At 32.6% G+C, this 72,089-nt stretch overlaps 3 protein-coding genes and 2 non-coding genes across 9 annotated transcripts; 3 read left to right on the top strand and 2 right to left on the bottom strand.

Moving 5' to 3' along the window:
- Nucleotides 1-453: 453 nt before the first annotated feature.
- Nucleotides 454-10,493, bottom strand: LOC133038887 (uncharacterized). Of its 5 annotated transcripts, none has more exons than XM_061117439.1 (5): nucleotides 9,439-10,458; nucleotides 8,946-9,081; nucleotides 7,715-8,875; nucleotides 7,100-7,480; nucleotides 454-697 (listed from the first exon to the last, which is right to left on the bottom strand). In XM_061117439.1, the coding sequence occupies exons 1-4, from the start codon at nucleotides 10,356-10,358 to the stop codon at nucleotides 7,106-7,108; spliced, it is 2,592 nt and encodes an 863-aa protein (XP_060973422.1). In that variant the 5' UTR covers nucleotides 10,359-10,458; the 3' UTR covers nucleotides 454-697; nucleotides 7,100-7,105. The 5 variants fall into 5 exon arrangements, with proteins under 5 accessions (XP_060973422.1, XP_060973418.1, XP_060973420.1 ...); XM_061117435.1 differs by lacking the exon at nucleotides 454-697 and adding an exon at nucleotides 5,616-5,873 and having other exon boundaries at nucleotides 9,439-10,493; XM_061117437.1 differs by lacking the exon at nucleotides 454-697 and adding an exon at nucleotides 5,616-5,857.
- A 10,502-nt stretch (nucleotides 10,494-20,995) lies between these two features.
- On the top strand, nucleotides 20,996-22,629 carry LOC115695408 (uncharacterized). The gene is made up of 5 exons (XM_061118222.1): nucleotides 20,996-21,014; nucleotides 21,110-21,189; nucleotides 21,317-21,853; nucleotides 22,013-22,247; nucleotides 22,388-22,629. The coding sequence occupies exons 1-5, from the start codon at nucleotides 20,996-20,998 to the stop codon at nucleotides 22,627-22,629; spliced, it is 1,113 nt and encodes a 370-aa protein (XP_060974205.1).
- A 955-nt stretch (nucleotides 22,630-23,584) lies between these two features.
- LOC133038888 (uncharacterized) lies at nucleotides 23,585-27,775 on the top strand. Its single transcript, XM_061117441.1, has 3 exons — nucleotides 23,585-23,848; nucleotides 24,740-24,802; nucleotides 25,264-27,775. Exon 3 carries the CDS (start codon nucleotides 25,953-25,955, stop codon nucleotides 26,655-26,657), a length of 705 nt encoding a protein of 234 aa, XP_060973424.1. The 5' UTR covers nucleotides 23,585-23,848; nucleotides 24,740-24,802; nucleotides 25,264-25,952; the 3' UTR covers nucleotides 26,658-27,775.
- Nucleotides 27,776-42,683: 14,908 nt separating this feature from the next.
- Nucleotides 42,684-42,790, bottom strand: LOC115696097 (small nucleolar RNA R71). The gene has a single exon (XR_004007695.1). It is a non-coding gene; the product is annotated as a small nucleolar RNA R71 (small nucleolar RNA).
- Nucleotides 42,791-65,875: 23,085 nt separating this feature from the next.
- LOC115696074 (small nucleolar RNA R71) lies at nucleotides 65,876-65,982 on the top strand. The gene has a single exon (XR_004007672.2). It is a non-coding gene; the product is annotated as a small nucleolar RNA R71 (small nucleolar RNA).
- The last annotated feature ends 6,107 nt before the right edge of the window (nucleotides 65,983-72,089 follow it).

The following is a 72,089-nucleotide window of genomic DNA, read 5'->3' on the forward strand; positions in this document are numbered from 1 at the left end:
CATCACTCGGGGTACAATGATTATCCCCAATTTCTTGATGAGCTTTAGAGACCATACCAGCCTCCTACTGATCATGATGGTGATTCACCTGCTACTGATGACAGTGCCACAGTTATGGACCCTTAGTCATAGTTGCACTGGTTTGTTTTCTCTTCCTTTACTTTTATTACATGATGGGGACACTATTTATTTTAAGTTTTCGGGAAAGCAATTTTTATGTTTTTTATTTTTTGTTTTTTTTTTATTATTTTTGTTTTTATGGGTAATCTTTAGTTTATTTATGATTATTATTAGATGATTGTATAGCTAAAGTTGACTTATGACATATTAGATTCGATGATGAACTAACACTTACCTCTTTTGATGATATTTAGTATGTGTGAAAAACTTATGGATTGTGTGTTTAACCCATCATACTTGCTTATGTGTCGTTCTACTTATTTTATAAATGGACTTTTTTTAGTTTTAACTAAAAAAGGTAACAATATTATAAAAATACTTACAGTTGGCCAAATAAACTAATATACAGCTCAAATAAAAAAAATTACAGAAATACCACTTACACATATCTTCAACTCAGGATCCATGCTTTTGGGACAACCATTGCGCAACCACGCAGTAACCCAACGCAAGCAAAACGAAAATTTAACCAGAAAGAGAACCACCATTAATTCTAGCGACCAGCTGAGAAGACAACCTAAATCAATCAAAACATGAGTTGTTTCAAAATTTATGAAAAATAAGTGTAGAAAAACTACTACGAAACTAAAATTCAACCAGAAATCCAATTTAATTTGCATAAAATTAATGTCCTGACTTTAATTTTCAAATCCAAGAAATGCAGATCTCAAAAAATTGAATTGGAGTTCCCAAACAATCCAACTCAAGTGTAATCCAAAAAAAATTACATCAATACTATAGTAAAATATATATCCTGGTGTATTTTCGTTGTTTTCAAAATTTCTAATGGTGAATTTGTTCATATTAAATCATGAAGAGACATGTAGATAGAGTTACGTATGTGGAAACATTGTTCAGATTTTTAATGTTTCATAACAGTTGCATTACAGTTGCATAAACATTTTGCTAATGGTCATTTTGTCTGACTGAAACTTTTTTCTGATGCAACCTTCGGCCAACCACCCAGCAACCTTCATCTGATTGAAACCTTCGTCTGATGCAACCTTCGACAACCACCCAGCAACCATCATCTGATTGTGTAAGTGATAGTGTAAGAGGTATTTTGGTAATTAAAAGCATATAAAAAGTATAAATATTGTCCACACCTTATGGAAGAATTTTTGTAAATAAAGTTTCAACTTAATTTAATTTTGTTGATATTTAGATAACTAGAACTTATGTGATTATTTTATCGAGGCATCCTAAATCTTGGTTGCGTGGAGATGATTAAAGTAATTTTTTATAATCGTTTGGGCCAAATTGATTCATTATCTTTTGTTGTCCTATTTTGAGCCTAATTTTTCTTATTTTTATTCTTTGTTAATAAATGCATATTTATCTTTGATTGTGAGTCATGAACTTAAACAAATTATCCTTATCTTACTTTGCACTATAAACATAGATTGTCGTGTACTAAATAAAAAATATGACATAAGTGGAATGGGAAATTTGTTTGAGAATCAAGTTTGTAAAGGATGTATGTGAATAGAGAGTTATGGTCCAAGTGCTATGATAAAAAAAATTCTCTTGTTATGAAAAAAAAAATTACTTCAAAGAAAAAAATTCATGTTGAAAATACATTAATAACAAGAGATAAATTTTAGAGGATTATAACTTTAATTGTGCGAAAAAAGAAGCATTGGATGAAAAATATTGTTGAGAGAAAAGGGAAATTACAATGAAGGTTTTTGTATTTGATTATTAGTTGTTCTGTAAATTTATGGTGTAAAATTAGCCTAAATGACATTTTCATCCATCATTTATCTAAGCCTAACGTTACATGCCTATAAAGTCCTTGTGATCTACATGATTTTAGTTTACAATATTGGAGATGAATTGATTATGCAAGCCTATAGTTATTTTGATTGCGTTGCTATGGAAGTCTTTATGCAAATAAATCATTTGTAGATAGAATTTGTAGAATTGACATGCACAAATTTTTAAAAAACAATATGGAAGCTAAGTTTGGTTGATTGAAATTCTAGTCGTTAGTTTGAAATGCATGTTGAATAATTGAAAGAGAATTTAATATTGAGATAAACCACCCTTAGTCTAAGATTTGCAATTTTTTCATCCAATCATTAAATTGTTAGTTTTTTTTAGTTTTATTTTTTGTCATTGCTTTGCTTTTAGAGATGTGATGAGTGCTCATTTGTACACTCGTTCTTGGTCATTATTTAGATGAATTATTATGTTATTCTTTAAGTTTTGTATTAATTTGATGTGTTTTCTGTAATGTGTAGTTTTCAGCATAAAGTGATAAAATAATGATAAATTAAAAATAAATTGTACATATTCGAGCAAAGTGTCGAAACCAAAAAACGAACAAGTCGAGAAACGAATAAAAGTGTGAAAAATATTGTGCAATAATCTCCTTCAAATTGCAAAAAAGTATCCATTTTCAATCATTTAACCTACATTAAATAGGTTTTAATCAATGTTAGGTACCAAGAGTACATCATTGATGTATCTCTTATCTTGTTTAGTGTCAATGGCAATTGTGCCTTTGTCAACTGCTTCCACGAAGTCACCATTACTAATTTTGACTTAAATCTTAGATTTGTCAAGACCACAAAAGAATCACTATCAAGATACCAAGTATCTTTAACTTCTTCTGATGTATCTTGGCAGACATAGAAGAGATTACACTCATTAGTTTTCTCTTTGAAAAAATTAACTTGATGGAATTTCTTTAAACGATAACTTTTCCAGTGTGCCCAAATTTTTTACAATTGTGTCACTATGATTTTCCTTTAAACCAACAGTCTTTCTTCAAGTGACTTTTTCTTTTACAAATACTACATGAAGGATACTTGTCATTATTTTCTTGTGTCTTTTTCCAATCAGCTTTTGGTTTATGAGATCATGTGTTTATTTTAGAATGAAATACATTTTTTGTTTCTTTTGCATTACGCCTTTCTTGCCTACTTTCATATGCTTCAAGAGAGCTCATTAATTCAATTGGTGATAGAGTTTATATATCTTTTGTTTTCTCTATCGCTGATATAATTGAATCATTTTTATTTGTGCAAGAAATTAACGTCTTTTGAACTATTATCTTATCAGAAATTATTTCTCCATAAGCTCTTATTTGATTTACTCTCTTTAATTCTATAATAGTAATCTTTTGAGGTCTCATTATCTTTCATTTTTAGTTTTAAAATCTCTTCTAAGTTTTTGTAGTCTAATTGTGCGTAGCTTTGACTGTTCCTTGAAACTTCTCTTGTAGTGGGTCCCATGCTTCTTTTACCGTTGTTGCACCTATAATTGTGGAAAATGGTTATCTACCATAGCCTATTGCAAGCAGTATAATTCTTGAGAATCTTTTTGGTTGGTTATATATTCTTCAATGTTTTCTTAATTTTAATTTTCTGTGAGAGATGAAGTGTCCTCTGGAATATTAACTCTCTCTTCAACAATTTTACATAGATTTTGTGATAAAAAAACAAGTTATTATTTTGATGAATAAAAAAAAGCAAAATTTTCTCCATGAAAATTTGAAAAAGGTAAAAAAGAACGATTGGAATTCGAACTCATAGCGATGAATTATGCCTGGTAATAATCAAATGCGCCTCTGATACCAATAAAAATTTATTTAATTAGAATAGAGTAAATAGTTATGATTTGTTTAAGGTGATAGTTTTGTAGTGTGTTAGTGACTAGTGTAGTGTGATTACGGTGGTTGATGGTTATTGGTTGAATAGGACAAATAAAACAATGTATATAGAAAATGGGACGTAGGAGAAGTTAATAGGGTTTATTAATTTTGGTTGCTCTTAGCAATACTAGCTTCTCAACTTAAACTTGGTATTTATAGAGAGTTATGGTTGATAGTAAAAGTTTTTAGATTTTTTTTTATTTTGAATAACAATTTAACTTTTTAGGACATTCTAGCATTATCTAATTTTCTTAGTTCTACAATAATTTCTCTTGATGTTCTAGACAATTTTAGCTTAATCAGTTTACAAGTATACAACTAGAATGGTTTAGAATAAAGTTTTCTAAATGTTTATGAATACAAGTTTCCTACAAAATTCTAAAGAATTATTTTAGAAATATGTATCTAACTTCTAATATGAAAGTAAAGGTGATTTGGAGTGTTGGGTTTTCAGATTTATTATTATTATTATTTAGGTATGAAAAAAAGGCTGCGGTGGTGGTTTGAGGGTAGTGGTGGTTTCGGTAGTAGTGGATGTGGGTGGTACGGTAGTAGTTTCGATGGCTTTGGATGACAGTAATGGTTTTACAGGGGGTTGTTTGGTATGCAAGTTTCATTTCTTGGGAATATATTTAACATTGCTTGGAGAGTGATGAAGGAAATGATAAACTTAGGAAAGCAACATTACCGTGTTTGGTTGACATTGGAATGGAATGTGACAATTTTTTTTTTACAATAACAATTTTTTTTTTTGTAAAATACTAATGATTCAATATATTTTTTTTCTTTCTAAGTGTTCAAAATAATTTTATTTATAATTTTTCATATAATTTTATATAAAAAAAAATTAACAAGTAATAAATAATTATAAAGAGTAAATTTATATACAAATTGATAATATATTTTATAAAAAAAATAAAAAAATACTTCATATATTATTTTTTAATTTGGGAGAATAACTTTATATTTTAAATATTTTTATATACATTAGTATTCATATATATATATATATATATAAAAAAATTTAAATGCAAAAACCAATAGTATTGGAAAATCAATTGCAAGTTAAGTGAAAATTACATTTTCATTGAGTTTTCCTTGCCAGCCAAACTAAAACCGACCACTTTCACTTAGCCAACATTAAAATTTTAAAAACCTAACCAAACACACTAAACTTTCACATTTTCATTCCCACGTCTCCCAATACCGCATACCAAACAGCCCCTAAAGAATGATGAAGAAAAAAAAAGGAAGAGGTTTGTTAAAAGGGAAAAAATTGTGTTCTTTTTTTTTTTTTTTAATTTATTTTATTTTTAAATATTTGCTTATACTGATCAACAATATTGTCATGTATACACTATGTTTAAGTGAATAATACCTTATATATCCATAAATAGTCAAGTTGGCAGTTAACTGCTAAAAGTAAATAAAAATGACTTAAACAAAACGTGAATTTGAAAGTTTTGCCAAAATTTAAATTTTTAAAATTAATTACTAGTAAAATAAAAATATTAGGGATTATAGTACAATTTACTAAAATTTACAGCTAATAGTATAATTTAATATTTTGGTATCAATACCTCCCATCCCAATATACACTTCTACTTGCAAATTTGAATTGTCCCTTAGTTGTTAATAGTATTTTAATATACACTTCTACAACATAAAAAAAATATATTAACAGGCAACTCAAATTTGCTAACAGTATATATAGACTATGTTTGGTGGATTTTACCTGTGTAAATCAATATCTTCTTTATCTTTTTTTAATTAAAAACTAATTAAAACATAAAAACAAAGCAAAAAAAAACACCATATAAATACACCGATTGGGCATTTTTTGTTTTCATCACAAAAAATTGTAACTGATGAGTCTGACAGGCAAAATTATCAAAGACAAACCTAGATACCCTACGATCTATTGGACTCGAACCGAACCCACAGTTGTATTTCTCCTCTCAGATCAACAGCAACAGGAAGAAAGGGGATGAGGAAAAGTCAGTAGCACTTCAACTAAACCTGGCTTAAGAACTAGCTAAAATCAAACACAACCAAGATAAATTAATATGAAAATAATTGTACATTCAAGCTTGGACACGCATAAACAATTGAAATTCTAACCATTTAACAAGAGAAAATTTTAAATTTCATATTAAAAATATTCATTTGCATCTTATTTTGTACTTGTAGACCTATACTTTTTGAGCTTGTGGTATCAAAGTAAAGTTCAAGTTTTAAACCATATTCTTTTATCTAAGTAGACAAGAAGAGTGAACTTTTGTAGCTATTGCGTTCTTTGATAAGATTAAACACACATGAAGCTCTGCAGGGAAAGAAACCGTCCCAAGTTATGTCTCCAAGTTGATATGAGTGTTGTAAAAACAAGCGAATCCCAGGATTACTTGTTTGTACACTGTCCATTTTCAAACTAGCTAGAAGAGTTTGGTACAGATTCCTGGTGTTATTGAATATTCAAGAAGTGTATCATAGTTCATAGGGATCTATCTCAAGTGGGGTAAGGGACCATTACAGAATTGTTACAGGAAAGAAACATGAAATAAGGAACTTCACATGTATGAACATGAGTTAGACAATATGGTCTGAAAGAAATAAGACAATGTTCGAGGTGCTTAAGAAGATTTTTTAATATTTACAGACTTTTACAGGATTTGAACTATTAGATGGCTTTTTGATACAAAAGGATTTAGCAGTATGTTGTTTCAAGGGATCGGATTTCTATTCTGTAATCTATATTGGGGAACCTCGTCCCCTAGCAATTGCATTTTGCATACTTTATTATTATAAATTGATTATGAATTATGACAAAGATTCTCTTATTATTCCCCAATATTAAATAAAATAAAAAACAAAAGCACTAAGGAACCTGATCCAACCAAAACAATCAGACAAGGCATCCTCCATTACAAATAGACTGAACATAAAAATATTTATATAATACAAGATAAAGAATAAAGAAAGAAGAAAAACAATGCCAATTTGTGCAGGTTTGTGATTACAACAGGCAAACCAGCCCTGCAGTGCCCTAACATTAAAACTACAGTACTAAGATATAGACTTTTATGCATCCTAAAACTACAGTAGGAAGCCAAAATAATTTATTTTGCCAAATGATAAAATGCAGATAGCTAATTGTTTAATAGTAGTTTTACAATTACGAACATAATCATAGAACACCGTAATACACCTAGATATGACCTAACATTAAAGAAAATAAACCTGGGTTGAAAATTAAGAAGGTACCTTTTCTTAAAGTGGGTGAGGATTAACAGGCGATCCATTATCCAATTCATTGAATTCCCCTGATATTTTTACTTTGCATGATGGACAAATAAAGCCAACAGAATCTGATTGCATTTCAGAGTCAAGAGTATTATGATTAAATTCTACCCCACACCATACACATGCAGTAAGCTGATCTCTTCGAGTTCCAGTCATGTTTAACATCACTTCCTCAGATTCAAAATGAACAGAGGAACCAAACGCACCTTCAATCTCAACAGTACCTTCCAATTCTATTGGCACCTCCTGCAAGGAAGAATCTTGGTCACCAGTAAAACTGTACTGCAAAGGCTCTATTTCTTCCAGCCTCAGCTCTTCAAATCCTGTTACACTTGCTTGTCTCTGTCCAATATGGAAAAAAATTTCCTCCAGTCAACCAACAGAAAAGTTATTGAAAAGGCCAACACTATCAAGAGAGAATAATAATTTTATGATGAAAAAGGTCAACGAAAAACAGAAGGGAAAAAAATGCATGTAGAGATTACAGTCCTCTTAATTCACATATAACAGCTCTCCAGGCACTACTGCGGTAATATGAAACAAAATACTAACAGTAGGACTTTTATCTATTTGTACCTTATCTGACGTTTCATTCAATGAGGAAAAACAAGGTAATGGTTGAGGCATGGATGTTGAAGACTCGGAAACCTCAAGGTGCAGTTCCTTTCCTTCGGAACATTGTTGTATATTCTCTATTGCAGTGCCATTAGTTGGACCATCTATATTAATATCAGTGTCAGTTTCAAGTGTGTTACTCTTGGAAGCATTTACTTCAACAGGCTTCAGGTGCTCTAAGGTGCTGCCATAATCCATTTTTGCTTCATTCTCAACATTGCAAATACTATCACATTCTTTAACCTTTCCCATGGCAGGTCTTTCTACTCTATTAAAGTTAAATACTGAATTATCTTCCTGAACAAAATGTTCAGGTGCATTATTTTCTAGCTTTCTAGTAGCAAGAAGAGTTGAATTATCTGGTACTGAATCCATCTTATTGTCTAAAATTTCACAAGCACCATCAGTTTTCCCAATTCCCTCACTGAACACACGCTCATCTTCTTGACGATCCAAATGATCTTGGTCGATCATGCAATCATCAAGATCAGGTTCGCTATGAGGATACACCGTGTTCATTTCATGGTCGGGATTCAAAACAGGAAATTCCGAACTTAAAATTGCAAGAGAATTATCAGGAGCAAAGTCACCTTTTGATCCATCGTCATGTCCCACAGAAGTTTCTAGTATTGAATTCTGTGCAATTTCTACTAAAGCATCCATTTTAGAAATCCTTGCAGGCAAGTCTTCTGTGCTTGGCTCTTCAATTTTCTCTTGAGCACTTGAACCGGGCACATCTTCAACTTTCCTCACGAAATTCCTTACATGTATCCCCACATGACCATTGTAGCGTCGACGTTCCAGAAACACTTTATGACAAAACTGGCATTCGTATTTTCCATCTTTAATTATCACTCCATCTCCAACAGATGAACCAAGCCTATACCTCCTAGTAGTCCTTTGGTGAAAGGACAAAAGGTGCTGCAAATATGCATCCTTCTGATCAAAAGTCATACTGCACTTGTGGCATTCAAAGAGGGCATGTATCTGAACCTCTGCAAGATTCTCAATCCCCAATAAAGAAACTTCTTTCTCTTGCTCATTTGATGTAGGAGTGGGTAGAGCAGAACTTAAATTTAGGTCTTGTCTCTGCTCTCCTTCCTTAAAGATCAAACCTGCATTCTGCAGCATATCCAATGAACCTCATTGAAGAAACAAAACAAATCAAACAACACCACATTTATGTACTTACATTTTCAGTGATCGACCTGTCTTCCTGAATATTTTCATTTTTGTGATCATTCAACAGATGCGGGGTATTGAGACCACCAACAGATTGCAAATATGAAGAAACTTCCTTGCAGCTTACAAATTGTTGTCCATTAGGGCTGCGAAGTACCAACGTGCCAAAAGTAACAAGTAAGGCCGGTGAAGATCAAATGGAGCGAGAAATAGCACAAAATAAACAATTTATAGATACAAGAGATGATGAATATGACAATTCATTCAACTTTATGTTAGTCAAGTTTTGAGTAACAGCTTCAACACAATAAGAGAAGTTTCAAACCAATGGGGAGCCATGACAATGTGATCTCTTCACTTAAATAGGCAAGCACTACCGCCAAAAAAATTTATCTCAAAATTCCCTTTTTTCTCAAGAAGAAAGTTGTAAGTTTTCAGGTTCTCATTTTCATAGTTGCTGAAAAGTAAATTTGAGATGAAAAACGTAAAGGAAAGAAACAGACCTTATGTATCTCCGGCAATAAATCCAAGCACGACCCTCTTTCCTCTTGAGGCCCAACAGAAGTTTCCAACCAATGGGTAAGGCATCACCAAACTCACTAGCATCCACAATCTTTCTCTTCTTTCTTCTACTTCCCCATTGCCCATCCAACTCTCTGAGAAACCCTAGAAGCGCTTCCTCGCTCTCCAAACCCACTGTTCTCCTTCTGAACTCCTCTCCGTATGGATCATCCGCATTTCCCAAAGCCGAAAAATCAACCGCCACGCCATTCCTGTTCACCATCTCCAGACTTCGATAACTATGAGGCTCCACATTTTGCATTTCCAGTTGGACCTTCAACAATTTGGGCTTCCTGCCTCTCTTTCTCTTCCTCTCTCCGCCAAAATTCGTCAATGCCAATCCATTATCGAACATCGAAATTCCTCGCCCACCATCGGAATCAATTTCCATTCCCATCTGCGACGAAGGCTGAGAGAACTCGACATAGTTGAATTGAGGGTCTTGCGAGATGAAACGCTTGAGGTGATCGATGATCAAACGGTTCTCACGTCGTTCGGGATCATCAGCGAGGATATGCGAGACCTTAGGAGTCGGAACAAGTCCAGCGACTCGACGACGATGACCGGTGGCAGCGGAAGCAACAGTGCGGACGGAGGGCGACGACGACGGAGAGGACAGTAAGCGGCGAGCACGAGAGTAAGTCTGGCGGCGAGAGCCAGCGCTTTCGTTGAAGGTGGCAGGGTCGATTTTGGGGACGACGATGTCGTCGGTGCAGTGGAGGTCGAAGGCAGAGGAGGAGCAGAGGGAGAGGGCGTGGAGTTCCGACTGGGAGAGGGAGCTAATATCTATCTGAGAAAGGCAATCGAGTTTCCAAGTTGGCTCCGGTTGCGTTTGGGGCCGGTTGGTGGCAACCGCTGCCATTGTTGGGGGTTGTGGAGAAACTATCTCAGTAGTCTCACACTAATACTCTCCTTACCTTCAAATTTTTCTTTTCTTTTTCGATACTAAAATGGTAAAAGTATGTGGAAATATGGTTTTTTTTTAGAATGTTTTATGATACTAGGTGAGATAGCACGTGCATCTAGCTCTTTTTGTTCCATTTAATTTTATTTTTGTTTGGTTAAATTTTATTTTATAAATAATTGTAACAAAAAATATAAAATTTAATTTTTGTTATAAATATTAATAATTATGTGGATGTCCAAATCTTTTATTTATTACTATTAATTGTAATCAAGATTCCTCTTTTTCTTAGTTTCCATTTTTCTTAGTTTCTTAATATCTCACTCTTGTATTTGTATAAATAGGGGTTCACCCCATTGGAATAAACAACTCAGAAATTCTCATTCACTTTCTCTTTCTCTCTTCTTCTTCTTCTTTCTTTTCATCTACTTTATATTATTTTATAACACGTTATCAGCACGAGTCTCTGCCCAAGCTTCAAGCACAAGTCTCTGCCCAAGTCCCAATGTAAGTATCTTGTTAAAGTTTTTGAATTGTTTCAAGGTCAAAATACACTAAATATATATTTATATATCTAACTCCTCTGACTGAAACAATTTCAAGAATCATTTGGTTTCTTTTCTTTTTATCTATATATCTATATATTATATATGTATGTATATGTTTTTATATATTTATTATTGATTTCATATATATATAATATTCTTATCATTCATAATATTTACAATATATGTGTGCCTATGATATGATAGAGAAAATCTATATAAATTATACATATATCCAGAAGATTATGTATCATCGATAAAATATTGCATATATCCTAAAGATTATGCATCATCGATAAAATATTGCATATATCCTGAAGATTATGCATCATCGATAAAATATTGCATATATCCTGAAGATTATGCATCCTCGATAAAATATTGCATATATCCTGATGATTATGCGTCCTCAATAAAATCTTGCATATATCCTGAAGATTATGCAAACGTAATATTCATTATATAGTTGATGGATATATAATGAAAGAGATGAATACATATTTATATATATGTTCTTGTATTCTTTGAGGACAATGAAAAGTAATCTAATATCGATATAGATTTTGACAAACATTTCCTGAAGTAAATGTTTTATATTTATCGAAGAAAAAAAATGATTGTATTTATGTGAATACAACTAAAGAATCATTAAAAATGATTATTATTGATGCAATTTTATAGTGGGTTTTGAATACCCAAAAAGAATGTTAAGAAAATTGCATTGAAACATTAAAGTATAAGAATAACAATGAGCATGACTAATGTTATTTAAATACATGAGGCAGTATTTATTGTTCATCATTCCCTGCAGAGAATGATACGAATTGAAGTCAATCACTTTTAAAGATTCCTCGTATTAGTCATGTTATTATACATTGTTATTACTTGCAATGTTGGAAATTATTGAATCTGACATATGTTAAAGATTAAATTTTGCATACATCTTGGAGACTATGCAAAAATTGCATTCATATATTCTTTAAAATATCGTAAAAGAAATTGTTGAATGATTTCTTATATTTTTTATGGATGAACAAGTAATAAATTTTTAAGAAATTTATAATAATGTTCTACTTGTTCAACGTCATTCCCCGAAGTGAATGTAATGATTTTAAATAATCAATGACATTATTTACTACTCAAATATTTCCAGAAAAAGTGGAAACAACTAAATGAGATACCACACATAATCAAAGTGCATGAAATTTATATATCATGTGTGGAATTGAATAATAGTGGTCGCGTACCTGTAGTACGAACATACTTATAATCAAGATAAAAGTATACTTGATTATTTAATAGAATGTGAATTGTACAAATTTATTGTACATTTAGAATATTTAAATATCATTACCTAAAGAGAATGAATAGACATGAAATTCTATTTCAAAGAATATAGATTTCACATATATTGGTAATGCCAGAAGCAAATTAATATATACATATTTTATTATTTCTTGAAATCAATAGTTTCAAACTATTGTTAGTACAGGATATGTATATAAATAGTTACTATATAATTCAGTTTGCATATTCCCAAAAGTGGATATATAATTTACTAATATTTGTTAGTAATCCAATATAATCAAAGTGATAAAGAATCACAAAATGATTATTTGAAAAGCTTCCTGAAGAAGTCTTACATACAATTGCTACTTTGAGTAGGTAAATATCTTTGTATGTACCTAGATGTATAACTTTTATCTAGTTATGAAAGTGATAATAAATAACTTATTATATGTACTTGTTGTACATTTAAATATATAATATATCAAGTCATGATAATTAGACTGATGAATAGTCTATTAATAAATTAGACGACTTGTTAAAAAGATACCAGGAAAAATGAATGATATATTATGGTTATATCTATTTGACCATTACAATAACATGATGAAGTTGTCATGTATCTTTTAAATTATACACATCATTGAATTGATGATAGTGATTCCTGAAGAAATATAAAGTTTGATAAACATAATAGTGACTCCTGAAGAGTGTATATGTTTTGGAGAATAATATAATTATATTATTCGTGTATATAAAAATGAAACTTGTAATGATTATGTTGTAGTGAATTTACATTACCTTTTGAAAGTTTCATTGAAATACAAATTATAGTGAACTTGAAGTTCATGAATTGAATTATTTTGACATGATCAACCATATGCAATAAATTGTCAAAGAATTTGACTAAATTTGGTTGAAGAACCAGAAGATTTTTCTCATTGTTAATTTATAAGGCTCAAAAGAAGAATGTGCATATATTTGCACATAGAAAATATTTAAATTATATTTCTTTAACAATCTTGAGCCATTATTAGATTTTTATTGCATAGTTTCTTATCGATGTGATAAGATTATATGATCATGCATTTACAAAATGTGTAAATTTATGTATTTCTAATTATACACGTATGACTCATTCTTAGAAATGAATTAAGTTCATAAGTATTGAACTTGAAACTGAAGTTATTGAACCTGAAGTTCAATGTCATATAATATATATGAGTTTAAATAGATATTGATTCATTGTGATGTATTGAAATCCCTACAGGTGTATTAATATTATTAGATATCACAATTTCTTAAAATTCTCTCGATCAGGGGGAGAGAAGCAGTTGGGATCGATGATAATTTTTAAAAAATGATCCTTGCACAAAGTTATAAGAACGATATAGTTCAAAATGATATATACCAACTGCAAATCAATATTACTCAAAGTTGAGATAGAATGAGTTGAAAACGCCTAAAGCGTAAATGAACAATATAGAAATTATTAGTAAATGTTCATTTGATTTGCCCTGAAGTTGTTAAATCTAGAGGTACTCATGGAGATACCTTAATGTTATAAAGTATTAAAATGATAACCGTGATGAAAACGGTACTCGAAGAGACTCCCAAGAGAAGTTAGACATAACACATTTAATCATAATTGAATCCCTGAAGTGATTCGTTATAGGTACCTATAAATGATAAACATATTTGAAAATATGTAATTTAAAGAGATCTCTATAAGTTATGTCAATATGGGAGGAAATTATCATTTATTGAAATTTTTGTCGACAATAAATATTGAATGTGTGCATATGCAATAAACTAACATGAGATAGCAAGGATCATTGTATTAGATTTGTCGAGAATTATCGACATACATTTTGATTTTTGGCCAAAATATTATGACGCAATCCAGGCAAATTTACTCACATAAAGTGAAGTAAGACCTGTAGGGTGTGCAAATAAATATTTCTAATGAGAAATTTACATATATGTATTTGTACATAATGAATTGTTGTACAAAGTTTGCATAGACATGAGATTGATTGAAGTAAGGCTTAAATATTGAGAAAATATAATCATGATTTGATTATAGCCTGGAATATATTTTATGAGGATTTATAAGCGTCACATAAATGTTGCAACAAAAGGTTATTTATTTGGAGCTCCTAATATAGTGAGAATTTGAAATAAACCTTATCTAAAAATTCTAGAAGAATTTAATACATGTCTTAAGTGATATAAATTCAAAGTCGCGCGCACTATATGACAAAGATCTTTGTATGAAATAAAGACATGTAAGTAAATTATTATTTGAAAAATACCTATGGTTGTCTATGCAATATAAATACGTAAATTATACGTTGTGATAGACTCTTTAAGAGTTTTTGATTAATTCAAGAACAAACTTTTATTTCTTTTGTATTTCGAGAAATATTAATGTATAAAGTTTGTTCATTAGTATTGAAGTCCTGAAATACTTCATATGTATCAAGAATTATAGATATATGATCATTTGATATGGAAATTAAGATAATAAAACAAGATGGAATAAATATATGGTCTTGGAGTACCATCATTGTCACAAATGAAAATTTGTAGTACCATTAATGTGTTATGTTCATATCTACTTGAAATTTTAAATTTTCGTATGAACAAAGTTGTGTACACACATGAATGATACAATTAGTTGGATAAAGACTAATGTTCCACGAACCCCTCATCTATAATTTAGAAGTCCATGCATACTCTGGAAGAGTTATAGAAAATATATGATCAAAGATTATATATGGTGATATTTTAAAAGTGATAACAATAATCTTATGAGATATATTATCACCAAAAGAATTATGGATCATATGTGCATGAGGGGGAGACATATTCATGTTGCACTCTTTTTTTCTTAGTTCAGGTTTTGTCCTAATGGGTTTTCCTGGCAAGGTTTTTAACGAGGCAACTTGCAAATAATTATGAATATGAAATATATATTGTACTCTTTTCCCTAGCTCAGATTTTGTCCCACTGGGTTTTTCTGGCAAGATTTTTAACGAGGCAACTATAAATCATGTTAACATACTTGCATTTTATGAAACAAGTAGAGAATGTGTGTGAGTGAGATCATTGACATAGCATATTCGGGAAACATATGGATTGCACTCAATAAAGAAGTATCAACCCAAGCAATTCTCTATGGATAATACTACTTGCATCGTTCAACTAAAAGGAGGTACATTGAAGGAGATAGAGTTAGAACACATTTTACGAAATTCTTCTTTATACGCTTCAAGAAAATGCATATTGGTGTTCAACATATTCAATCAAGTGTCAATCTTACAAACTTATTCACAAAGTTATTACCAACATCAATATTTGAGAAGACGGCAGACAAGATCGAAATTCGTCGATTAGAAGATCTCCACAAATGCCTAAATGAGGGGGAGGGAGTTAGTTTACACTATACTCTTTTTCCTTTGATCAAGTTTTCAGCAAGATTTGTAATAAGGCAATTATTATGGACATCCAAGGGGGAGTGTTATAAATATTAATAATTATGTGGATGTCCAAATCTTTTATTTATTACCATTAATTGTAATCAAGATTCCTCTTTTTCTTAGTTTCTATTTTTCTTAGTTTCTTAATATCTCACTCTTGTATTTGTATAAATAGGAGTTCACCCCATTGGAATAAACAACTCAGAAATTCTCATTCACTTTCTCTTTCTCTCTTCTTCTTCTTCTTTCTTCTCATCTACTTTATATTATTTTATAACAATTTTAACATTTTAATTGTTGTACAAATTATAAATTAAAATAGATATATTAATATTATATATACAAGAGTAAGAATAAATTTTTAAAGTGAGTATTTTAGTTATATGTATTTTATATAAAGTGTGCCTATATAACCGAATTCATGAGAAATTCATGGGTGATTTTTTATTTATATTAAAAATAAAATGGTTTATTATTAAAAATAAAATGGTTTATGAGAAATTCATGAAAAAAATACGATTGGGTTTTTGCTGCTGTACATCTACGATTGGGTTTTCTTTAATTATTTATTCCTTTTCCTATTACAATTTGGACATTCCCATGAGATCACACAACCCAACAAAGTTTACAACTAACAAATGATTGTAAGTGCTCGACATATGCATTAGTTTCCAGGAGCAAAGGTTTTTAAAGTTACATAATAATTTACATATATGCTGCAAACACAATATACAAAAAATAAAGAAGAATATGGAAGAAAGAAGAGAACATTATTCACATTTAGAAAGTACGAGTGTACAAAAATTTTCGTAAACCGCCTAACCCGAATAATCCGCCCAAACCAAACCAACAAAACCGATATAAAATACAAACCGACATAACTCGACAAAATTCTAAACCGACCAATCAGTTAATTGGGCGGGTTGAAAATTGACCCAAACTGCCCAATCAAATCCTAAAATTCTTTCTCAACCTCTCAATAAAATTCTTTCTCACATATATTGTGTATTTATGTGGTTATTTTTTATTTTAGTTGAAACTAAAAAAAAAAAAAAAACCCTCTTATTTCGGTTTGGGCGGGTTAACCCGACCAAACCGCCCAAACCGTCGGTCGGGTTAAGATTTTTTTTTTTTAATTGGGTAGGTTGTATGCAGAATTTTACAAACCGATCTTTACGTTGAGTTAGAAAATATGTAGTATAAACTGACAAAACTGACCGATGTACAGTCCTACTAGAAAGGCAGTAGAGATAATAATAGAAACTTTTCATTTTTTTTCTGTTTTTTTATCAATTTTTTTTTCCTTTTGAATAAAAATAAATATGAAATTTTAATCGTATAGAGTTTTATTTTAATAAAATATAATATTTTAAAATAATTTAAATTCAAATAATTTAATAGTATTTTGTTATAGAATACTATCACTTTCAAATAACATAGAAAAAAAAAACTAGCATAAAATTTAGTATACGTGCCTCGCACGTAGCTTTTTACTAGTACAAGTATAGTCATATATAAGATGGTCATTATTTTGATATATTTTACCTATTATTTATATAATTTGTACATAACTTTTATATTGGCTTATATAAATAAAAGAAAAAAAAAAGCAAAAAAATCATAAAATTGTTACATAAGAAGTATTAGATTTATTTATTTTTATATAGTAAGCATCCTTATTAGAGAAAATAAGAAAGTTAAATTAATATAATTTTCCATTAAAAGGGATTTAATTAAATTTATTGAGGTGAGTAGTAATAATAATAAAACAAAATAAGAGAGAAAGTTTTTTTTATTATTATTGTTATGATTAAGTGCTCTAAAAGGTAAATGAGATAGTAAAAGACAAAATATTAAACTTTGCTTCTCTACTATTATATTCATATTACCAATATCAATTATGTACAATGTAAGGGTTAGAATTATCTATTATCTAGTTTGTACGATCTCTTTTGGTGGATGTCTCAAATCAATTGAGATATTTACTTAATGTTTATGTATTTGATCAATCGTAGTATGCATGATAGCGATTTCTAGAACTCTTAAGAGGTATGTTTCTCTTCCTCCGTCTGGTACCCACGTTGGGTTTCTGGTCTACCCTCCACGGTGGTGTGGTGGCAATCGGGTTTGGATTCCTCTTTCCCTTTTTCATCATTCCTTTGTTCAGAGCATTAATTGTGAAATTAATGTCTCTGATGTTTATTATCTCTCAAAGATCCCTTTTGCTGAAACCTTTCAACGCATTAAATGTAAATTTCCTTTCCCACAAGACTTAAAGCCTCTTTTGTCAAACCCTTATTTATCACTAATCCTCATTTATTTACACCATCAAATCAATTATCTCCCTGAAGATACGTTTCTTCTAATAGAAGAGGCGACGAGGAGGAGAAATGGTGATGATGAAGCCTTGGGGATTGCGATGGCCTGCAAAGCTACTCAAGAGGCTACTGCCAGGGATCAACCAAGAGTTTTCTTGAAAGGTCTGGTTTTTTTCATATATAAATCGCGTTTTCGTTTAAATTTCTTTATTGTTTCCGTTTGTTTTTCTTCTCTGTCTGGGTCAAAAAATTTCTCCATGCTCAACATGAATTCCTTAAGTTCTACGCCTGTTCCCCTTTGATGCTAACTCCTGACGAGAACAAGGTCTATACCATGACTGAAATTCAGGATGACTCCCCCCCCCCCTGATATAAGTCTTCTTCTCAAACTCTGCACTGTTAAACACTTTAATCGAGCTTCCCTGACTAAAACTTTAGCCCCAATCTGGACTTCCCAATGTCATTTCCCTGTTACTATTTCTGAACACTCTGATGGTCTTTTCCTTGTCAATTTTCTTTGTGAAGGGGATAAGCGTCGGATTCTTGATGGGCAGCCTTGGCATTTTGCCCAAAGTCTCACCATCTTTGCAGCCCCGGATACTTCCTTTCCTATTACCCCTGACCAGCTGCATTATGTGCCCTTCTGGGTGCAGGTGTATGGGATCCCCTTTAGATGTAAATCCTATGATTTAGCCAAGCTTATAGCCACTGGGGTAGGGGATTTGATTTAAGTGGATAGCACTACTCTTAAGGATGGGACTGGGCCTTATCTTAGGGCTAGATATCTGTTGGATGTTAACAAACCTATTAGGAGGGGAATTAATATTTGTTTCATTAAAATGGGTAGAGAGTTCACTAAGTGGCTAGATTTTAAGTACGAGCGTTTACCTGATTTTTGCTTCTACTGTGGCAAGCTTGACCATACTAAGAAGTATTGTCATGCTTATTTGCAAAAATGTGATGAGTCCATTGTCCCACCACACTGTCCCTATGATAGATTACTTTGTGGCAAAGAGAAATTATCTGAGAAACCTTTGCCTTTTGAGTACCCTCATGCTCCAGCTATTACCATAGCTGATCTTGATATTACTGACTTTCCTCATGAGGGTCAACCAAACAACCCTTTCTTTGCTCATTCTGTTGGTTTTACCTCACTGCTTAATTCTCAAATGGCCTCTCTCTCTAGCTTGAGTGCTCCTGGGAGATCTTCTAGTGTTATGATTCCCACCCCAATGAACCCAAATCTCTCTGCAAGTCAACCTGTTGTCACTGACTCCACTATTGTCAGTGACACTCCTACCTCTGTTACCCCCGATATGGTCCATGCTGCTCATTCATTGGCTGCAGCAATACCAAGTTTGGATTTGGGACATGCTGAGGGTGTTTCCCAGGCTGTTGTAGAGGAGGCATTGCGGCCTGATCCGCAAGTTAAGGGGAAAGGGCTGGCTTGTGCTTCTGGTGTAAAAAGGCCATGTTTTCAGCCTTTTCAAGCTCAAATTGGTGGTTCTTTGTGTTCCACGCTTAAGCGAGCTCGTGCTGGTGAGTCTGAATCTGATGGTGTCTCTTCTGTTGAAATATTTGAACAGGCGGGTGATGCGGAGCACACCCGCCCAGAAAAAGGAGTTTTATGAGTTGGAATGCTCGAGGTTTGGGGAGTCCTCGAGCATTCAATCGTCTCTCCCAATTGGTCAAGAATCATCGACCTAATGTTCTTTTTTTGATGGAGACCAGGCTGAAGGCTCTCTCTGTGGATAAGTTTAGGCAGCCTTTAGGTTTTATGTCTGGTTTTGAAGTCCCAAGACAGTATTTTGGTGGGGGGCTTCTTCTTTTGTGGGATAGTGATGTTAATATTAGTGTTATAAACTCTTCTCCTACTCATATAAACTGCATTGTAAATATTAATGATAATATATGGCATTTTACTTGCTTTTATGGTTCCCCTGTTAGTTCTTTTAAGCATGTTACTTGGAAGTTATTGTGTGATCTGTTTTCTAATGCTCCTAATCTCCCATGGTTGGTCATGGGGGACTTTAACAGTTATTTGTATAGTTTTGATAAGATGGGAAGTGATCACCTTGATACCTCTTCTATGTCTCTGTTTGCTGATTTTTTAACTAATTTTAGCATGTTTCCTGTTCAGTTTCTAGGGAATAGGTACACTTGGTCTAATAAAACCATTTCTGAACGTTTAGATTGGATAGTAGTGTCAGATTCTTGGAGTAATTTTTATCCTAACCATAGTCTTCAGCATCTTGGTTTTTATGGATCTGATCACCGTGTTCTTAAGCTAAGTTTAGCTCCCACCAATACTAATTGTATCACTCATAGGACTAGGCGTTTTCGGTTTGAGAACAATTGGCTGGAGAACCCCTCCTTTTATGATGTGGTTAAAAATGTATGGAATAGTTCTCTGGTTCCAAGTTCTGTTCAAGGGCATAATAACTCTCTTATAGGTTGTTATGGGAATTTTCTTAAGAAGCAAGGAAATTGCATTTCCTCTCTAAGAAATTGGAATAGGGATAATAATCTCCTTTTTAAAACCAGAATCCAGCATCTTACTCACGAAATTGATATGATTCAGGATAAGTTGTTTTTAAATGATGAGGATAGGGCTCGTTTAGTTAGATTGCAATCTTTGCTTGATGCTCTACTCTATAAAGAGGAGATTTATTGGAAACAAAGGGCTAGGGTTAGATGGCTTAATGCTGGAGATAGGAATACTAAGTTTTTTCATAAGCATGCAACATCTAGGCGTAAAACTAATCATATTAAATACCTTAAAACTTACACTGGTGAGGTTGTTAATTCTTTGGAGGGGATTATGGGTTTAATTACTGGGTTTTTCTCTGATCTTGTTACCTCCTAGGGAAGTGATATTGAGGCTGCTGCCTCTATTTTTGATTGTTTAGGCTCTGGGCTTTCTGATCAGAGTGTAGAGAGTCTTTCTCAGCCTTTTGTTGCTGATGAGGTTAAGAGAGCTGTGTTTCAGCTTTCTGGGGACAAGGCTGTAGGGTTAGATGGTCTTAATGCCTTTTTTTATCAGAAAAATTGGTCTGTTTTGGGTAATGATTTTACAGCTGCTGTTTTGGACTGTCTCAATAAGGGGGTTGATTTTTCTGAAATCAACTCTACCTTAATCGTTTTAATCCCAAAAAAGGCACGTGCTAATATGCTTAAGGATTTTAGGCCCATTAGTTTGTGTACTACTTTTTATAAAGTTATCTCAAAAATTTTGGCCAATCGTTTAAAACGTGTTCTTGACAGTGTAATTTCCCCTTTTTCAGAGTGCTTTTGTGTCTGGTCGTATTATTTATGATAATATTATTCTAGCTAATGAGTTAGTCCATAATATAACTTATAGGAAAGTAGGGAAAAGGGGTTGGTCTGCACTTAAGCTTGATATGGCTAAGGCTTTCGATAGGGTTGAATGGGATTTTTTAAGGAAAGTTATGTTTCATCTTAACTTCCCTGTCAATTTTGTTTCTCTTATCTTTAAGTGTTTATCCTCTGCTACTATTTCTTTTTCTGTCAATGGTGTTGTTAGTGAGCCTATCAAGCCTACTAGGGGTTTACGTCAAGGGGATCCTTTGTCACCTTATTTGTTCATTCTTTGTTCCGAGGGTCTTTCTGCTATTCTTAGCAATTATCAGCGTCGAGGCCTCCTCAGGGGCCTTGCAATTGCTAGGAATGCCCCTTCTATTTCTTATCTTTTATTTGCAGATGATAGCATACTTTTTTGTTCTGCTGATTCCACTTCTTGTGCTGCCCTTAATCAAGCCCTTACTCTTTACTCCAAAGCTTCTGGGCAAATGATAATTTTGGCAAGTCTTCTATTTTATTTTCCCCCAATACTCATTCTGAGATTAAAGATCTCTTTTTTAGTACTTTTCATTTGGAGGATAGGTTGTTTATCACCAAATACTTAGGTTTGCCTCAGTGTCTGTCTAGGTCTAAATATCCTGCTTTTGCATTCCTTAAAGATTGAATCTCCAACATTATTCATTCCTGGCATCACAAATGGTTTTCGAGGGCAGGAAAGGAAACACTTATTAAAGCTGTTCTTCAAGCCATTCCTACCTATGCCATGTCCTGTTTTAGATTGCCAACTAAACTTTGTAAGGAAATTGAGTCCCTTATTTCAAAATTCTGGTGGGGTTCCTCGGGGGATAATTCGAAAATTCATTGGAAAAATTGGGGAACTGTTTGTCAATCAAAGTTTGTTGGGGGGTTGGGTTTTAGATCTTTTGTTCACTTTAATCAAGCCATGCTTGCTAAACAAGCATGGCGGGTCCTAATGTGTCCCCACTCTTTGCTTAGTCAAACTCTAAAAGCTAGGTATTTTCCTCATTCTTCAGTCCTTGAGGCAGGCCCTGGTTTTAATCCTTCTTATTCCTGGCGTAGTCTCCTCTGGGGGCGTGATCTAATGAAGAGAGGGTTAATTTGGAAAGTTGGTGATGGCTCAAATATTCATACGATTCAGGACCATTGGATCCCTGGGCTTCGTTATAAGTTTTATGCCTCCCCTCCTCCTCCTGACTCAACTCTTTCTTATTTTCTCTCCCCATCGGGTGGCTGGAATTTAGATAGGCTTAACTAGCATTTTGACTCCTCCACGGTAACTAGTATCCTTAATGTTCCAATTTCTGGTGCAAGTGGATCTGATAATCTCATCTGGGGTCAGGAATCTTCAGGAATTTTGAGTGTAAAGAGTGCTTATCACCTTGCCTTGACCAATCGTAGTATAGCTTCGGGTTCTTCTTTTCATAATAGCAAGCGGTTTTGGACTAAAGTTTGGTCTTCAAATGTCCCCCCTAAAGTTAAACATTTGATCTGGAGAGTCTTGTCCCACTGAGTTCCTGTTGCTTCCTCTTTATTTTTTCGACACATAATTCCATCTCCTGTCTGCCCGATCTGTCATCAAACCACGGAGACAGTGAAACATGCCATCTTGGAGTGTAAGTATGCTAGGAAAGCCTGGAAAAACTCAAGTTTTATTGGTTTTTATACTAATAATCTATCTAGCTCTATGGATACTTTTTTTGTTGTTGCCTTTGAAACTTTTGATTCTCCTCAGATTGCTATACTTTTTTGTTTTGTTTGGGCAATTTGGAATTATAGGAATAAAGTGTTTCATAACCACAAAAGGTGTAATACCCTGGAATTAAGGAAATAGATTAGCAAAGCCCTAATTAGTTAATTTAGTATTATTGTAGAATTATATTATTATATAATTTATTATATGCGAATTAATTTGAGAAATGACATGTTAAGACCCCGTTGGTGAGCCAGGAGCATTTTAGTAAATTTGACCTGAGAAGGGTAAAACTGTGAATTTAATTTATTTATGTGCTTATGAACTATATTATTATATAGTATATCTGGTGTGTCCTTTTTCAGGTGTGTTCTGACAAGTTGGCGCGGTATAGTCACAAACGGGTATTTCGGGCCGAACCGGGTTTCGGGCCGAAATACAATTTTGGGATGTTTAATTGGCATTTTATTTTTATACAAGAAATCTGAAATTTATTATTTGAGTGTGTGAAATGTGATAATTATAATTTTTTTTACCCTTATATGCTTGAAAATGGGAATTTGGCCCTAAGGGCAATGTGGTAATTGTGTATTTTGGGTTATGATTCATTAAAAGGGAAATATTAAGAAAAATGAGATTTTATTTCTGCATTTTACTCCAGCCCTAGCAGCCAGCCTCTCCCTCTCTCAAAAACTCATTTTTTAGCTTTGATTTTGTGGTGAATTGCTTGTGGAAGAAAGCTTAGTTTTGGAGATTTGGGGATTTGCTCTTGCTTGGATTTGAGGTAGTTCTCCTACCATTTCTAATTTCTGAGTTGTTGCTGAAATGAGAATTTTTAAAAAAAAAAGAAAAGAAAAAAGAAGCATGTTTTTATGAGTAGGTGTTCTTGAAATGCATGGGTATGAATTGATATGAGTTGGTGAAATTCTAGTTTGAATATTTTGTTAGTAGCTAAGCTTTGAATGTTTGGAAGCTTAGATGGAGATTTGAATGTGAGAATTTGAAATCTATGTTGACATTTTCTTCCTGAATATTGTAAGTAATTTTGTTAGATTTAAGCTCTAAACTCTTGATGTTGATTAGTTCATGTTGAATTGTTGATAATTGTGTTTATGTGATTGTTGTTATAATCTGAATTTTTATGCATGGATGAGGATTTAAGGCATTTGCTTGGGTTATATTGAGAATAAATTTGTGTAAAGATGCTTATATTTTTTTATGGTTATGCAAGCTCTTGATTTGGGATTTTTGCTCTAGTTAAAGCTTGCTGAAATTGATGATTTTTAGTTGCTGGTTTTTGGTGTTGTTGGAAGTGAATTAGGTGTAATTCCTCCCTAATTACTTGGTTTATGCTAGGTGAAAGTTTGGTATGATTGTGGGTTGTTATAGCATGAAAATTGGTATTTTTAGATGCATTTTCGTGGCTGGAAACAGGGTTTCCTGGGTTTTTAAACCCAGTAGCTGCGGCCATTTTTGGCAGCTTATTGTATTTTTTTGGGTTTTTGTTTTGGTCATAACTTTTGACTCGGGACTCCGTTTGGGACATTCTTTATATCGTTGGAAAGCTCGTTCCGAGATCTATCTGAATATCTGGAATTTAAATGCCCAGTTTTTAATTTATGGAAATGGATTTTGGGATTAACCCTATACCTGTGTATCCTGGAATTGTGACTAGGATTACCGGCACTTGGTCAAGAGCACCCGGGGATTTGGAATCTCCATATTTGCGGGACATCAGGTAAGACAGTAGTTAGCACGTAGAGATATGCGCAATGGCGCTTATATGGAATGTGATTTATATGAGAAACTAGAAACCGTGATTAGAGTTATTACTCTAAAGTGAGCGGTTTATTGGCTTAGGGTTATTACCCAAGTGAATTGTTAATATGTAATTGTTATGCCATGATGTATATAGATGTATATTGAAATAAAGGGTTATGTGTTCAAGGCATAATCGGGTTGGACTCGGTAACTAGAACCGAGATGAATCGTTCTAAGGCCTTATTATAATTAGACGTGTGAGCGTAACACGTAGGTCTATGCCACATAGACATAAATAGGCGTGTGAGCATAACACGCAGGTCTGTGTCATACAGACAAATATGAAATGGCATTATTATTTATGTGATTAGTTATATATGATTAACGTTATATTTTACTGTCTTGTTGGGCTTGGCTCACGGGTGCTCTACTGTGCAGGAATGGGTAAATCTATCTCTGATCAGCCATGAGTATGGGAGTTGGGCGATGTATGTACATGTTCGTGCCACACTAGACCAAGCAGGTTGGGGTCTACCAGTGTTGAAACTTTTGTAACTCTATTTTGCCGCTTAGGTCGGTTAAGGAGAAAAGACTTGTAATATTTTGTAAAATAATTTTTAGGATCCCGAAATATGTAACTTTTGTTTGTAAGGTTGAAATTATTACAAGTTTATTTTCATTTCGTTTTCGTTTAAAGTTTAATTTCCGCGCTTATTTTAAAACCAATTCCGTTTAGGGGATTAGGGTTTCTTAATCATATTGGGTAGCGTGCCTAAATCTTAGGGCGTTACAATTTGGTATCAGAGCGCCAAGGTTTTTAAACTTCTTGTAGACCGGCCGAACATGTACAATCATCGTCAGAGATAAGCTCGACTCATGGTGCAGTAAGTGTTGAGAGTAAATACTTTACTGCTTATGTGATCAATTAATTGCCGCTTTCCATTTTAGGCAGTATGTAAGCATCTAGGGTATTTATGTGATATATGATGCCATGCTTAAAATGCTATATGTTAAGTGTTTAATTATATGAAATAAATAGTTGAGTTAGGGTTTAAGGTATTAAGTGCATAAGTGTGGTATTGGTGCTTAACTCGCTGGGGTTGTTGATTACAGGGGTACTTGTAAAAATGGACCCTCCGCAATCATCTAGACCACAAGGCGAGCAAGTAGAGCATGGTGTAGACCAAACCAACCCACCGGCACCACCTGCACCTCCGCAGAATCCGGGGGATAATGCGGGGGTTGGCAATGTTAATCCTCCTGCTAACTGGCAGCAGATGTTCCAAGAAATGCGAGGTATCATACTTCGTCAAGAGGAAGAATTGCGTCGATTAAGGCAACCGGCACCGGCTGCCCCTGTTGAGCAAGTGTTACCACCAGCGCTTGTGGTAGTGATGGGTAACCAGGGGTTTATGATGTCGCACAGAGATTCTGTGTTTGAACGGTTTGTGAAGTTGCAACCTCCAACTTTTTGGGGAGGTACTGACATAATTAAGGCTGAGCAGTGGATGAGTACAATCACCCGTATCCTTGATAATATGGGAGTGACGGGAACAGAGAGAGTGAATTGTGCAGCTTTCATGTTACAAGATCATGCCCGCGTCTGGTGGGATATTGTGGGACAGACTCGTGACGTCAGTGTAATGACTTGGGATGAGTTTAAGAATTTGTTTGAAGAAAAATTTTATAACATCGCAGTGAGGACTTCACATATGGAAGATTTTGTGAAACTAACTCAGGGGAAGATGTCTGTGGCCGAGTACACTCTGGAGTTTGATCGGCTGTCCAAGTTTGCTGGTGATCTGGTGCCCACAGATTTCACCAAGAAATAGAAATATGTGAGAGGACTGAATGCCACAATCAGTCGGGACTTGAAAATTACCACTTCACATGACACTTTGTATAAGAAAGTGGTAGAGCTAGCCTTAATTGCTGAGGAGGCTGAGCAACATGTAGTGAAAGAGCAGACTGCAAAGGATGCCGTCACGGCATCGAACCCTCCTGCTAGTGGTAATATCAGTAAGGGGACCGACAGTGGTAACCCTGATCACAAACGGAAGGTTGATGCTTCCGGAACATCAGGGGGCAATAGAAAGTTTCGGGGAAACAGAGGTGATCGTCAGGGCCGCGGATCTTCATTCCGATCTTATCCTGAGTGTCTGAAATGTAAGAAACACCATCAGGGTGAATGTCGGGCCAAGACTTGTTTCCAGTGTGGCATGGTGGGCCACTTCATCAGAGATTGTCCTCAGACCAAGAAAGAGGAGCCTAAGAAGAATTTCACTCAGAACCCGGGACGACTTTTTACCATGACTCAGGTTGACGCTGATGTTAGTCCGTCAGTGGTGACAGGTCAGTTGTCTATAAATGGTTGTTCTTATACTGTATTGTCTGATTCGGGAGCTACCCACTCTTATGTGTCTAGTAGAGTAATTGAAAGTTTCGATAAACCATGTGATATTTATGCTTCGGGGTTTGGTACCCTTTTACCTTCGGGAGACCTTATGGTATCCACTAGGTGGATTCGGTCCTTATCCTTCTCGATTGACGGTTGTGAATTAACCGCCAATCTAATAGAATTGCAATTGTCTGATTTTGATATAATCATGGGAATGGATTTTCTGTCTAAGTATGGGCCAACGATTGACTGCAAGCAGAAGATGGTGGTGTTTGAGCCTGATAGTGCCAACCCAGCAGTGTTTGTGGGTAAAGTTCAGGGGGCACGCATACCAAGAATAACACTTTTGAAAGCTAAGGACCTGATGAGCAGAGGTTGTCTGGGATTCATAGTTACTGCAGTGGATACCACCCACCTGTGACATCTGGACCTGAGAGTACAAGATTGGTATGCGAGTTTCTTGACATCTTTCCAGAAGATCTACCGGGATTGCCACCTACCCGGGAGATTGAATTTGTAATTGAGTTAGTTCCGAGAGCGGAACCAGTATCAAAGGCACTGTATCGAATGGCTCCAGCAGAATTAAAAGAATTGAAGATACAACTACAAGAATTACTGAATCTGGGATTCATTAGGCCGAGTTACTCTCCTTGGGGTGCTCCGGTATTATTTGTGAAGAAGAAAGACGGGTCTCTACGAATGTGTATTGATTACCGAGAGTTGAATAAGCTTACCATCAAGAACAAATATCCTTTACCTCGAATTGATGATCTTTTTGATCAACTGAAAGGGAAGATGGTCTTCTCCAAGATCGATCTTCGCTCAGTCTATCATCAGCTGAGAATTCGAGAGGAAGATGTCCCGAAAACTGCTTTCCGTACTCGGTATGGACATTATGAATTTCTAGTGATGTCTTTTGGACTCACCAATGCCCCGGCGACATTCATGGATCTTATGAATTGGGTATTCAAGGATTACCTAGATAGATGTGTGATCGTGTTCATTGATGACATCTTGGTTTATTCTGAATCAGAAGAGGAACATGAGTTGCATCTTAGATCTGTATTGCAACGGTTACGAGACCACAAGCTGTATGCTAAATTCAAAAAGTGTGAATTCTGGTTATCTCGTGTCTCTTTCTTGGGGCACATAGTAGATAAAGATGGGATAATGGTGGACCCGGCTTAGATTGAAGCTGTTCGGGATTGGCCAACACCAAAATCGGCTACTGAAGTCAGAAGCTTTTTGGGCTTAGCTGGGTATTATCGTCGATTTGTTGAGGGTTTCTCAAAGATTGATGTACCCTTAACGGAGTTGACCCGAAAGAATTTGAAGTTTGTTTGGACTGATCGGTGTGAGAAAAGCTTTTTGGAGTTAAAGTAGCGATTGATTACTACTCTAGTGCTAACTCTTCCTTCGGATAAGAAAAAGTTTGTTGTTTATTGTGATGCCTCGAGACAAGGTCTTGGCTGTGTTCTTATGCAAGCTGGAAAGGTAGTAGCCTATGCTTCTCGGCAGTTAAAGGAGTACGAGCAGAGGTACCCTACTCACGACTTAGAACTCGTGGCATTAGTACTTGCGCTAAAGATTTGGCGACATTACTTATATGGCGAGAAATGTGAGATACACTGATCATAAAAGTCTAAAATACTTCTTTACCCAAAGAGACCTGAATATGAGACAAAGACGCTGGCTAGCATTGGTGAAGGATTATGATTGTGAGATCCTTTATCACCCAGGTAAGGCCAACGTGGTTGCCGATGCCTTGAGTAGAAAGGGGCAGAATCAGATAAATATTGTGAAACAAATCTCCCAGCAGTTAGCAAATGAGATGACCCGAGCTAAAATCGAGTTGGTTGTAGGGCAGTTGGCTAATATTACCCTGCAATCTACTCTTTTAGAGCGAATCAAAGAAGCACAATTGCAAGATCCAGAGTTAATGAAATCCCGAGATAGGGTTTCAGCTGGGAAGACTAGCGACTTTACAGTGGATGAAACAGGAATGTTACGATTTATGAATCGTGTTTGTGTGCCTATGGATGACGGTATTAAAAGAGAGATTATGACTGAGTCTCATACGACTCCTTACTCAGTTCATTCGGGGTCAACGAAGATGTATCAAAGACCTCAAGGCCATGTTTTGGTGGCCAAGCATGAAGAATGACATCACTGAGTTTGTTGTTAAGTGTCTTACCTGTCAGCAAGTGAAGGCTGAACATCAGAGGCCTGCAGGGTTGCTGCAGCCATTCAATATTCCAGAGTGGAAATGGGAAGGCATTGCTATGGACTTTGTGGTAGGCTTGCCGAGAACTACGGGACAGTTCGACTCTGTATGGGTCATAGTGGACAGGTTTACAAAGTCAGTGCACTTTTTGCCTGTTCGAACGAACTTCTCCATTGATTAGTATGCTGAGTTATATGTTAGAGAAATTGTTCATCTTCATGGTGTCCCAAAGTCCATTGTTTCGAATAGAGATCCGAAATTCACATCAAGATTTTGGGAGAGTCTACATCGAGCTATGGGAACTCAGTTAAAGTTTAGCACAGTATTTCATCCTCAGACGGACGGAAAATCTGAGAGGACTATTCAGATCTTAGAAGACATGCTACGGGCATGTGTGCTTGACTTTGAAGGATCATGGGTAAAGTACCTTCCCCTGATCGAGTTCTCATACAACAACAGCTATCAGGCAACAATCGGGATGGCCCCTTATGAGCTTTTATATGGAAGAAAATGTAGATCACCTATTCACTGGGATGAGGTAGGTGAAAGAAAGTTCTTGGGTCCCGAGGCTGTTCAGAGAACAAGTGAGGCAGTTGATAAAATTAGGGCGCGAATGCTCGCGGCTCAGAGCAGACAAAAGAGTTATGCTCATCCAAAGCGACGGGATATTGATTTTCAGATTGGGGACATGGTATTTCTCCGAATATCGTCGATGAAAGGCATCAAGCGCTTTGGTAAGAAAGGAAAACTTAGCCCCAGGTTCATTGGACCTTTTGAAATCCTTGAGAGGATAGGGCAAGTAGCGTACAGGTTGGCTATGCCCCCAGTGCTGGCAGCTGTACATGATGTGTTCCATGTTTCGATGCTTCGGAAGTATGTCTCAGATTCGTCCCATATCCTGAGTTATGAAGCATTGGAACTACAACCATATTTATCATATGAGGAACAACCGGTGCAAATACTTGATAGAAGGGAGAAAGTCTTGAGAAACAAGACGATTGCACTGGTGAAAGTGTTATGGAGGAACAGTAAAGTAGAAGAGGCAACCTGGGAACTCGAGACGGATATGCAGCAGAAATATCCGGAGTTGTTTAGGTAAATTTCCGGACGAAATTTCTATAAGGAGGGGGTAATTGTAATACCCTGGAATTAAGGAAATAGATTAGCAAAGCCCTAACTAGTTAATTTAGTATTATTGTAGAATTATATTATTATATAATTTATTATATGTGAATTAATTTGAGAAATGACATGTTAAGACCCCGTTGGTGAGCCAGGGGTATTTTAGTAATTTTGACCCGAGAAGGGTAAAACTGTGAATTTAATTTATTTATGTGCTTATGAACTATATTATTATATAGTATATCTGGTGTGTCCTTTTTCAGGTGTGTTCTGACAAGTTGGCGCGGTATAGTCACAACCGGGTATTTTGGGCCGAACCGGGTTTCGGGCCGAAATACAATTTTGGGATGTTTAATTGGCATTTTATTTTTATACAAGAAATCTGAAATTTATTATTTGAGTGTGTGAAATGTGATAATTATATTTTTTTTACCCTTATATGCTTGAAAATGGGAATTTGGCCCTAAGGGCAATGTGGTAATTGTGTATTTTGGGTTATGATTCATTAAAAGGGAAATATTAAGCAAAATGAGATTTTATTTCTGCATTTTACTCCAGCCCTAGCAGCCAGCCTCTCCCTCTCTCAAAAACTCATTTTTTAGCTTTGATTTTGTGGTGAATTGCTTGTGGAAGAAAGCTTAGTTTTGGAGATTTGGGGATTTGCTCTTGCTTGGATTTGAGGTAGTTCTCCTACCAAATCTAATTTCTGAGTTGTTGCTGAAATGAGAATTTAAAAAAAGAAAAAGAAAAAGAAGCATGTTTTTATGAGTAGGTGTTCTTGAAATGCATGGGTATGAATTGATATGAGTTGGTGAAATTCTAATTTGAATATTTTGTTAGTAGCTAAGCTTTGAATGTTTGGAAGCTTAGATGGAGATTTGAATGTGAGAATTTGAAATCTATGTTGACATTTTCTTCCTGAATATTGTAAGTAATTTTGTTAGATTTAAGCTCTAAACTCTTGATGTTGATTAGTTCATGTTGAATTGTTGATAATTGTGTTTATGTGATTGTTGTTATAATCTGAATTTTTATGCATGGATGAGGATTTAAGGCATTTGCTTGGGTTATATTGAGAATAAATTTGTGTAAAGATGCTGATATTTTTTTATGGTTATGCAAGCTCTTGATTTGGGATTTTTGCTCTAGTTAAAGCTTGCTGAAATTGATGATTTTTAGTTGCTGGTTTTTGGTGTTGTTGGAAGTGAATTAGGTGTAATTCCTCCCTAATTACTTGGTTTATGCTAGGTGAAAGTTTGGTATGATTGTGGGTTGTTATAGCATGAAAATTGGTATTTTTGGATGCATTTTCGTGGCTGGAAACAGGGTTTAAACCCAGTAGCTGCGGCCATTTTTGGCAGCTTATTGTATTTTTTCAGGTGTTTGTTTTGGTCATAACTTTTGACTCGGGACTCCGTTTGGGACGTTCTTTATATCGTTGGAAAGCTCGTTCCGAGCTCTATCTGAATATCTGGAATTTAAATGCCCAGTTTTTAATTTATGAAAATGGATTTTGGGATTAACCCTATACCTGTGTATCCTGGAATTGTGACTAGGATTACCGGCATTTGGTCAAGAGCACCCGGGGATTTGGAATCTCCATATTTGCGGGACATCAGGTAAGACATTAGTTAGCACGTAGAGATATGCGCAATGGCACTTATATGGAATGTGATTTATATGAGAAACTAGAAACCGGGATTAGAGCTATTACTCTAAAGTGAGCGGTTTATTGGCTTAGGGTTATTACCCAAGTGAATTGTTAATATGTAATTGTTATGCCATGATGTATATAGATGTATATTGAAATAAAGTGTTATGTGTTCAAGGCATAATCGGGTTGGACTCGGTAACTAGAACCGAGATGAATCGTTCTAAGGCCTTATTGTAATTAGACGTGTGAGCGTAACACGTAGGTCTATGCCACATAGACATAAATAGGCGTGTGAGCGTAACACGCAGGTCTGTGTCATACAGACAAATATGAAATGGCATTATTATTTATGTGATTAGTTATATATGATTAACGTTATATTTTACTGTCTTGCTGGGCTTGGCTCACGGGTGCTCTACTGTGCAGGAAAGGGTAAATCTATCTCTGATCAGCCATGAGTATGGGAGTTGGGCGATGTATGTACATGTTCGTGCCACACTAGACCAAGCGGGTTGGGGTCTACCAGTGTTGAAACTTTTGTAACTCTATTTTACCGCTTAGGTCGGTTAAGGAGAAAAGACTTGTAATATTTTGTAAAATAATTTTTGGGATCCCGAAATATGTAACTTTTGTTTGTAAGGTTAAAATTATTACAAGTTTATTTTCATTCCGTTTTCGTTTAAAGTTTAATTTCCGCGCTTATTTTAAAACCAATTCCGTTTAGGGGATTAGGGTTTCTTAATCATATTGGGTAGCGTGCCTAAATCTTAGGGCGTTACAAAAGGCCTTGGCCTCAAGATATTTTTCAATCTGCTTGTAATTTTTTGGATGAATTTCAGTTAGCTCGTGTCCAGAATTTCAAGTAGGAGACTGTAACTTCAGAGGGTCAAGATCCAATTCCTATCCCGGTTATAGGAACCTGGCAGGTCAACACTGATACAGCTATCGATGTGGCTTCCAAAAAGACTAGTTTAGCTTCAATTGTCACGGATGAGTGTGGGATCATTAAAGCAGGGTTTATGCTCCCATTGCAAGGAGTACTACCTCCGGATGTTGCTGAGGCTAAAGCCATTTTGACTGCGGTTCAATGGTTACAAGCTACTAAGCTGCCAGTTTCTATCCTTCTTTCGGATTGTAAAGTAGTAGTGGACAAAATTAATAATAGTTTTTGTAATAATTCTATTTTAAGTGATGTAATTAATTGTACCAAAGCCTTGCTAACTCAAAGCCCTGGACTCGTAGTTAAGCATGTTCATAGGAGTCATAATGTGTTAGCTCATGATCATGCTAAAATTAGTCTCAGGCTTCTTAGCGAGTGCGTCTGGAATGGTTGTTTGCCTTCCAGTTATACCTGTTGACTTTGTTCTTCTTCGTTGTGTAATGAAAGCATCAGGTTTATCAAAAAAAAAATGTTTATGTATTTGATCTAAATGATTTATAATTTTAACTCTAAGTTTTAGTGTACAAATTGAATATGCACCTATTATTTTAACATGTTGCAGTTTGTAGAATAGACAAAAACCCACCTCAAAAGAAATATAAAATCATGTAAGAATATGAGATTTGACTATATTTTATATTATTTTATATTTTACACTTTATTAATATTAATGTAATTATAAATTTTTATGAGGGATAAAAATAGTATGGTAATATCACACTAATGTAATTATAAATTAATGTGAGAGGCAAAAGACAAAAACCCATTTCATAAGAAATATACAATCATGTAAAGATATATATTTGTCTATATTTTACATTATTTTATACTTTACACTTTATTAATATTAATGTGATTATAAATTGTTGTGAAAGGTAAAAATGGTATGGTAATATCACACTAATATAATTATAAATTAATGTGAGCAGCAAAAGTGGTATGGTAATATCACACCATTACCACACTTTTATAATAGTAAGAAATATGATATAATTTAGTTTCGATGTTTTATGATAAATATGATATAATTTAGTTTGGACATTTTTTATGAATTTTTAAAGCCTATAATGTATGTTTAAAAATGCTTATATTGTATTTTTTTTTAGATGAAAAGCCCATATATTGTTGTTTGTAGTTTCTGAAAGTTATTTTCGTAATTTTATATTTTTAAATTTTTGTATCTTACAGTGTTTTTTTTTCTTGTAATGATGACGATTTGATTGTTGCTTCTCCCTCCACTCTTCCTTTTTCACTTTTCATTTTCTAATCAACTGCCTATATACTTCTCTCTCTCCCTCTCTATTTCACTTCATTGTTTTTCTTTTTTTCCCCTTTCTTCCTCCATTCTTCGTTTTATCCTCTATTTTTTTTTCTGCTCTCAGTTTTTGGTCAATAATGGTGGCAATGTGCTTTGAGTAAGAGTGGCATTTCTCGTGTATTGTTCAATGTATTTATTCTTTTTTCTCTTTTTCTATTGACTGATTTTAGAGTTTCTTTTTTCATCTCCATTTTTTAGTTTTTGGAAGTTATCATTGTTGTTATACAATTTTTCCAAGTTCTTTATTGTATGTCGTTTAAGTGATAAACATTTCAATGTGTTGAGTTTGTTGTTGTTTTTTTTCTAAAAAAAATGATTCATCTGAAGTGATTTGTGTGTTTTTGTTTTGTTCATAATGTATTTTATATGTAGTTTTTGTTTTGGGTTTGGTTGTATGTTTTAGTATTTTGGAGCATGTTCGGTATTGTTTTCTGTTTTTTGTTTTCAAAAAATTGTTTTTAGAAATGAGAACAAAAATAGTTTTTAAAGTTTTTAAAAACAAGTCATGTTTGGTTAGTGTTTTTTAAAAACAATATTGACCAAAAGTGAATTGGTTTTTTAAAACAGAAAACAACATTTTGTTGTTTTTAAAATTCTTGTTTTTTGTAATTTTGTTTTCTAAAAACTGTTTTCAAAAAACAAAAAATAAGGCCAAACAAGCCAAATTATTTTAAAAAACAATTTTTTGTTTTTAAAAACTAAAAACAGTTTTTTAGTTATGATGCTAAACATGCACTTGGTTTTTGGTTTTTGGTCTTAATTTTTTAATTTTTGGTAAGCATGAGGTTGTTGTTGTTGTATTTTTTTTTTTTTTACTTTTTTGTTTTGGTTATGATTTGTGTTGGTTTTAGGTAGAAACTGGTTTTTAAGTTGTGTTTTCATTGTTGCTTTAGGTAGTTTTGGTTTTTAGGGCTCTTTTGTGTTCTTTGTTTGTTTATTTTTAGGCATTTTCATTATGTGTTATTTTTTTTTTTTATTTTTCATTCAAGTTTTATTTGTAGAATATATTCTTAGTATCCCTGTTTTACCCATATTTATAGTTTTTATTTTTTAGCTTGTGTTGGAAATTGGTTTTAATATTTATTATTTTGTCGGTGACGGAAAAGTCGTTGAGTTGCTGCCGGCGCCGGAAAATTTGTCAAAATTAGCATTGTCGCCGGAAAAATTGAAGACCGGTTTCTAAGAAATCAGTTTCTTATGTAAATTTTTTTATTTTACCTAATTATTGAGAACTTTCATTTGATAAGTTAATATTTAAAGGGTGTTAGAAATATTGTTTGTTAACTTGTTTTGGTTTCTGTATCTAATAGTTGGTTTTGTTGTTTTGGGTTCGAAGTTTAAATTTTTGTTTTAATTATTTAGGTAATTGATTTTCGTCAATTAATTTTTAATTTATTTGTTTTTTGTAACCAAATTTGTTATATTAGATTTTTGCTCAATTATTTTATTGTAATTATTTTTTGTGTTCCAATCGATTTTTTGATTGTTTTAGCTATTTTATGTATTTGTTTTATTTTTTTTAGTTAGTTATAATAGTAAACTACTTTCTATGGTTAATTATTAGTTATGATGTTTTACGTAATTGAATTCTAAATTTCAGCTTTTGATTTAGTTTTTCAAGTAATAGGTTTTTATTTGGTTGATTTTTGTTACTGGTTTCTTTATGTTAAATTTTGAAACTTTATGTAAGAAAAAGAGCTTTATATTATTTCAAGTTATTGGTTGTCATGTGTTAGTTCTTAATTTTTTTTATTTTATGAAATGATTTTTTTATTTTAGATTTTTAATTAGTTGTTTAATGTACCTAGTTTTTACAATTTATTTTTATGCAATTGATTTTTAATTAGATTTTTAAAAGTTTTGTTATAATTTTGTATGAGTTCTACAAGTTTTGTTATGGTTTCACAAATTTTGTTATTATTTTTTTATGATTTTTCATATGGTCGAAACAGGTTTAATAGGTTTTATAGGTTTGAACTTGTTTTACAGGGTTTACAAGTTCAGAACTGGTTTCACAGTTTCGATATTGGTTTCACAGGTTCAAAATTAGTTTCATAGGTTTTAAGAGTTTTGTCATGGGTTTGCTCCATTTTATGATGTTATTGTATATTTTTTATTTTAAGTTTCTTTTTTTATTATTATTTTGTTTCTAGGTTCAAAACTGGTTTAGATTATATTTGTGATTAGTATTTTGTTATGCATTGTGTGTTGTTTTATTTATATTTGTGATTAGTATTTTTTTTTTTTTTGTATTTTTGTGTTTGTGTGTGTGTGCTTCTTTTTTTATCCGGTTGCTTAATGAAACTAGTTTCATTCAACTTTATTGTTCATCATTTTAATTTTGTTATGATTTTTATAGGGTCGAGAAACTGGTTTTACACGGTTCACATGTTTGAAACTGGTTTCACAGATTTGAGGGTTTTGTAATGGGGTTGCTCCATATTATGATATTAGAGTATATTTTTAATTTTAAATTTCTTTGTATTATTTTGATTTTAGGTACGAAACAAGTTTTTATGTATTTTTAATTGCTCATTTAATATAATTAGTCTCTATGATTTAATTTTATATAGTTTTATTTAAAAAAATTATGGTATGTCTTATTATTTTATTGATTTTCATAATTAGTTTTTTTTAAGTAACGAGTTTTTTTATTATTTTTCATTATTGAGTTTTAAGTTTCAGTTTTTTCTTTTGATTATTTAAAAAACTGGTTTTGCTTTACTAACTGGTTTCCCTACGTTAGAATTTTAACTAAGTGATAAACGAAACTGGTTTTTGACTTCATATTGTATTTCATTTTTTATTTTATGTGATTGTGGAGTGTTTGTTATTAAGCTTGTTGACTTGTTTATTCCTGAAAAAGTTGATGAGATTCCATCTAAGATAGTCAATATGGTATATATTGAGATGATCTTGTTGTGAGTTTGTTTATTCATGCTACCAAAGAAACAAGTTGGTGGTTACATAACAGATGATGAAACGTTGAAAAGAAAGAAAAAGACAAAGGATAAGGCAAAGGCAAATGAGAAAAGATGAATTATTAAATGTTTATAATTAGTTTTCTTTCATTGGATATATGTTTCTATATTGTTGAAAAACCAGTTTCTTTTAGTTGTATTTTGAATTTAGTAGATAAATACAATGTTATATAGTTTAAATGGATATATTTTGTAAAGATAGGATGTTGAATGAATCAACTTTTTATCATAAGTCATTACATTTATGTTATATAAATTTAGTTTCCAATTAAGTTTTTATTTATTTGTTTATTTTTTCAATATCTTTTTAAGAATACTTACTTTGTATTGATGCTAGTTTTTACACCGTATTATTTCATTTTATTAAAATATTGAAAGTATACTTAATTGAGTTTAATTATTTTTTTGTAAGTTAATTGTATTGAAAGTAGATTTTTCGTAATATTTAAATGACCATTGTATTATTTGATATGGGAAATTTGAATTTATATCCATATTTCGTACTTAAATTAATTTTTTAAACTAATACTTATATCTATTGAAAAAGTAGGATCACTTTTCCCTATACCCTAAAATACCCCTCTTATTATTTTCAACCTTCTCTTTCTTCCTCTTTTCTCTGTCAAAGAAAGCCTCCCAACTGTATGCACACCAAAAACCCAACCCGTGAGGCTAGATCGCACCACCCAAAACTCGACACCACCCACGGTGAACCACCGCACCCAGCCACCGCACCCACCCCGACCCAGCCCCACCCTCTCGGACCGCCCAAAAATCGCACCCCGAAAGCCTTCCTCTCTCTGAAATCGCAGAAAAAAAAAAAAAATTGCTCCGTCCGATGGTCGGACCATGGGGTCCGATGGGGTCCGACCATCGGACCTGGGTCTCTCTTCCTCCCTCTGAAAACGCAAAAAAAAAAAAAAAAAAAAAAAAATTGCTCCGTCCGAGAGATTAATAACTACAAATTAATGCAGTTCTTCATTTGGACCAATTTCCCAACTTGCTTTCTCATTAAATGACCTGAAAGAAAATTAATCAATTTAATTATATTATATGTATATGGGAAAACTCTACCACTGTGCTTAATTAATTTAGTGGCCATTTGTATGCCCGGATACGTACGTTTGACGTACTATATATTAATATTATATATATATGTTTTGCTTTGGAGGTTATAGATGAATCGTCGTATAATAGAAATAATATAAATTTATGAATTGTCGGTATATATATGTCAATCGGACGGAGCAATTTTTTTTTTTTTTTTTTTTTTTTTGCGTTTTCGAGAGAGGAAGAGAGACCCAGTCCGATGGTCGGACCCCATGGTCCGACCATCGGACGGAGCAATTTTTTTTTTTTTTTTTTTTTTTTTTTTGCGTTTTCGTAGAGAGGAAGAGAGACCCGTGTCCGATGGTCGGACCATGGGTCCGATGGGTCCGATTGGTCGGACCCCATCGGACCCCATGGTCCGACCATCGGACGGAGCAATTTTTTTTTTTTCCTGCGATTTCAGAGAGATGAAGACTTTCGGGGTGCGATTTTTGGGCGGTCCGAGAGGGTGGGGCTGGGTCGGGGTGGGTGCGGTGGCTGGGTGCGGTGGCTCACCGTGGGTGGTGTCGAGTTTTGGGTGGTGCGATCTAGCCTCACGGGTTGGTTTTCGGTGTGCATACGGTTGGGAGGCTTTCTTTGACAGAGAAAAGAGGAAGAAAGAGAAGGTTGAAAATAATAAGAGGGGTATTTTAGGGTATAGGGAAAAGTGATCCTACTTTTTCAATAGATATAAGTATTAGTTTAAAAAATTAATTTAGGTATAAAACATGCATATAAATTCAAATTTCCCTTTGATATTTGTAGGTAAGTTGGTTTTTGAATTTACTTTTTACTTGTGTTATCACATAACAAAAGTAAAATTAATATCTAAAATATATGAAATATTCCATAAATTTTAAAAACAAAGTATATTACTATTATTGTTTCTCATACTTATATGTTAAATTAATATACATTATATAATTTGTATTATATTTGTATTTATTTATTGCATTAACAATTTTTTTTTAGTCAATCATATAAATTTTTCACATAGTGTTATTTATTATTATATTTTATTATATACAATTTATATTATTATTATAATATATTCTATTTTTCTCTTTCTATATAATTTACTTATTTTTTTTTCTCCGATAATAACTGCAATGATAGGAGATTTTTTTATAGATGATAATTGGAAGTTTTTGTTATGTTTGCTGATGGTATTACCCCAAGATTGAGATTATATAATCACCAATTTTATATTGAATAATTGGAGCTTTAAGGTGATGAGTTTGTTACTGCCAGAGATGGATGTTGTCATTGCCAGAGATGGACTAGGTCCTTGAAGAATTTTGAATCACAGGAGAAGAACAATAGTAGAATTGATTGGAATAGGAGAAAGAGGGATGTTGAAGCAATTGCAAGAGAGAGAAACAATCAAAGAGCAGAAAAAAAAAAGATTGTGGTACCGCATGAAAGAGAGTTGTTTCAAAAAATAATTTTGTTTTTTAATGTTTTGTATGGCTTTTTTTTATTTATAAACCCATATTTTTAGTTTGTTTTGTTAAAAAATGCCATATATTGTAGAATTAAGTTTTCATGCTATATTTATCAAAACTTTCTCATTTTTTCCCAGAGTTTTGTAAATACCCCTAAAAATATTACACAAATACATTGGGTCTGCTTTATAAACTAGCACACCAACCAAAAAATACTAATCTAGAAAAGACTGTAAAAAATCTAAACACATTTAATTTTAGATTTATGCAAAATCGTGCAGAAAAATTGGTTCGAAATTAAAATTCAACCTTGAATTACGATTTAAATATCATAAAACTAATCCTCCTAATATCAATTTTCAAATTTAAAAATGTAGATCTCTTATAAATAGATCTGGAGTTCTCGATCAATCTAAAATCAGGTATGATCCGAAAAAAATACAAAAATACTAAAACAAATGCTTATCTCATTGTATTGACGTTGTTTTCCAGATTTTTAATTTGAATTTGATCGTATCAAATCATGAAGAGTATTAAAATTCTAATAGATCTACAGACACATACATCAAAAAATTATTCTAGTTTGTTAAGTTTATGAATGATTTTATTACAGTTGCATAATGGTTTTGCTAACCCTCTGAAACTTGACATATCGTTGATTACAAATTGATAACGAGACAATGGTATTTATCATAATTACATGTGTTATCCCTATTAGGCTACTTTTAGCCTATATTTTGGATCGACTTTATGTTCGTTTTTCGTTATTTTAGGACGGAATTATGCGTGTTTTTCAAGTTTTTCAGGTTCCTCAGAGTTACAGAGGTCTCGGGATGCAAAAGTGCATTAAAAGATGAGCGGAGCCAAGAAAAACGCGATTTTTCAAACTTACGCATATCTGGCCACGGCCAGAAACACCATCGCCGCAGCCATAGTGAAATTACAGAGACATGTTTTTGTAGGCTTATCTGGTCGCGGCGAGATACACCCTCGCCGCGGCCATAGTGGACTTACAGAATCAACAATTTTTTATGCTTATCTGGCCGCGGCGAGGTACACTCTAGCCGTGGCGAGATCCCATACGACCAGGGGCAAAATTGTCTGAAAAACCCTAAAAATCACTTATAAATAGAAAACTGCGATTGAAAGTCAGGGGAGGCGATTTGGAACCCTAAAACACAGCAGAAAGCGGTAGGAAGAGCAGAGGAAATCAAACTGAAGATCCAGAGTTATTCCACCAACAGTTTCTTTCTCTATTCCTCTTTAATTTATTTATGTTGAATATTGTTATAGGAATGGTTATGGATTTATTTCTGAACTAAATTTCCCATTTAGGGAGGATGATGAATGTTGTTTAATGTTTTTGCCTAGTTAATGCATAATTGCCATCCCTCCATTCTTGATTGTGAAATTATCTTTATTTGTGTTTAATTCTATGTGTAAAAGCGATCACCTTGTGCATGTTCTATGATCTTAATTCAAAATCTAAAAAGTGAGAATTGAGAATGCTAAAATTGGATAATTGATGTTCTATGTGAAACGAGAGTATTCACATGACTTTTGTGACAAGTAGATTATTGCTTAATGTTGATTTCATGTTAGTTAATTAAGAGATTAATTAGAGAACATGTGATTTAGAACCTAAAAGATCTGAAAAGAGTTAGGTTAATTTATAATCTGTCATTCACTTCAAGAAAAGGATAGTAATTAGGCATTGACAATTAGGTAAACATACAACAGGATTCTCCTCCCTATTATTTCATCTTGTTCATCTTTCACTTGTGTTATTTAAGTTTTCTGAATTACTTTCAGTCTTTTTAATCATAAAAATTATTTGATTTACCGAATAGAATTATAAGTGTAGTTTAGTAGTAATTAATCCAATTCCCTGTGGTTCGACCTCACTTGCGTGAGTATACTACTTGATTGCGTGCACTTGCGTAGTAATTAATAAAATATCGCAACAAATTTTTGGTGTCGTTGCTAGGGAAATGTATAAAGATTAATATTACACAAAATTATACTAACTTCTACTTTGGTTATTTTTCTTGCTAATTGCTAATCTGTCTCTTGCAATATTTTTCTTTATCTATTTCAGGAATTCTAAGTGTATGCGCCGTCAAGGACAAGCAGTCATATTACCAGTTGATCCTGAAATCGAGAAAGCTTGTAGGAGAAACATAAAGAACAAGAGGCAAGAAAGAGTTTCAGCAACCGCTGAAACACCAGAAATCATGGCTGCTAATGCGAATGCTAATGCTGCAAACAATGGAGGTAACAACGGTAATAATGGAGGTGCCGTTGAAGATCAAGCTAATGGCCACAACTTGAGAGATTATATTCTCCCTACTCTTACAGGGGCTCAGTCATGTATCAGGCCACCGGCAGTGGAGACTAACAACTTTGAAATCAAGCCTGCCATACTCCAAATGGTGCAGTCTTCAGTCCAGTTTGGTGGACTCCCTTCTGAAGATCCCAATCTGCATCTATCAAACTTCATAGAGTTATGTCAGACTTTCAAAGTAAATGGGGTTAGTGATGACGCCATCCGATTGAGACTGTTTCCTTTCTCACTCAGAGAAAGAGCCAAGAGTTGGTTGAACTCTTTGCCACCAAACTCCATAGCCACTTGGAATGACTTGGCAACAAAATTTCTGTCAAAATTCTTTCCTCCAGTAAAGTCTGCTAAGTTGCGTGGAGAAATCAACAACTTCTGTCAGCAGGATAATGAGTCTCCCCATGAGTCTTGGGAGAGGTTCAAGGATTTAATCAGAAAGTGCCCTCATCATGGTATCGAAAACTGGATGCTGGTTCCTAACTTCTACAACGGGCTGGTTGGAAACACAAGAACCCTTATAGATGCTTCAGCTGGTGGAGCATTTATGAGGAAGAGTGCGAATGAGGCTTATGTTGGAGGAGATGGCCCTGAACAATCAACAATGGCCAACTGAAAGGAGTCAAGCTAAGAAGGTAGCTGGTGTGCTAGAGGTTGATGCCATTACAAAGCTGACAGCTCAGGTTGAGGCCCTAACAAAGCTGATTGCAATGAAAGCCAAACAAGCTCAAGTGGTCTGTGAGATATGTGGAGGTCCCCATCACTTTTCTAAGTGCCAGGCAGATGTGGATGATCTGCCAATGGATGAAGCAAAAGCCATTGGAAATTATTCTCAAAACAACAACTATGGGTTTAATCAAGGAGGAAACCGAAGAAACAACGGGTTCTATCAACAGAGAAATCAGAACCAGTCACAGAACCAACAACAGACTCAGCAACAAAACTCTAGTGGAAATTCTGGTTTGCAGACAGACTTATTGTTACAATTCATGACAAAAACTAGATCTTCCATTAAAGATTTGCAGACTCAAATGGGGCAACTAGCAACTCAGGTAGCAACCCGTCCTCAGGGAAATTTGCCTAGCACAACTGAAGTTAATCCTAAAGAAAACTGCAATGCACTTACCCTGAGGAGTGGTAAGAAATGTGATGGGCCCGAGATGATGTAACCAGTGGATGAAGAGATTATAGATAAAGCCCCAATTCCAATTCCAACACCAACAGAAAAGAAGGCTACTGATAGCCCTGCACCACAACAACAGTCTCCACCAGTCAGTATTGATCATCATGTGAAGATTTCTTACCCTCGAAAACTCTGAAAGACCAATCTAGACAGGCAGTTCACAAAATTTCTAGAAATCTTTAAAAGACTACACATCAACATTCCTTTTGCTGAAGCTTTAGAACAGATGTCGAGTTATGTGAAGTTCATGAAGGAGATTCTGTCCAAGAAGAGAAAAATGGAGGACTATGAAACGGTGGCTCTAACTGAAGAGTGTAGCGCCATTCTGCAAAAGAAACTCCCTCCCAAACTCAGAGATCCAGGGAGTTTCACTATTCCTTGTACCATTGGGAGAATTGAAGGAATAAATGCGCTTTGTGACTTGGGAGCCAGCATTAACTTGATGCCTCTGTTTGTTTTTAAAAGATTGCAATTGGGAGAAGCAAAGCCAGCCACGGTAACTCTACAATTGGCGGATCGATCACTAGCTTATCCTAGAGGAGTCATTGAGGATGTGTTAGTCAAGGTTGACAAGTTTATTTTTCCAGCTGATTTTATTGTTCTGGATATGGAAGAAGATAACAACGTCCCAATCATTCTTGGGAGACCATTCTTGGAAACTGGCCAAGCTTTGATCGATGTTCAGAAAGGTGAATTAAAGCTGCGAGTGCAAGGAGAAGAGGTGGTTTTCAATGTGCTAAAGGCGATGACTTACCCAAAGGCAAGTGATAACTGTTTCTTTGTTGACCTGATTGACATAATTGTGAGTGAGAAAAAGTTGATAGATGATCCTTTTAGAACTGAGTCTAATTGAAGATGATTTGACGGAGCAAGAGGGAAAAGAAGCAATGGGTTATGTTAAATGGCTTGATTCTTATGGGCCATTGAACATAAGGTATTATGAAGAGCTGGGAGTAGTACTAAAAGAGCTTGTGCCATCTACTGAAAAACCTCCAGCACTTGAGTTGAAGGTGCTTCCTAGTCATTTACGATATGAGTTCTTGGGGGAGGATAATAAGCTTCCAGTTATAGTGTCAGCCTCACTTTTTGATGTGGAGACGGACAGATTGCTTAGAGTACTTCGGGCGCATAGCAAGGCCATTGCATGGACACTGGGTGATGTCAAGGGAATCAGTCCCTCAACTGTGATGCATCGAATTCTGATGGAAGAAAATGCCAAACCAACAATTGATGCTCAACGTAGAGTCAATCCACCCATGAAGGAAGTAGTCAGAAAGGAAGTAGTGAAGTGGTTAGATGTTGGAGTGGCCTACCCCATCTCAGATAGTAAATGGGTTAGTCCAGTGCAAGTAGTTCCAAAGAAAGGGGGGTGACAGTAATTAAGAATGAAAAGAATGAATTGATTTCTACAAGAATAGTTACTGGTTGGAGGATTTGTATTGATTATAGGAAACTCAACAAAGCAACCAGGAAAGATCATTTTCCTTTGCCCTTCATTGATCAGATGCTAGATAGATTGGCGGGGCAAGAATACTACTGTTTTCTTGATGGCTACTCGGGATATCATCAAATAGCCATAGCACCTGAAGATCAGGAAAAGACTACTTTCACATGTCCCTATGGTACTTTTGCTTTTAGAAGAATGCCATTCGGACTATGCAACGCTCCTGCTACATTTCAAAGGTGTATGTGTTGGGTTTTATGCCCTAAATAAAACTCATTTCAATATAATCAGATTTACTTATTAATATAAGATCAGAAATAACATTTAATGTTGCATGGTTCACATGATTTATTTCATGATTATATGTACATAATGTATGAATTCGTCTGAAACCCTTTTCACATACTCGATCCTGTTTATTGTGCTGTCAACACATTGGAAAGTAAACATGACTATGTGAATAAAGTTTCCTAGATTTATCAGACATAGGGTTTTACTGATATGATAATCTACAACAGAGTTTACTTGCATTTGGAGAAGTGCTATGTTCTTTCCAGAGCATTCTTTAAAGTAAAGCTCAGGTTAGATGCATGGAGTATGCATCGGAAGGGACCGATATTGAACTTTGACTTAGATTTATTAAACTTACTGTAATATCTATTCAACTCAATATCGCCTAGTTGATCCTAGATCAAATGATCTTAATTTTGTTATGATTAGGCTCAATCTCAGGAGGCTATTCGTGTTCTTTGATTTGTTAGTTAAGCCTACTTTTAGGTCAGGGTGATACGTACATTTTGGGAACACAGTAGTGCAATTGAGTGGGAGCGCTAACATGAACATGGAATCTATAGCTTCTATCTGGCGAATAGTAAGTAAAGGATGATCTCCTTCGAGCTTGACCAAACAAAAATAAATTGTGGAGATCTCATTTCACATAAGCTGAAATATCATTTATACGGGATTAAGTGTTTTAAGGATTAAATACATTGTAGGGTGTAACGGTAATCTAATCCCTTTACAGTGTAGATCATTCATATAGAGGATCATTGATCAAATTAGGATTATAACAATGGATAACTAATGATGTGTCTATATGGTGGAACATATAGAGCATTCTATATATTGAGAGTGCAATTCTAAGTTCTATGCGTGGATTCAACGAAGAATTAATAAGTTAGTGAATTTTAGTAATAAATTCTTGATCTACTTATTGGAAGCTCGGTTATATAGACCCATGGTCCCCGCACTAGTTGAGATAATATTGCTTGTAAGACTCATATAATTGGTTTTGATTAATCAATTATAATTCTCAAATTAGACTATGTCTATTTGTGAATTTTTCACTAAGTAAGGGCGAAATTGCAAAGAAAGAGTTTTAGGGGAATATTTGTTAATTATGATACTTTGTATGGTTCAATTAATAAATATGATAAATGAAAATATTATTTAATAATTATTTATAGTTATTAAATAGTTAGAATTGTCATTTAAATGGTTGAATTAGAAAATTGGCGTTTTTGAGAAAATCAGATGCAGAAAAGATAAAACTGTAAAATTGTAAAAAGTAAGGCCCAAATCCACATGTATAGGGCCGGCCACTTTTGTAGGGAATTTAAACTGATATTTTCATTATTTTAATGCCAAATAATTCAAACCTAACCCTAGTGGAATGCTATAAATAGATAGTGAAGGCTTCAGGAAAAACACTCTTCTGATTCAGAAAAAACTGAGCCTCTCTCTCTCCCTATCTTTAGCCGCCACTTCCCTCTTCTTTTCTTCTTCAAAATTTCGAAATTCTTAGTGTGAGAATAGTGCCCACACACAGAAAGTGATACCTCAACCATAGTGAGGAAGATCGTGAAGAAAGACTTTCAGCAAGAAGGAGTTTCAGCACTAAAGAATCAGAGAAAGAGATCCAGGTTCAGATATTGATAATGCTCTGCTACAGAAAGGAATCAAGGGCTAGATATCTAAACGGAAGGAGTCATTATATTCCGCTACACCCAATGTAAGGTTTCCTAAACTTTATATGTGTTTATTTCATCGTTTTAGAAAGTTCATATTTAGGGTGTTAATCAACATACTTGTGAGTAGATCTAAGATCCTGGTAAAATAATTTCCAACAACTGGCCTCAGAGTCATAGTACTGTTTCTGGAATTATTTTTATTGGATAGTATGGAAAAAATTAAGCAAGTTACTTTTTTACAGAACTCAATTTCGATTTAATTTGAATTAGTTATGATTTTTTGAAGTTTCGAAAAAATCAGGGTTGAGCAGCACCCTCATGCAAATCCCACCAGCGCCGAGTTTGCACGCCCAGCACCCCTCATGCGCCCCCACGGACATGTATGCTCAGCATACTGTCCGTACAACTTGCAATTTTTTTCGTTTTTCTTCGTTTTTTCATGCTTTTTCATGGAATTAACTTCTGATTTTTTGTATAGTTCTGTATTTATACTATTACTATTCCTAGTCAGCTCTAATTATCATAATGAATTAATTTAATATTTTTTAAATTTAATTCATGATATTAGTGTAATTTGAATTTGAAATAGTCAATATCTATCTTTTTTGCTAAATAATCTATCTTATTTTTAAATTTGATTATATCTTATCTTATTTTTAAATTTAAGGTCAGATTTTAAATATTTTAAATTAAATTTTTTTTTAAATAATTTGACCTTATTTAAATTTAAAATAAGATAACTATAATCATGTAATTTTAAATAGATGTAAGATATTTTGCTAACTTTTAAATTTTGTTATTTTATTTATTTAAATTACATTTAAAATCTGAAAAAGATATTCATTTATCTTTTTAATTTTTTATTTAATTTTTATTTATAAAATAACATTTAATTTTTAAAAGTAGTTAGCAAATTTTGAAATGATATTTAGGTTGGTTGAAACCTAATTTTTCAAAATTGTAGGTTTAATTTTAAATTTAAATTTTTTAATTTAATTTCGAATTTTTTCAATTTTTTTAAATTTTCGAATTTTTTTTAATTAATTATTTATTTCGAAATTAATTATTCAATTTAAAATTAAATAAATCCTACATCCAACTATCCAGCTAACCTCGTTGCAGGAGTATGTGTTTTAGCTTGTGTGTAAGTTTTCAAAACCTATTATTGCTTGATTGCAAATAGCCATGGTTAACTTGTTGACAGATCCAATGATCTGATTTTAACTCGTGGCTCCCTTGGTCAAGTAAATAATTTGTAACAGGTATGTTTACAATCTTCTTTCATCTGTGTATGACCTAGCAACATGATAGGACCCATCCAAAGTGTGCTTGTGTGAGCCTATGTGTTTAATTTCATTATAGATGCATATAGGTTGTTGTTGCTAAATAAAATGTCATAGTTCTTGATAGATTTTATTTAGGCCCATTTAGTTTTTGGGCCTATTCAATTAATAACAGTTGTTAATTTTAAGGTTAAATTCCTCTCTTTTGGGCTTTGTGTGAGAGTTGGGAGCCATAGTAGTGGGTACGACATACTGAACCCAGCACCCCCTCACATGAACCACCCAAATTGTGAAGGCCCATTTGCCTGATTTGAATAACTGTACTAGGTTAATTAAACTAGTTCAACCTAATAAAATTGATTAGCAACATAATTAATTTCATTTATTTTGAAATTAATTTAAGAAAATTATAGTTTAAAGAATTTTTTTTTATTCTAAGCTAAACTATATGTATTTTCTTGTATTTAATTAAATACAGAATTATAACCATCTAGATTCTTTCTGAAGCTTAATTTAAATTTTTCATTAAATATTTATATTTAAGTTGATATTTAGTTATCTACAACTAACCAACTTAAATCTGAATATCTTTTGGATTTAAAATTTCAAAATTAAGTTGAGGAATTTTAGGCATTGGTTATTAAGATTTTTTAAATATTTTTTTTAAGTTAATATCTTTTCGATTATTAACTTAAAATGGAATATTTTAGATATTTTTTAAGTTAATATCTTTTCGAATATTAACTTAAAATGGAATATTTTTTAAATTAAGTGGTTACAACTTAATTTTTGATATTTAATTAAATTGAAATTTGAAAATATTTAAGTTCTAGATTTTTTCTAATACAACTTAAATTAGATATTTTTTCAAATTTTGTGGAAAAGATACTTAGTCAAATAAGATATTTTCTAGATAGTTATTTCTAGACTACTTATTATTTCTAATATTAAATAGGAAAATATTATACATTGTGAAATTAATTATTTAAATAATTAATTTTGGTACAATTTATTTTAAGTATTTTTTTCCTATTATTAAACTAGAGATAAATAATTAAGCCTTCTCTACACTTAGTTATTTATTTCTTGAATTTAATACATTTAATTAATTTGAAAATTAAATATCTAAGTTGATTTTCATCATGATACTTAAATATTTCTTTTTCATGACATTTAATTAAATAGAAAATTATTTTTAGTTGAAAATTATTTTTTCAACTAAATTTAAATAATTTTCAAAATATATTTTTTCTTTATTTTATTAATCAAATTTCGAAATTGCATTTCTTAAATGCTGGAATTTCGAAATTTATTTGAAAAATAGATTAAGTTGTAAATTAATTATTTATTTTAATTAATTCTTGGACCAACTTAAATCAATGATTTTTCATTTATTGATTAATTTAAAATAAATGAAGTAAAATATATTTTATTAGAAATTTAATTAATTAGTCAAAGGAAAATCTACATAGGTGATATTTTCGCTTGAAGTATTTTTCTAGTGTATTTAATTCAATAGAAAATTAATATTTAAGTTGATTTTTATCATCATACTTAAATATTTGAAATTTTTCTTATATATTTAATTAAATAGGAAAATTATAATTTTTGTTGTAAATTAATTTTATTAATTAATTTTGGGCCAACATTAAATTAGAATAATTTTTCCAGGATTTATTTTTTATTTTAACATGCATTTTCGAAAATTGTATCCTTAAATACTTTAATTTTTCGAAATGCAATATATATTTCTAGAAAATTAAATTTGAGTTGTAAATTAATTTAAATTAATTTTGTAACATCTTAAATTGAATATTTTTCTAAATATTTATTGGAAATTATTACTAAGATGGAAATAATTCATGTTATTTTCATATCCATCTAAGTAAAATTTATAAATTTTAAATTAAAATTTATATTTAGAATTTTTCATTCTAAATTGGAAATTTTAATTAAATAAATATATATTTAAAATAAATAGATTAAAATAAGTATCAAAGAAAATACAACTCTCTTTAAATAATGAGCTTTATTATTATTAAGATATTCGATCTCCATTGTTGGTCTTACAAAAGTTAAATGTTTTCAATATAACCTCGAGACGCTAGACTTTGTCCCCTTATGGATGGTTATTCGTTGAACGCATTTAACACCGTAAGATCTCGCTTGATAAGTGTTTTGTAAGTTTTCGTCTCTATTAGACTCTCCCCTACGGTGACTACTTAGAGATAAACTTATGAAACATGAAACAATGGTGGAAGCTCATAAAATGAGAATAACCTTGACTCTCGCCTACCGGGACAACGTTGGATTCTTATCTTGATCGAATAAAAGGTTGCTAGAATGGTTTGCATTTTAGATGAGCTGACAACTCTATTCAATGAATGATACTTTGACTCTCGCCTACCGGGACACTGTATCAGTTTTTTGGAAACCTTGGAAATTATTTAGGATTGTATGTTTTAGTATTTTCACTGCTCATTCATACTTGCTATATGTTTAATAATTTCTGATATGAATTTATATTGAACCATGTTATTTTCTGTTATTAAATTGTAGTTTAATTTCGAATCTTCATTGTTGGTCTAACATGTTTGTTTATCTAATGAGATAAATCCTGTAACATCCTCGCTTCAAGCCTCCATTGGGTCCTTACACCCACGGAATGAATGGCTCTTATACACGAGTACGCCACTCTGGCTGCTTCCTGAATTGATGACTGACCCTGCAGACCAACACGAGTGTTTTCAGCGTGCTTTGTCCTCACTCACCCGCATCCTGGGAAAACTTCCCAGGAGGTCACCCATCCTTGAAATTGCTCCAGGCCAAGCACGCTTAACTGTGGAGTTCTTTCGAGATGGGCTACCGAAAAACAAGATGCACCTTGTTGATATAGGTAGTACCAATCAATCCATTTAAGCCCTCTTCAACTGTGTAGTCCCATACCTACACAGTCTCAGAATCATCCCACTTGACCTTCCCCAGGCGGTGTGGGATTGCACAGCTTACCAGGTGTTTCCCCTTACGGATCACGGGACTACTGACTGTCACAATCACCCCCCCTTACGGGGTCCGACGTCCTCGTCGACCACACTTCCGGCTGGGTCAAGGCTCTGATACCATTTGTAATGTTCCCGCTTCAAGCCTCCATTGGGTCCTTACACCCACGGAATGAATGGCTCTTATACACGAGTACGTCACTTTGGCTGCTTCATGGACTGATGACTGACCCTACAGACCAACACGAGTGTTTCCAGCATGCTTTGTCCTCACTCACACGCATCCTGGGAAAACTTCCCAGGAGGTCACCCATCCTAAAATTGCTCCAGGTCAAGCACGCTTAACTGTGGAGTTCTTTCGTGATGGGCTACCGAAAAACAAGATGCACCTTGTTGATATAGGTAGTACCAATCAATTTATTTAAGCCCTCTTCAACTGTGTAGTCCCATACCTACACAGTCTCAGAATCATCCCACTTGACCTTCCCCAGGCGGTGTGGGATTGCACAGCTTACCCGGTGTTTCCCCTTACGGATCACGGGACTACTGACTGTCACAAACAAGTAATGGATTGTCAAGATAAGAAACTAAGAAGAAAATCCAATAGAACTATGGTTTAATCCATTCACATGGAATAACCTAAATTTTCTATTACAAGGACATAAAAAGGAAATTTTGTTAATAAGTCTATTCAATGGACTTAACAAAACTTCCTGTTCCTAGTATTATAGGTTTGAGTTTATCTAAACCTATGGCTTATGGTATGCCTGGTAATAACTTACTCTAATGCAAGCAACTTACTTTAGTAAGATGCTGAAGCATTTTCTTTCTAATGGCAATCTATAGAAGCTTCTCGACTTCTAGGCATAGATTTTATTTATCTAAGGAAAAGTCTTAACTATTCCAGAAAAGATAAAGCCATGAAAGAATTTCTTATATCAACAATGAGAGGTCTCAGATATGCTTTAGTATGCCTTAGACCAGACACCTGCTGTTGAGTGAGAGTAATGAGTAAGTATCAGATTAATCCAGGAGAGGAACATTGGAAGACAATCAAGTAAATCTTAAGATTAAGAAGAGGAACTATATGTTAGTCAATAAGAGTGTGTTTAGAACTCTTAGATTACACCACATTAGATTTCGAGATTTGCCTTTATGCTAGAAAATCTTTCTGATAAGATGGTGATTACTCTGGGGGTGGAATAGTGATTTTGGAGAAGTGTAAAAACCTATCTGAAGTCTCTAGGTCTACCAGAAAGGGACTGAATGTTAAAGTTGCAGGAAATGTACTTATTCAGTCTAAGGAAAGTTCTATACATTTTTGGCACCATTCCAAATTGCCTAAACTACTAGTGTTATTTCCTGATTAACCAAAAGTAGTTGCCAAAGGTATAGAATCCAGTATCCCAAAAAGAGTAGACATATAGAGAGGAATTTCACATTATCAATGATTTTGTGATTAAAGGAAGAATAATGGTGGAGAAAAGGTTGTGTTTAATTCAATCTTTCAGATCCTATTACGAGGAGTTTACTACTACTACACTTGATTTGTATATCAAGGTGTTGAGATTATTTGAAATGCACTTTTTGTTTTATATTAGTGCTAGTGGGAGTTTGTTGAGTTTTATGCCCTAAATAAAACTCATTTCAATATAATCAGATTTACTTATTAATATAGATCAGAAATAACATTTAATGTTGCATGGTTCACATGATTTATTTCATGATTATATGTACATAATGTATGAATTCATCTGAAACCCTTTTCACATGCTTGATCCTGTTTATTGTGTTGTCAACATATTGGAAAGTAAACATGACTATGTGAATAAAGTTTCCTAGATTTATCAGACACAGGGTTTTACTGATATGATAATCTACAACAGAGTTTACTTGCATTTGGAGAAATGCTATGTTCTTTCCAGACCATTGGTTAAAGTAAAGCTCAGGTTGGATGCATGGAGTATGCATCGGAAGGGACCGATATTGAACTTTGACTTAGATTTATTAAACTTACCGTAATATCTATTCAAGTCAATATCGCCTAGTTGATCCTAGATCAAATGATCTTCATCCTGTTATGATTAGGCTCAATCTCAAGAGGCTATTCGTGTTCTTTGATTTGTTAGTTAAGCCTACTTTTGGGTCAGGGTGATACGTACATTTTGGGAACACAGTAGTGCAATTGAGTGGGAGCGCTAACATAAACATGGAATCTATAGCTTCTATCTGGCGAATAGTAAGTAAAGGATGATCTCCTTCGAGCTTGACCAAACGAAAATAAATGGTGGAGTACTCATTTCACATAAGCTGAAATATCATTTATACAGGGTTAAGTGTTTTAAAGATAAAATACATTGTAGGGTGTAACGGTAATCTAATCCCTTTACAGTGTAGATCATTCATATGGAGGATCATTGATCAAATTAGGATTATAACAATGGATAAGTAATGATGTGTCTATATGGTGGAACATATAGAGCATTCTATATACTGAGAGTGCAATTCTAAGTTCTAGGCGTGGATTCAACGAAGAATTAATAAGTCAGTGAATTTTAGTAATAAATTCTTGATCTGCTTATTGGAAGCTCGGTTATATAGACCCATGGTCCCCCCACTAGTTGAGATAATATTTCTTGTAAGACTCATATAATTGGGTTTGATTAATCAATTATAATTCTCAAATTAGACTATGTCTATTTGTGAATTTTTCACTAAGTAAGGGCGAAATTGTAAAGAAAGAGTTTTAGGGGCATATTTGTTAATTATGATACTTTGTATGGTTCAATTAATAAATATGATAAATGACAATATTATTTAATAATTATTTATAGTTACTAAATAATTAGAATTGGCATTTAAATGGTTGAATTTGAAAATTGACGTTTTTGAGAAAATAGAAATAAAATTTGTGAAAACTGCAAAATCCAAGTAAGGCCCATTACACTCTATGGCCGACCACTTGGGATCGTTTTTCAAACTGATATTTTCATTATTTTAATGCCAAATAATTCAAACCTAACCCTAGTGGAATGCTATAAATAGATAGTGAAGGCTTCAAGAAAATTCACACTTCACATTCAGAAAAAAACTGAGCCTTCTCTCTCTACCTTGGCCGCCCACTCTCTCTCTCTCTCTTCTTCCTTAAGATTTCGAACCACTTAGTGATTAGAGTAGTGCCCACACACAGCAAGTGATACCTCAATCGTAGTGAGGAAGATCGTGAAGAAAGACTTTCAGCAAGAAGGATTTTCAGCACTAAAGAATCAGAGAAAGAGATCAAGGTTCAGATATTAATAATGCTCTGCTATAGAAAGGAATCAAGGGCTAGATATTTGAACGGAAGGAGTCATTATATTCTGCTACACCCAATGTAAGGTTTACTAAACTTTATATGTGTTTATTTCATCGTTTTAGAAAGTTCATATTTAGGGTGTTAATCAACATACTTGTGAGTAGATCTAAGATCTTGGTAAAATAATTTCCAACAATTTCACCCTTGTTACATGGACATTGTTTGTTATATTTAATTATTTATTCAAAACTTTTTTTTTAACAAACCTATAATTTATTTGATCTAAATTGCTATGATTAACTTTTTGACAGATCCAATGATGTAATTTTATTCATAGTCCAATTGTCAATAGATCTTATAAATAATTTATAACAGGTAAATTTTGTACTTCTTTCATCTATGTAAACCTAGAAACATGATAGGGCCCATCCAAATCAATGTGATATGTGTGAGCCTATATGTTTGCTTTTGGGTTTAGATACATATAGGAAGCCCATTTATTTTTAGATATTTAAATTGATTAGGTTGCTAAAATGAAATATCACCATTGATAGTTTTATTTAGGTCCAATTAGTATTGTGCTTATTCAATGAATAACATTTATTTAATGAAAAATTAAATTCCTCTCCTTTGGGCCTTGTGTGAGAGTTAGGGGACCATTAGTAGTGGGTACGACAAACTGAACCCAGCCCTCCCTCAAATGATTAACTCCAATTGTGAAGGCCCATTTGCCTTATTTAAATAATTGTATTATGCTAATTATACTATTTTAACCTTATTAAAATTGAATTAGCAACATAATTAATTTTGAAATAAATGGAATTAATTTTTCATTAGATTATTTTAAAATTAATTTAGAAAAACAGACTTAGTTTAAAGAAAAGATTCTAGATAGTGATTTCTAGTAACTAATTTATATTTTCTAATATTTAATTAAGTAGAAAAATATATTTAAGTTTAAAATTAAAATAATTTAATTAATTTTAGACCAACTTTAAATTAGAATAGTTTTTTTAGAACTTAAAAATAGAATTAATTAAGTTAAATTTACTCAAGATACTTAATTATTTATTTATATTTAATTAAATTTAATTAAATAAGAAAATATATTCAAGTTGAAAATTAATTTAATTAATTTTAGACCAACTTAAAATTAGAATATTTTCTTAGATATTTAATTAGAATTAATAATTAAGTTTAATTTATTCTAGATACTTAATTATTTCTATGAATTCAATTAAATAGAAAATTATATTTAAGTCGGAAATTTTTCAATTTCAGATCAATTTAAATTAGAATAATTTTCAGATTATATTTTATTTTATTTAAATAATAATTTTTTATACAATTTCGAAATACATTTTTTTAAATGTAGACATATTGAAATTTTTCAATTTTGAAAATTAGATTAGATTGAAAATTAATTTTATTAATTAATTTTAGATCAACTTAAATCAAGTAATTTTCATTAATGTTTTAATTAAAATAAATAGACTAAAATATATTATTAGAAAATTAGTAATTAGTTTATGAATTATCTAGATAGATATTTTCTAGGTAGACCTTTTGGTATTTTTCTAGATATATTTAATTAAATTAGAGAATTAATATTTAAGTTGATTTTATTCTAGACACTTAAATATTTGATATTTTTCTTATGAAATTTAATTAAATAGGAAAATTATATTTATGTTAAAAATTAATTTATTTAATTTTAGACCAACATAAATTAGCAAAAAATTTTCAGTTTTATTTTGTTTTATTTTTGATGAATTTCAAAAAATGTATTATTTTTATAATACATTGGATTTCGAATTCTGTCATATATATTTATAGAAAAGTAAATTTGAGTTGAAAATTAATTTAATTAATTTTGGACCAACTTAAATTAAGTATTTTTCATAATATTTATTGGAAAATTAATACTAAGGGTGGAAAATATATTTTTTTTAGATCTTCGTAGAGTATAATTTTATAAATATTAAATTAAAATTTATATTTAGAGTTATCTAAATTAGTAATTTTAATTAAATAAATATATATATGTTAAAATAAATAGATTAAAATAAGTATCAAATGAAAATACAATTTTTTAAAATAATGAGCTTTAGTTATAAAGATATTCGATCTTCATTGTTGGTTCTACACAGTTCTTATTTTAGTGATTAATCATCCCTAATGGATGAACATTCATTAGCAATTTAATGCCGTAGAATCTCGAAAGATAAGTATTATTGTAAGTGTTTTATTTTTAGTAATGTCCACCCTAAAGTGGATGCTAGGAGTAAGACTTACAAGGTATGAAATAATGGTGGAAGCTGATAAGATAGAATGGCCTTCACTCTTGCCTAAACGGTACAACATCGGATTCTAGTCTTGATCGAATAAAATGTTGCTAGAATGGTATCCATTTTAGATGAGTTGACTACTCTATTCAATGAATGATATCTTTGACTCTCGCCTAAATGGGACACTGTATCAGTTTGTTGTAAACCTTGGAAATTATTTAAGATGTGTTTGTTTTGTATTTTCACATGTCTTTCTTACTTGCTAAATGTATGATAAATTCTGAATATGTATGAATTTATATTGAACCATGTTGTTTTCTGTTATTAATTGCAGTATAATTTCAAATCTTAATTGTTTGTCTAACTTAGTTTATTATTTTTAATGGGACAAATCCCAAACGATTGTCATCCATTAGACAAACATAATAGTGTTAGATCTTAATAGATAAGTATTTGTAAATGCAACATCTAGTTGTACATCCAAAGATGACAACTTAGACTAGTGGTTACAATATGAAACAATGAAGAAATTTATAAAATAAGAATAACTTTGGCTCTCGCCTAAACGGGACATTGTTGGATTCTTATTTTAATCAAAATTATCCTTTATTTTCCTCTTAGCTTTTTCATTTAGAATTTTCTTAATTAGTATGTCATTGGATGAATGGTTTATAAATCATCTGCTTATGATGTCACTCTAATCTCATTTATGAAATTGAATGACGCAAATGACTATATTCCCGATATTCTATCCTGAAATGATATAAATCCTCGATCTTAGAAATCTCTTACTTGTATATGTTTACTTTAATCAAATTAGACTTAGAGTTAGATTAGTAGTGGTGGTCCAAGAAAGAATAATTACTCATGTATATTTGGTAAAAATTTAAGTCTTTGACTTTAAATTTTAGATTCCAAATAATTTTTTTTTTCAGTTTCCTAGGATACATTGGACAATACAGTACAACTTTCACAAGTTTTAATATCCATTTTCTGTCAATGGATTCAAATTGTATGTTAATGTATGGAATATGTGTTTTTTGACCAGTCATCAAAAGACCACAACCACATTGTATTATATATCTATGGCATTAACATCTTGTTCGTAGTGGTTTTGACAAGATCATTCTCTGTAAAAAGTAAATATGCCTGTATCCATTTGAAAGTAAGATCATCTATATTCGAATATGGATGTACATTCAGTGGTGGATATGATTTTTCGTTATATTCTTAAGACGATTGTTGTATACCGAAATGGTACGTTTTACATTTATCAACTCGCAAGCGCACGAATCTTTATTGTAGTATGGAGATTGTGAAGAATGAGGTCGAACACATGGGAATTACGTGAAATCAAAGAAAATAATTATTTAATCTAAGCTAATAAAACTCTAACCTAGTTCCAAAAATGGTGAGGTTTTTGGTAACAAAATAAAATAAAGTGTTTAAAAGATAAAAATGACAGTAACAGATATTTTGAGTGATATTTGAGGATATTATTAAGGGTTCAGAATCCACTTAAGAGTATATAAAAATATTTATGTTTATATTGATTCTCATAATTTAATCACTAATCAAACCAATTATTTTCTAACAAAAATAGATTTTCTTTCGCTTTAAAATTATAACTTCTAGCATTAAGTGTGAAACAATTTAATGTAAATACAAAAAATCAAAGAATATTACTTTTAATAAAATATAGAACCAAGCATAAATAATTTCTAACTATAAAAAATAAGTGATATTAAAGATGAAAAAAATTATTTTAAGAAGCGAAAATCATAAGCATATATTGTACTGAGAATCAAAATAAAAATAAATACTTAATTAAATACACTAGGTTTCATCGTCCTCCTTAATAATAAGGGAACTTAGAAACCCATAAGAAAATTAACTAACAAAAGCGGTAAACTAACATTGAGCGCTTTGAGCGTTTTCTCTGGATTTTTCTGTCTGAAACTGAATTCTAAAAACCTAAGTTTCTATTTATAGAAGGGTAAAAGGACTAATGTGCAATTAAACTTATTACAAATTACACGTGGGTAAAAATATAAATACTAATACTTAAAATTGGAGTGCCACGTGTCACTCTCTCATTGCTTGCATCTGACACATGGCGACTGGAGAAAGAGCCACGTGCAAAGTGGTTGAAGCCACTTTGGGCTGAAGGGGCTCGGACAAAGAGAAGCCCCACTCGCGGGGCTGGGCGTGAGGCCCACACACGGCCAGGGTGAGGTCGTGCGCCTCAGGCGCGCATGACGAAGGAGAAGGGGACAAGCCCCTGGCGTGGCTGCTGCACGCGAGTAGGAGGCCGCCACGTGGCAGGCGTGTTGGCTGGAGAAGAAGTGGGTTGTTGGGCTTTTGTCCTTTTGTGCTCTCTTTTGGGCTTTAAAAATACCACTTTTCTCTTGTTTGGACCACACTTTTATCATCCTTTTTTATTTATTTCTTTCTTTTTTATAAATTCTATTTTCTCAATCAAACACAAATAAAATTAAATCCAAACAAAATATTCTCAACACAAAATATATGACATGAAAATATTTATTTTAAAATGTAATTAATTTGTAATTCTTTTAATAAAAATAATACATTTTTTTGATTTTGTTTATTTTTTTTCTCAATTATGCCATAAATATTAATTATTATTTTATAAACAAAGATAAAATTAATTTTAAATAAAATATTTACAATATAAAAATATATAACTTTAATTTCATGAAAATATTATTTAAAACTTAATTAACTTTGTATTTTTATACTATGAAATACGTAATATTTTGGCATTTAACTCAACCCCCAACTAGCTTATTGCTAGTCCCTAGCAATTCAAGCGGAAACAAAATATTACCAAGATGAACAAATCAAAACAAATTCTGCCTAATTGAAACAAAATTAAATATTGGTGTAAATTCTAAAAAATACTATATAAAAATTTACACGAGATATAATTTCAAATTTTGTGTGTGTGTGTGCTTCAAATTATATTATTTGCTTTAATTCATGACACAGATAATATCGAAAAATCTTTAAAGTAAAAAGTCTCAACTCCAAATCCTCACAGGTATTAAAATATTTAAAAAGATGAAGGGTTGTCACTCTTGGAGTTGGAAAGATATATTAATTGACGCTCAAATGGATAAAGAATTTTAGGACGAACAATGTAAACAATTATTGACCCATAGATATGCTAACCAAAAATATTTTGAAATTTAAATGACAAGTTAACTTTCGGGATTTCATTACACTACTTAGAGCCAATTTTTTTTTTGTAATTTTTGTGACTAAAATTTACGAAAAATAAACTATAGCAAAATCTCTTTTGATGATGATTATATATATATATATTATATATGCATATATATATTTATCGATATATATATATTTTACTTTGCTAAATGATTAAAACTAAAATATTGCTTTTATATGATATATCTGTATTTTTTTAAAGAGACAATATCCAAAATAAATAAGTATCGTAGCAAAATTTTCTTTGGTATATTTTGAATTTTTGACCAAGCTAGCTACGCTAATAGAGAAATGTTGCTCTTGTTTGATTTTTTTTGTATATATATAGTATGTACACAATATAAATTTTTATACTCTTTTTTTTTTGTATACATATAGTATGTACACAATATATATATTTTATTATTTTATTTATTTATTTTTTTTTACAAGAGGCAACATGTGTGATAAGAAAACATAAAGATAATAAATTTACAATTAGGCTCAATTCTAACAAAAAGTATCCCTCTAGTAATTGTCATATTTTCAAATTTCAAGAATTTTGATTTTACCAATTCAAAAGATCAATATATGTTCAAAAAGTCATTTTCTCAATTCTCACTTCTCACAAAAAATGAAAGCTTTTAACTTAAGATTTTTCTCAATTAAATGTGTTAAAAACAATCAAATTATATGTTTAGTTTGTGCAATTTTTACTGGAATTACTATCTAAGTAACTAAATATAGTATAAAGTAGTCTAACACAATATTTATTTATTCACATAATTAGCAGCAGAATTTGACTCACAATTTTCAAAAAGGTAAGAAATTTATCAAACTTAACGCAAGAATATACTGAGTACCCCCAACTAAAATGAGACAGTGTCCTCAATGTCTAAATATGTATATGATAAGAACATGAGATGAGAATCGAAAAAAATAGAGAATATGCACAGTGATAGATGTTGATTTTCTAAAAAAAATAAATGACAGAAAATAAACTAAAATACTAAAATATAAAGAAAGCAATTAAAGATAGGACCAGTAGTGAAAGAATTCACTAACCTTGGTAAATTGGATCGTGAAAGAGTGTTTCCTCCACTTCAAGTGGTGTTAATTCTAAAAATGGTTTCAACCGTTGTCCATTGACTTTGAATATGTTACCAATTTTAGAATTTTCAATTTCAACAGCTTCGTGAGGAAAAACAGTACGAACAGTAAATGGACCAGTCCATTTAGAACGTAACTTACTGGGAAACAGATGAAGGTGAGAGTTGTATAAAAGAACTTTCTGACCAATGGAGAAATCTTTTCGCAAGATGTTCTTGTCATGATACAACTTTGTACGTTCTTTATAACTTTTTGCACAATCGTAAGCATCATTTCTCAGTTCTTCCAATTCATTTAATTGGAGCTTTCTTTTCTCACCCGCTTTGCCTAGAGCAAAATTCAGTTGTTTAATTGCCCAAAAGGCTCTATGCTCTAACTCTACAGGCAAATGACAGGCTTTTCCATACACTAGGCGGTAAGGTGACATTCCAATGGGAGTTTTGTATGCAGTACGATATGCCCATAAAGCTTCAGTTAGTCTCAGGGACCAATCTTTCCTAGTTGCGTTGACAGTTTTTTTTTCTTCTAGGATGTGCTTTATTTCCCTATTGGAGATTTCACCTTGACCACTAGTTTGAGGATGATATGGTGTAGTGAATTTGTGTGTAATGCCATAATTTTTCATGAGATGTTCAAATGGCTTATTACAAAAATGTGTACCTCCATCACTAATGATAGCACGTGGTGTGCCAAAACGGAAAAAATATTTTCTTTCAAGAAACGAATCACCACCTTGTGGTCGTTTGTGTGACATGCGATAGCTTCAATCCATTTCGAAACATAATCAACTCCAACAAGAATATACAAATTTCCAAACGAGTTAGGAAAAGGTCCCATAGAATCAATACCCCAAACATCAAATACATCAACAATAAGAATAGGGTTTAAAGGCATCATGTTTCTTCTAGACAGACTTCCTAACTTTTGATAACGTTCACAGGCTTTATAGTATGCATATGTATCACGAAAAATTATGGACCAATGAAAACCACATTGTAAAATTTTTGCAGCAGTCTTTTTACTACTGAAATGGCCTCCACAGGCATGATCATGACAAAAAGATATGATTTTAGTTTGATCACAATTCGGGATACATCTACGTATAATCTGATCAGGACAATATTTAAACAAGTATGGATCATCCCAGATAAAATTTTTCACCTCAGAATAAAATTTATTTTTATCTTGTTTAGACCAATGAGATGGTATTTCACCAGTAACAAGATAATTTACAATGTCAGCATACCAAGGCAGAGAAGAAACATGCATCAATTGTTCATCAGGAAAAGTTTCGGTGATAGGGGTAGGCTCTTTACTAGTTTCAATAACTAGCCTAGATAAGTGATCAGCAACAACATTTTCAGACCCCTTTTTAACACGAATTTCTAGATCAAACTCTTGTAAAATAAGTATCCAACGGATTAAACTTGATTTTGCATCTTTCTTTGACAAGAGATATCTTAAAGCAGCATGATCAGAATAAACAATTATTTTAGATCCTAACAGATAAGACCTAAACTTTTCTAAGGCAAAGACTACAACAAGCGATTCTTTCTCAGTTGTGGAATAATTTAATTGAGCATCATTTAGAGTTTTGCTAGAGTAGGAAATAACATGTGGTGTCTTATCCATTCTTTGCCCTAAGACAGCTCCTATAGCATAATCAGAAGCATCACACATTATTTCAAAAGGAAGGTTCCATTCAGGAGGTTGAATAATGGGTGCAGTAGTTAGCATAGTTTTCAATTTCTCAAAAGCAATATGACAATCATGATCAAAAACAAATGCATTATCTTTTCCAAGTAAATGGCACAGAGGTCGTGAAATTTTGCTAAAGTCTTTTATGAATCTCCGGTAGAAACCAGCGTGACCTAAGAATGATCTAATTTCTTTCACAGTTTTAGGTGGTGGAAGTTTTGAAATAAGATCAACTTTAGCTTTGTCAACTTCTATTCCCTGAGATGAAATTACATGTCCTGAGACAATTTCATGTTTTACCATAAAATGACATTTTTTCCAATTTAGCACTAAATTCTTTTCTTTGCAACGAATCAAGACAAGAGAGAGGTGGTGTAAGCGTTCATCAAAAGAAGATTCATAAATAGAAAAATTATCCATAAAGATTTTCAAAAAATGTTCAACCATATCAGAAAAAATTGCAATCCTACACCTTTGAAACGTCGCAGGTGCATTGCATAAGCCAAAAGACATGCGTCGATAAGCAAAAGTTCCATAAGGACATGTAAAAGTGGTCTTTTCTTGATCCTCAGGTGCTATCGGGATTTGGTTGTATCCCGAGTAACCATCAAGAAAACAGTAGTACTCATGACCAGCTAATCGTTCAAGCATTTGGTCAATGAAGGGTAATGGGAAATGGTCTTTTCTGGTGAGGCTTTTCAATTTTCTATAGTCAATGCATACTCTCCATCCAGTTTGGATTTTGAGTGGGGATTAATTCATCGTTTGCATTCTTGACTACAGTAATTCCACACTTCTTAGGAACAACATGGATCAAACTGACCCATGAACTATCAGAAATTGGGTATATCATACCCACATCTAATGTTTTAAGTATCTCATCTCTCACTACCTCTTTCATGTTTGGATTTAACCTTCTTTGACACTCACGGGATGGCTTTGCATTTTCTTCTAAATGGATCCGATGCATGCACACCGAAGGACTAATTCCTTTGATGTCAGCCATGGTCCACCCTATGGCTTCTTTGTGACTCTTAAGAACTTGTATCAATTTCTCTTCTTGTTTCTTGTCTAACGCAGATGCGATGATAACAGGGAAGGTTTTTGACTCTCCTAGGAATGCATATTTTAGATCTTTAGGTAAAACCTTTAGATCTAACTTTGGTGGTTCAGGGAGTGACTGTGATTCTATTTGGCAAAAGGGTTCAATTGATTCAACTTTGGTGTTCCACTCTTCTGTGTTTATCAATGGTGTAGACTCTAACAAAGAATTTACCCTATCAAAAGAACTTTCAAAATTCATACCAAAATGACTTACACAATTTTCAAAAGAATTATCTTTGGTCAGCATGAAATCATGTGTGACAGAATCAATAAAATTTACTTCATATACATCATCGCAATCAATAGATTTATTAGCAATATTAAAAACATTCAACTCAACAGTCATATTTCCAAATGATAATTTAAGAACACCATTACGAAAATTGATGATTGCATTTGATGTGGCTAAAAATGGTCTACCCAAAATGATAGGAATTTGAGCACTTATGTCTTCAACAAAATGAGTATCAAGAACAATAAAATCAACAGGAAAATAAAATTTATCTACCTTTATCAAAACATCTTCTACGAAACCTCTAAGAATTTTCACAGAACGATCAGCTAACTAAAGTGTCATAGATGTTGGTTTCAGTTCCCCTAGAACAAGTTGCTTATAAACAGAATAAGGCAACAAATTCACACTAGCTCCTAAATCAAGTAAAGCTTTGTTAATCACATGATCACCAATAATACATGGAATGGTGGGACACCCCGGATCCTTTTGTTTAACAAGACTTTTATATTGAATTATGGAGCTGACTTGTTCCGTTAAAAATGCCTTTTTTGGAACATTTGTGTTTCTTTTTGCAGTACACAAATCTTTCAAGAATTTAGAGTAGGTAGGTATTTGCGTAATGGCATCTAAGAAAGGGATATTTATACTTACTTGTTTGAACACCTCTAAGATGTCACCATACTGACTACCTCTTTTGATCAGGAGCAATCTTTGTGGGAATGGAGCTTTTGGAATGAACAACAAAGTTTGACTCGATTCTTCAACCGATTCTTTGGAATGTGAACTTTCAGGCTGACTCTTTTCATTTTCTTTCAATGAGTCTTTGTTCATTTAAGCATCAATTTGACGTATGTAATCAGGTTTATCAATAATTTTTCCAGACCTAAGGATAGAAATTGATTTAGCTTCTTCAGTAGGTCTAGATGTACTTACCTCGTACTGACTCTTTGGATTTGGAATGGGCTAACTGGGAAGTTTTCCCTTTTCCCTTTCAGCTACAGCAGTAGCAAGATGACCCATTTTGTTTCAAGCTTTAACAGAGATTGAGAATTTGTATGTAAAGCTTGTTGGGTGGTTTGCATGAACTATTGTAGTGTATCCTCTAAAGATGGTTTTCTTTGTTGTTGAGGATATGGCATATTAGGTTGGGCATGACTTTGATTGGGTGTGTTGTACTGGTGCCCTTGATTCATTGGAGGTTGCAACTGTCTCCATGAAAAATTTGGATGATTTCTCCAATTTGGATTGTAGGATTGAGAAAATGGGCTATCAGATGATTTCCCATACGTTTGAACTGCGTTTACTTCTTCAGAAAATGCCTCTTGGTATATAGGCAATGATGGACAGGACTGGACACTATGACTTGTACTATAGCATAAGGAACAAATTTCATTCCTATGTATAGGAGTATTCATGGATTGACTTAATGACATAGCTTCAACTCTCCTAGTTAGATTTGCTAATGATGTTTTGATATCTACGTCATCTTTGACATCGTAAATTCCACCTCTCTTAGGTGTGTTGGAAGCTTTCGATCTAGGATCTTGGCAATTCCACTGCTAAGAATTTACAGAAAGATTCTCAAGAGACTCCCAAGCCTCATCCCTTCTAAATTGCAAAAATTTTCCAGTGTGCATTGATTGTACCATTTGTCGGTTTGAGGGAGATAATCCATCATAAAAGTATTTTACCAACCTCTATTTTTCAAAACCATGGTGTGGACATTTTAGCAATAAATCTTTAAATCTTTCCCAATATTTATAAAATTCTTTGTGATCTTTCTGATAAAATTTGGAGATTTTTCTCCTAATATTATCCGTTTTAGACATGGGAAAAAATTTGGACAAAAATTTATTAACTAATTCATCCTAAGTAGAAATGGATCGGGCTGGGAGTGAATTTAACTAGGCTTTAGACTTATCTTTCAATGAGAATGGAAAAAGTCTAAGCCTAACAGATTCATCAGAAAAATTTTAAAATCTAAAAGTAGAACAAATTTCTAAAAAATCTTTCACATGCATGTATGGATCCTCTTTATCTAACCCATAAAAAGATGGCAAAAGTTGAAGTATAGAAGGTTTTAGCTCAAAATGTGTAGCATTTGTTTTAGGAAAAATAATGCATGATGGTGGATTAGCAGAAATGGGAGAAAAATGATCAATAAGAGTTTTTTCTTGCACATTTACTTGATTTGGTTCCATGATGTCAGTATTTTTACTTTTAATTTCAACCCACGATAATTTTTTTTTACTAAACGATTTTTAGAATTTCGTTCCCAGAGAATCATACACCAAGTATCACAAAAATTAAAATAACAGAAAAAATTAAGAGGCGGTGCCTACCATATAAGTGCGTAAAATAAAGACTGAATTTAAAATATAACGAAAAATAAATAATATATATATAACGGGAAATAATAAATAATATACAATATATAATAAAGTATATATTATTAATTAAATAATATATACTTTATTATATATAATTATAATAATATGCTTTTCTTAATAGTTAAATAATGTATATAATAATATAATATAATATACTAATATTATATATAATAATAATACTATGTGTAAACTTTTTTTTTAAAATAAAACTTACAGTAAGTTTATAATAATAATAATAATAATAATAATTATAAATATATATAAGCTTACTTCGTTATTAAAAAACGTAATATAATATGTATAATATAATAATTAGTAGAAGAATTATCCTAACCTGAATTAAAATAGTTTTTCTTCTTGCAGTTCCCCGGCAACGGTGCCAAAAACTTGTTGTATACAATCGCAAGCGCACGAATCTTTATTGTAGTATGGAGATTGTGAAGAACGGGGTCGAACCCATGGGAATTGCGTGAAATCAAAGAAAATACTTATTTAATCTAAGCTAATAAAACTCTAACCTAGTTCCGAAAATGGTGAAGTTTTTGGTAACAAAATAAAATAAAGTGTTTAAACGATAAAAATGACAGTAACAGATATTTTTAGTGATATTTGGGGATATTATTAAGGGTTCAGAATCTACTTAAGTGTATATAAAAATATTTATGTTTATATTGATTCTCATAATTTAATCAGTAATCAAACCAATTATTTTCTAACAAAAAATAGATTTTCTTTCACTTTAAAATTATAACTTCTACGCATTAAGTATGAAACAATTTAATGTAAATACAAAAAATCAAAGAATATTATTTTTAATAAAATATGGAACCAAGCATAAATAATTTCTAACTATCAAAAATACGTGATATTAAAGATGTAAGAAATTATTTTAAGAAGCGAAAATCATAGCATATATTGTACTGAGAATCAAAATAAAAATAAATACTTAATTAAATACACTAGGTTTCATCGTCCTCCTAAATAATAAGAAAACTTAGAAACCCATAAGAAACTTAACTAACAAAAGCGGTAAACTAACACTGAGCACTTTGAGCATTTTCTCTGGATTTTTCTGTCTGAAACTGAAACTGTAACTGAATTCTAAAAACCTAAGCTTCTATTTATAGAAGGGTAAAAGGACTAATGTGTAATTAAACTTATTACAAATTACATGTGGGTAAAAATATAAATACTAATAATTAAAATCGGAGTGCCACGTGTCACTCTCTCATTGGTTGCATGTGACACATGGCAACTAGAGAAAGAGCCACGTGCAAAGTGGTTGAAGCCACTTTGGGCTGAAGGGGCTCGGACAAAGAGAAGCCCCACTCGCGGGGCTGGGCGTGAGGCGCACACACGACCAGGGTGAGGTCGTGCACCTCAGGCACGCGTGACGGAGGAGAAGGGGACAAGCCCCTGGCGTGGCTGCTGCACGCGAGTAGGAGGCCGCCACGTGGCAGGCGTGTTGGCTGGAGAAGAAGTGGGTTGTTGGGCTTTTGTCCTTTTGTGCTCTCTTTTGGGCTTCAAAAATACCACTTTTCTCTTGTTTGGGCCACACTTTTATCATCCTTTTTTATTTATTTCTTTCTTTTTTATAAATAATATTTTCTCAATCAAACACAAACAAAATTAAATCCAAACAAAATATTCTCAACACAAAATATATGACATGAAAATATTTATTTTAAAATCTAATTAATTTGTAATTCTTTTAATAAAAATAATACATTTTTTGATTTTTTTTTATTTTGTTTCTCAATTATGCCATAAATATTAATTATTATTTTATAAACAAAGATAAAACTAATCTTAAATAAAATATTTACAATATAAAAATATATAACTTTAATTTCATGAAAATATTATTTAAAATTTAATTAACTTTGTATTTTTATACTATGAAATATGTAATATTTTGGCATTTAACAAAGATAACTCTAGATTTTACCTTATGCGAAGAAATTTGAAATGTTTGAGAAATTTCAAATAGCAATGTTGAAAAATATTAAGGTAAGTGTTTAAAGATCTTGCGAACTGATAGGGGTGGAGAAATATTTGGTGGATATGCAATTCAAAGATCATTAATTTGATTTTTTAAATTGTATCCAAACTTACCTCCCTAGAAATTCGGTTTGCATATTGATAATAGTATAAGGTTTATGATTAGTTATTAGTAGTTGCCTAAGTCCTTTTAGGGAAATACCCTAGTGATAGGAAAATTTCATAATGATGGAATGGTTGTGTACTTAATGTAAACCATTACTAGATTCATGGATGTCCTGATCGTTAGAACTATTAACTAAGGTTTGCAAGTTTGATAGCTATTCTAAGTGATTAGGGCTGGACCATCCTATGGTCATTAAGATAAGAAAGTGTTTGTTTCAACAAATACTACTTTTCTAAGAAAATGACTAAATCTAAAAACAAATTAGCAAAGTAGAGGAGATATTTTTTTCTTGATTCCAAAGTGTTCTATCATCTTATTCTATATAAGACGGTCTCACTGCCTCTGTTGTATTGACATAACCGATGAGGTCAATACCACTTATGTTCTTAGACAGAAAGTCACGGTACCTCGTCGTAGTGGGAGGGTTTCAAGGAACTCACTTTGTTATGACTTGGAAGATACTTGTGATGAAATCCATTGTTAGTTTAAACAAGTAATGGATAGTTAGAATAAGGAACTAAAAAGTAAAGCCAAGAGAACTATGGTTAAAACTATTCATATAGAATAACCGAAAAGTTTTCTATTACAAGGACAAGAAAGGAATTTTTGAAAATAAGTCTATTCAACGGACTTAACAAAACTTCTTAATCGTAGTATTAAGGGTTTGAGTTTATCTAAACCTGTGGCTTGTCGTATGTCTGGTAATTTTACTTACTCTAGTGCAAGCAGCATACTTTAGTAAGATGCTACAACATTTTTCTAATAGCAATCTATAGAAGCTTCTTGACTTCTAGACATAGATTTTATTTATTTAAGGAAAAGTTTCAACTATTCTAGAAAAGATAAAGGCCAAGGAAAGAATTCTTTAGGATCGACAGTGAGAGGTCTCAGATATGCTTTGCTATGCATTAGACCAGACACGTGCTGTTGAGTGGGAGAAATGAGTTGGTATCAGATTAATCAAGGAAAGGAACATTGGAAGATAATCAAGTAAATCTTAAGATCAAAGAAGAGGAACTATATGTAAGTCGATAAGGGTGCTATTTTAATACTCTTAGACTACACCAAATCAGGTTTCTAGACTTGCATTAGTGCTAGAAAGTCTACTAATGAGATGGTGATTACTTTGGGGGTGGAGCAGTGATTTTGGAGAAGTGTAGAAACCTATCTGAGTCTCTTACTCTACCAGTGAGACTGAATGTTAAAGTTGCAGGAATGATACTTATTAAATCTATGGAAAGTTCTGCACAGTTTTTGGCATTGTACCAACAATTTATTAACTACTAGTTTTACTTCTTGACTAACACAGAAGTAGTTTCTAAAAAGTAAAGAATCCATTATCCCTAGAGGAGTAGACAAATAGAGAGGAATTTCACAATATCAAGGATTTTGTGATTAAGGAAATATAATGGTGGAGAAAGTTTGTATTAAATACAACTTGTCAGATCCTATTACGGAGACAATAGTACATACTACACTTGATCTAGACATCAAGGTGTTGAGATTATTTGAAATGCACTTTTTGTTTTATATTAGTGCAAGTGGGAGTTGTTAGGTTTTGTGCCATAAATAAAACCCATTACAATATAATCAGTTTACTAATTAATAAAGATCAGAAATCATTCTATGTTGCATGGTTCACATTATTTATTTCATGATTATGTTTATTGTATAAATTCTATTAAGTCCAAAACATATATAAATATATATATTTGTTCATGATTATAGTGTCGTCAACACAGCGAAATATAATCATGATTATATGTTCAAAAGTTTAATTCCAATGATTTTTCAATTCACTGGATTTAGACTGGCATGATAATCAGCGATAAGGTATACTTACACCTTGGATAAGTGTTATGTCCTTTCTAGGGCATTGGCAAAGTTTACTAGTATCGGATGTATGGAGTATACATTGGAAGGAACCGATATTGGTATTGGATAAGATATCATAAACTTACTGTTATATCTTTCTAAGTTAATATAAATGGTTGATCTTAGGTCTATGGATCTTAATCCTGATATGGTTAGGTTCAACTTAGTTGTATTATTTATGTTCTTCAATTTCTTCGTTAAAGTCGACTAATTAGATCTTCTCGTGACATACAGATTAAGGACATTGTAGTTCAATTGAGTGGGAGCACTGATCATAGTTATGGAATCTATAGCTTCAATAGGTATTTAGAAGTGAAACAATGATTTCCTTCGTGCTTGGCTGAATAGAGATAAATGATTGAGGCCTCATTTCAGTAATTATATTAGTTTACTGAAGTATCATTTATAGGTAGCTAAGTGTTTTAAGGATAAAATACATTGAAGGGTAGAACTAGAAATTTGTTCCTATTCAGTGTAGAGCATCTATAGAGGATCCTTGACTATTAGGATTGTAATAATGGATAATCATAACGTATCTATATCGTGGTACATATAGAGCGTTCTATATAATTGAGAGTGCTATTCAATTCCAAATCTATAGTGGCACAAGGCAGAATTAATAAGTTAGATAATTTACTTGGTAAATTCTAGATCTACTTATTGAAAGCTCAGTTATATAGGCCCATGGTCCCCTCACTAGTTGAGATAATACTTCTTGCACACTCAGTCAATTGATTTTAGTTAATCAATTATAATTCTAAAATTAGACTATGTTTTATTTATGAATTTTCACTAAGTAAGGGTTTAATTGTGAAGAAAAAAGTTTTTGGGGTCAATTTATTAATTAAGAGACTTTGTATGGTCTAATTAATAAATAATATAAATGGCAATTTTATTTGATAATTAATTATAATTATTAAATAAATAGTTTTGGTATTTATAGGATTGTGTTATACCCGAAATTCGGCTACCATCTCAGTGGAGGACACATGTCAAGATAAAGGGAATATGGATCGATAAAATCACTTTTAATGGAATAACTCATTAATTGCATAAGTAACAGAGCATACATGCAACTCGCTGACTATAAGGTCTTATGCGAGGGAAAGATATGCAAACTGTTGTTTGGTATATTAACGAGAAACCATATGTCATTGAAGGCATAAAGCGAGGCATCAACTCCGTAACATCTGGGAAGACAAAAGCGACGTATATCGACTTTGAAAACACTTAGCATATAATGTACAAACTAAGTATAACAATCGGGTTGGCTCGAGACCTAATAAGCGAGGTGCCTATCTCGCTATAGGAAGGCTCATTCTAGTAACTTCCCTCAGTTTACTTCAGACATCTTCTCAGCGAGACTTACTATCTTGAGGAGTCAGAAGCTGACATTCGAATGAGCCTCGAAAAACTATCTATTAATAAGAACCGCGAGTGTCATAAATGAAACGTTAAGCTTTCAAACAAAGAAGCAACAATGCGTACA

The sequence above is a fragment of the Cannabis sativa genome, chromosome 6, assembly GCF_029168945.1.
Source record: "Cannabis sativa cultivar Pink pepper isolate KNU-18-1 chromosome 6, ASM2916894v1, whole genome shotgun sequence".
Lineage (NCBI taxonomy): Eukaryota > Viridiplantae > Streptophyta > Magnoliopsida > Rosales > Cannabaceae > Cannabis > Cannabis sativa.

Excerpts from the sequence above, each read along its gene's own strand:
- LOC133038888 (XM_061117441.1), top strand. The coding sequence starts at position 25,953 with ATGGACCCTCCGCAATCATCTAGACCACAAGGCGAGCAAGTAGAGCAT.
- LOC115695408 (XM_061118222.1), top strand. Across the intron at positions 21,854-22,012 it reads CTGGGCAAATGATAATTTTG|ATTGAATCTCCAACATTATT; the intron begins GCAAGTCTTCTA and ends CATTCCTTAAAG. Across the intron at positions 22,248-22,387 it reads GGAACTGTTTGTCAATCAAA|TCCTTGAGGCAGGCCCTGGT; the intron begins GTTTGTTGGGGG and ends CTCATTCTTCAG.
- LOC133038887 (XM_061117439.1), bottom strand. The coding sequence starts at position 10,358 with ATGGCAGCGGTTGCCACCAACCGGCCCCAAACGCAACCGGAGCCAACT. Across the intron at positions 9,082-9,438 it reads TATTGCCGGAGATACATAAG|CCCTAATGGACAACAATTTG; the intron begins GTCTGTTTCTTT and ends GGTACTTCGCAG. Across the intron at positions 7,481-7,714 it reads TGAATGAAACGTCAGATAAG|AGACAAGCAAGTGTAACAGG; the intron begins GTACAAATAGAT and ends CATATTGGACAG.